General features: G+C 36.4%; 5 protein-coding genes across 6 annotated transcripts in view; 4 read left to right on the top strand and 1 right to left on the bottom strand.

Moving 5' to 3' along the window:
• Positions 1 to 28245: 28245 nt before the first annotated feature.
• Positions 28246 to 50381, top strand: col28a2b (collagen, type XXVIII, alpha 2b). The gene is made up of 36 exons (XM_042757525.1): positions 28246 to 28476; positions 28754 to 28921; positions 30008 to 30561; positions 34855 to 34875; positions 35043 to 35102; positions 35812 to 35865; positions 35949 to 35993; positions 36092 to 36118; positions 37652 to 37696; positions 37780 to 37824; positions 37912 to 37965; positions 39484 to 39552; positions 39635 to 39703; positions 39803 to 39871; positions 40752 to 40818; positions 41239 to 41309; positions 41388 to 41455; positions 41570 to 41639; positions 42528 to 42599; positions 42708 to 42776; positions 42983 to 43054; positions 43167 to 43235; positions 43407 to 43475; positions 43587 to 43655; positions 43785 to 43853; positions 43943 to 44011; positions 45409 to 45477; positions 45567 to 45635; positions 45715 to 45795; positions 46178 to 46213; positions 46322 to 46358; positions 46877 to 47434; positions 48115 to 48371; positions 48515 to 48716; positions 49566 to 49757; positions 49862 to 50381. Coding segments are annotated over exons 1-36 (3624 nt in total). The 5' UTR covers positions 28246 to 28475; the 3' UTR covers positions 49870 to 50381.
• Positions 50382 to 51666: 1285 nt separating this feature from the next.
• On the top strand, positions 51667 to 56547 carry LOC109054250 (kelch-like protein 41b). The gene is made up of 6 exons (XM_042757524.1): positions 51667 to 52892; positions 53887 to 54044; positions 54148 to 54255; positions 55005 to 55190; positions 55773 to 55919; positions 56054 to 56547. Exons 1-6 carry the CDS (start codon positions 51777 to 51779, stop codon positions 56163 to 56165), a joined length of 1827 nt encoding a protein of 608 aa, XP_042613458.1. The 5' UTR covers positions 51667 to 51776; the 3' UTR covers positions 56166 to 56547.
• A 548-nt stretch (positions 56548 to 57095) lies between these two features.
• Positions 57096 to 59946, bottom strand: LOC109054248 (E3 ubiquitin-protein ligase RBBP6-like). The gene is made up of 10 exons (XM_042759166.1): positions 59663 to 59946; positions 59341 to 59440; positions 59200 to 59236; positions 58583 to 58624; positions 58274 to 58362; positions 58104 to 58200; positions 57863 to 58002; positions 57607 to 57785; positions 57438 to 57541; positions 57096 to 57353 (listed from the first exon to the last, which is right to left on the bottom strand). The coding sequence occupies exons 1-10, from the start codon at positions 59820 to 59822 to the stop codon at positions 57096 to 57098; spliced, it is 1206 nt and encodes a 401-aa protein (XP_042615100.1). The 5' UTR covers positions 59823 to 59946.
• Positions 59947 to 60325: 379 nt separating this feature from the next.
• LOC109048282 (peptidyl-prolyl cis-trans isomerase G-like) lies at positions 60326 to 67360 on the top strand. 2 transcript variants are annotated; one of them, XM_042757522.1, is made up of 13 exons: positions 60326 to 60463; positions 61180 to 61244; positions 61339 to 61413; positions 61607 to 61714; positions 61794 to 61838; positions 62291 to 62378; positions 62880 to 62909; positions 63023 to 63162; positions 63983 to 64154; positions 64646 to 64837; positions 64974 to 65055; positions 65617 to 65768; positions 65977 to 67360. In XM_042757522.1, exons 2-13 carry the CDS (start codon positions 61184 to 61186, stop codon positions 66923 to 66925), a joined length of 2094 nt encoding a protein of 697 aa, XP_042613456.1. In that variant the 5' UTR covers positions 60326 to 60463; positions 61180 to 61183; the 3' UTR covers positions 66926 to 67360. The 2 variants fall into 2 exon arrangements, with proteins under 2 accessions (XP_042613456.1, XP_042613457.1); XM_042757523.1 differs by lacking the exons at positions 60326 to 60463; positions 61180 to 61244; positions 61339 to 61413 and having other exon boundaries at positions 61617 to 61714; positions 62834 to 62909.
• Positions 67361 to 70561: 3201 nt separating this feature from the next.
• The window catches only part of phospho2 (phosphatase, orphan 2), a 2248-nt gene continuing 720 nt past the window's right edge, over positions 70562 to 72089 (top strand). The window contains exons 1-2 of the mRNA XM_019065984.2: positions 70562 to 70678; positions 70801 to 72089. The exon at positions 70801 to 72089 is cut by the window's right edge and continues 720 nt beyond it. Of these exons, the coding sequence (XP_018921529.1) occupies positions 70802 to 71527 (726 nt within the window). The 5' untranslated portion in view covers positions 70562 to 70678; position 70801 and the 3' untranslated portion in view covers positions 71528 to 72089. The remainder of the gene's footprint in view (positions 70679 to 70800) is intronic.

Genomic DNA, 72089 nt, shown 5'->3' with positions numbered 1-72089 from the left:
ATGGCTTCTTTTCTGGAAACCAGACCAAAGGCTGAGAAATAAATTAAAAAAATATAATATACATAACAAAGTAAATTACAAATACAATTTAAAAAATGCAAATAAATAAACAATACTTATTAGAAATAATATTGATAATACTAAGCATAAAAAATGAACAAAAAAATTAATAAAAAAAGTAACAAAAAAAAACAATAAAAAAAGTTTACATTTTTAACAAACAAAAACACAAAATAACTATAAATTCACGAATTAACTCACAAATTAACTCACAATGAGCAATTAATTTGTTACAGTTTTTATTACTAGGGATGTAATGATGCACTCAACTCACGCTCTGATTCAATTCACGATTTTGATTTCACGATTCAATTTGATTCACTTTATTTTTTTTATCAAAATGATTTTTAAGACAAATTATGAATTAAATGTGTCCTTTTATTATTGCTTGGACAAAATTCTGTACATTTCTTTGTGAAATTATATAACTATAATAATATACTAATATAGCACTTGCATATTATTGCTCTTTTGTTGGTTTTGATTGCTTCTATTGTCCTCATTTTTTAAGTCGCTTTGGATAAAAGCGTCTGCTAAATGACAAAATTTAAATATAATGTAAATAACAAAACTAAATTTTAAAACAAGCCCCAAATCAAATAAATAAGTAACACAAATAAAATAAATCTTTTCATATAAACAAAATAAGGCTTTGTCTGTCATCTTTCCATTTAAAATTAGAGGTGGGCAACCACTGCATTTTAATCCTGATCCAAACATAGATGCTGCATACATGCAACATGAGCAGTTTTTAATCTAAATTAGATTGTATAATTTAGAAATTCTAAAGCAAAAACAGAATGTTTTGACTTCAGTTTTGTGAAACTATACATAACAATATCAGCATGAAACAGAAACAGCAGACGAGCTGAACGAGACGCAGATTCACTCTCTGCCAGCAGGTGGCGCTTAAAGCGTTTCCTTGGTTACCGCTGTAAACAAAGCAGCTATGAACTTTAATATGCATTAAACAGAGGCAAGATGAAAAGAAAAATACCATCTAAACTTTTCTAAACACAGTTAATTCTCCTCAGACATGCATTCATATAAACTCCTACCCCTAACTGAATCGATTTGTTTAGCATCTCAACCGATTTGAATCATCACATATTTCAACCAGCTCGTGGTTAATCATTACATCCCTATTCATTTCAGTTAATGTTAATTAAATAATGTTAATAAAAGATACAGCTGTACATTTTCAGTTAATGTTAGCTTAGGTCCATCAAATCAAATAAGATACAACTTTTTATTTTAATGTAAATTGGTAAATGTTTAAATTAACATTATTAAATGCTTTAAAACTGTTTTCTATTGTTAATGTTAACAAATGTAGTTTAGTTATATTAACAAATGAAATCTTATTAATGGATATTGTATAATTGCTTATGTCTTATAGATCCTATCAGTGTCAGATAGTCCTTTACATTTGCACATAAAAATGGAAAAGTTTTAAATATTTTGTATAAGCCTTTTGTAAAGTGAAATGACTGCTTTACAATTTGTGAGATAATTTCACAGTCATACTTAGAAACCAGAACAGAATATATAGTTCTGCTAGTGGAGATCTAATTAAAAGACTCAGTTTTCACAGAAATATGATGGAGCACAACTGTTTTCAACACTGATATTATGGATCATGTGACACTAAAGACTGGAGTAATAATGCTGAAAATTCAGCTTTGATCACAGGAATAAATTATATTTTAACATATATTCAAATATAAAACAGTTATTTTTCATTTTTAATAATATTTCACTATATTACTGTTTTTACTGTGCTCTCTGAGACTTCTAGCACTTCTGCATGATAAAATACATTCACTGTATACAACACTGTGTTTGAAATAGAATAAATATGCTGATACTTTCCAGAGTGCTGTGGTAGAACTGAGCCATATATTCAGAGCGACCACAGCGTGTTTTAACTTAAAATTGGAAAAGTACATACTTTTGAGTTATTCAGAGCGACCACAGCGTGTTTTAACTTAAAATTGGAAAAGTACATACTTTTGAGTATGTAGTAGGCAGTATGTGAGACATACAATACAATGTGAGACCATAAACTTCATTACTTTTACAATAACAATTATAAGTCAACTTGACAGTGTTTGCAACCCATTTTACCAGTGATGGAGCATACTGACATACAATATTCAATGGGAAAACGGGACAAGTAACCAACCAAACAAACAAATAAATAAATAGGTAGTTGTTTATAAAACAAATGAGGGAGCTGAATAAATACCCAGTCTGTAGGAGGCGCTGCAGCGGCCAGGCGGAGGGATTTACCCTGAGTATAGAGCGCTTAATTCCCCCGAGTGTGATCGCTGGGGTGATGCTGTCTCCTGGGGACCGAGATACTCAGCACGGGACTCCGCCCCCTTCTTTTCAGAGTCTGCGAGGAGCTTTGGGATGGCGTTAAAAAAGAAGATTAGGTTTCCTCCCAAGAGCAAAGCTCCTTAAGGAGTATCGGTGTGCCTCTCAGTCTCTGGTCACTAACAGTGAGAGGAGGAGGGGAACCAGACTGCATTCATAACACGCACCCATGCAAAGGTGACCAGGGTCATCCCGTACATTCCCGTCGGAAAGATAGCCGTGATGTGATTATCGAGTCAGCCCTTCACATAGCTTTCATATGGGGTGGAGAGATATTTTTACATGGGCCACGTTTGTGCATGGATATATAATGTGCTTTTTCTGTTGCATATAGCTTTTGCTTATTTAATCCTAATTACTGTGTGATTGAAGACGCCATGAGCGTCCAAATCAGAATGAGTCGCACTGAGGCGAGAGAACAGCGTGAAGCCAAAATGTGTGTCTATGACTTTGTGACATAACAGCAAGCTCAGAAATTAATCAGGTGTCTTAAAAATAAAGTTTCTTTATAGGCATCAATGGCTCCTTGAAGAACCTTTAACATCCATGGATCCTTTTCATTCCACAAAAAGTTCTTTACAGTGGAAAAAGGTTCTTTGCATTTTTAAAATGTTCTTCACACAGGAAAAATAAAAGGGTTCATTTAAGAACAGTTCACTGAAAGTTTCTCTGGGGATCACTGTGAAACCCCCCTTATTTTTAAGAGCATGGTGCAAAAATGTGCTGAATGAACCAAAAAAAAGAAAAAAATCCCTGTAGTCAACTAGCATTTGATTTATTTCACATTACACTATTACAATGATGGGTTTAGCACCCTTACTGGTTCTATAGTTATCAAATATTGGATGTGAGATATCAGAGGTGAGCGTTGTTCAATGTGTAGCTAACATGAGGTGTTTATGATAACAAATTGTAATTAAAATTCTGTCTGAAAACCCTGAAAGTGCAGAAAATGCTCCATAGTCTACAATATAGATCTGTTTAATCAATAGCAGCTAATGAGTAACTGTCTGAATTTACAGATGTATTGTTAAGGAAGTATGACAGATGCTACACTGAAAAAAAAAATAATGTTGGATTTACTTTAAAACTATTTTGAATATTTCTTATAAATTTCGCAAATAATTAGAAAGAAATGGGAAGTGACACTGAAATAAGCATATTCTGAAGTTGAATTTTTTTTTGTAGTATTTTCTTGTAAAACATGCTGCAACTTCTGATCTTACTTTTGAGGCAAATAAATATATATATATATATATATTCTCTATAGAATTCCCAGATTACCTGCTTGATTTGCTAAAACGTGCAGTATACAGCCAGGGCTGTATCCCACAATGCAGTGTGTTTGACTTGACCTTCCAGCCAAATGAACTAGAAGTAATATCAGCTAGAGTTTCATAAGACATATTTACACAAAATTGGATTTAAAATGCTAAATAACTACATTTACGTGTCCAATAATTACTGCACTCACTTCATGCAATTTCATGAGGTCATGTTACAACACAAAAAGTTACAACATAAAAAGCTCACTTTTGTAATTTAACTGTGGTAACACTATTTCAAATATTTATCATGCAGCAAAGCAGCAAAAAAAAATGTCACATTTTAATTCTCCAGGTCAGAGAGACAGTGAAAAAAGTCATAAAAAGCAGCACTCAGAAATATCTCCTGCAGGTTCAGATTACTTGATTAAAATTAGCTAAAGCAACTCAATATTGGTTAAAGCAACTTGTTTTTTCATTATTTTATTGCTACTTAAATTTGTAAAAAAAAAAAAAAAAAAAAAATTAAGTTAACTTAATCCTTTTGTGTTTGGACGACGTGAATCATTTTTGTTGACCATTTTGCATGGAACTGTATCAGGAGAGTAAATTTTTTTTAAATAGAATATTTTTCATTTTAACTTATGTTGGAGATTTAAAAGAGTTTTTGTTATTTTATAGTTTGTGTATTTACCATTTTGTGCAAAAGCATGTAGACTGTGGTGAGTGTTGCTTCATTGAATGTGCAAAAGCTGTGTTAATGTTAATGCAGTGAAGAGTGTCTTGTACTTTTTTCTTCTACATTTACTTAAACAAGTTATTAATTGAAAAACGTTAAGATGAATTGGATCAAATATATTGAAATATTTTCAGGTGAAATTCACAGAATAAGTCAAATGAAACTGAAATCATTTCATTGAATTAATACTACTTCACAGTACAATTCTCACAATTAAAGTTCAGTTAAATATATTTAACCTCGTGGAAAAGTGTATCATAATTTTATTACATTATACATTTATTACATTTTACTACATTAGACCTATTAATTATTTTTGAGTGTAAATTATGTAAGTTTTTGCCACATAAAGTTAATAGAAATATATATATATATATATACAATGCCATACAAATGTAAAACACAACAATGGATATAACTTGTGTACAATGAAATTTAATAATGCTACTATACTGGTGCAATGCCATACAAATGTAAAACACAACAATGGATATAATTAAGCAAGAAACATATAAACCAAAAACATTTCGATCTCAATAAATAAAAGTTAACTCAACGATGAAGAAATAAGAAAATCGTATATTGATATCAGTATTGTGGTGTAGATTGTTGTCCAGACAATGTAACACAGTATCGTGTAACTCATTAGCTGCTGTTGTGTGTTGATTACGTCAATCCAGCATTTCATTTACACTCGAGAGAGAGCAATAAAGCAAAATAAATTCCTTACACATTCCTTTACCTGTTTGAAAATAGTGATGACAGTGCTGAATGAAAATATGGAGCTAAAAAAATCTAATGACTTATTGAGCTTTGTAGTGGGGGCTGAATAAGCTTCATCTGGTCCATTCAAATTCACAACGGTTCCCAGGAGGCTGGATAACTGCTCACGCTTCAGGACTGTCAAGGCCTGCCAATGGCCATAATGGCTCCTAATTCCACATTAATGCAGTCTAAATGAAGTGTCAGAGGAAGATTGATCTGTGGAAGTCGCTGTCTGAGCACTGGCCGCTGGGCCCAGAGCATCAGCTGACTGTCCAGCTTCAGTGAGGGAATGAGGACAGACCTGCTAAATGTGTGTGTTACACAGCTGACTGCAGCAGACACAGGGATGTTGTGAATATTAAAGTGATGGGGGTTGTGGGAAAACTAGACTGGGCCTGTTAGTTTGTTAACAAGAACATGGGTTGCTTTGATTTGACAGCGGTTCTCACTCAGTGGGCAACAGCCCAAAATTGTTACCCTGGACAACAGGGAAAAACAATGCAAATAGTAAAATAAAAACAGATCAACAATTTAAAAAATAAAATGCAACCTTTAAAAATGTCTCAATTCGGAATAGCATACTATCTTTATATACATTTCCTCTTAATATTTTTTAAAAGCAATTAAATGAGATCCTTGAAACACAGACCAGACAATTCTAGGGGACATCATGACAATCATTTGGAAAGTAAAGAGATAGTAATGAAATAAATATATTTTTTCAATACTAAAAATACAATAGTCAATGATTTCTAATATGGAAAAAAGTTGAATCATTGGTTCTCACCTGGTGGGAAACAACCCAAAAATGTGTTGTAAACATGTTGCTCTTGCAGATAAAACAGGGTAAAATAATAATATGCAAATGCAAATAATAAAATGCAACTCACTAACAATTTTAAAAATAAAATTTGGAATAGCATACTTGCATACAATCTTTATATATATATATATATATATATAATATATACTATCTTTATATATATATATATATATATATATATATATATATATATATATATATATATATATATATATATATATATATATGCGCACATACATACACTTATATATATGCGCGCGCACACACACACAAACACACATACACACACACACAAACACACACTCACACTTAAAATGTATATATATACTTAAAGTATTATTGACTCTTTGTGCTTACCAAATCTTTAATAAATATAATTTTTAATTTTGTATTTCCTCATGACATTTTAACAACTGAAGCAGAAGTATGAAAAGAAATAATAATTAAAACATTACAATAATTAATGTCAATTAATGTCTAGTTCATTTCTCCTCTCAGAAAGTTAATGTTCTTTAAAATATAATCTGACCTACATTAATCTCTGACCTCTGTTATATAATAACACAGTGCACATCTGTCTCTCTCTCTTATTTTAGACGACCCTCATTGGACTGAAGCTGTGTTGGGTCCATCACACATCCGGCCTGCGGTGGATGCTGGGAAAAGCATGTGCGATCTGCTCAGGTGCCCCTGACTAATGCTGAGGCTGCAGCAGCTGCAGTTTGATTAAGCGTAAAGCAGGGTTTTAGGGGCATGCAGGCAGGTTAATGAAACTCTGCAGGACAGCAGCTTCTCCTGGTTTATACTCTGCCTGAGAACCGCAGGTGACAGAACAAGGTTTAGTATCTGTAGTTAAATCCTTCACCTCAGCCTACCTGCTGACTGCTGGGCCACCAAACCCCCTGCGTCAGACTGCAACTCTGTACAGTTTATATTAATATCAGTGCTAAATTACTAAAGGTTTTACATTCTCTCAAGAAAACGTGAGTGTATTATGAAAAAGTTTCTACCGTTGATGCCAGAGTGTTCTGGATCTTCACAACAAAAAAAAATAGAAAAATGTTATCAGAGGTTACTGTCAAAGTAATGTCTGTATGACAAAAAATGCCTGATTCTGCATTACAATCAAGAATAGAAAAATGTTATCAGAGGTTACTGTCAAAGTAATGTCTGTATGACAGACTGTACAGTTATGCAATTAGTTAACATCTTGTATATACAATTAAGCAGAAACAACTGAATCATAGTATTATGGCATATAGAATATATATATATATATATATATTATATATATATATTATATTATATATATATATTAATAATATTTTACATATTAATAAAGTTTGTCATCCTCGCGGGGGATTTTAATGTTCTATTAAAAATTATATTTTAAAGTACATTAGAAAAGCAATAATTAATTAAACAACTATAGCATTCAATTTTAAAAATGTAAAGATGAATGTTGGGAATGGATTGTAATGCATCAGCTCCAAAATGCATCCTGTTTACTTTAACTTTTTAATATAAAAATATTTGAATCAGAATTAAAAATATTATATTTATTAACAGTTTTTATTTGCAAAGTAAAATTAAATACATAAGTGCCTTGAAACTCATGCAGACAAATATGCTATGTATATATATATATATATATATATATATATATATATACCAAATATATACATATAGTCCGCATATTTTTTATATATATAAAAAAATAACATTAATTTAGTGCCTCACATTAAAGTGCCTCTTAGTAACATTTTTATTGACAATTACAAAGTAAAATCTCTGTTACATATGAAAAAAAAAAAAAACATTAATTGAAAGTCTTGAAACACAGACATAGAACAGGCATGTCATTTCTTTTTATTTATTTGTTTTTTTTTATTTGGTTATAGCTATATATATATATATATATATATATATATATATATATATATATATATATATATAAATTATATAGATAAAAATACTATGGTACAGAGTTCCATCAGCTCATTAAACAGTTGTTAAACAGAATAGAGGTCCATACAGTATGTTGCAATAATGCAGGTTAGTCTAAATGCACCTGCCTTTCATTTCCACCCTATAAAGTGGCTCCTGCCTCCCCAGAGGCTGACAGATGCAGAAGTAGGACATACTGTTGGGAGAGGAGCACAGTTTTGGTGGCTCCCTGCCTCCTCGGGTTCGGGCTGGGAGGGGTTCGTCTAATCTTCAGCGATCCACTTGGGTCTCGGATTTATAAATTCCCAGCAATCTTGGATTCTCAAATCCGTCTTGATTTTGTGGGTCTGAGGGTGCGGGGTGTCGTAGGGGTAGTGCTGGGGGGTTGCGAGTTGTTTGTGATGTCCTTTAGAAAAAGAGCTTATGGGTTCAGTAGAAGAAACGTGGGGAGCTAATGTGAAGATTTAGGACTTTCTGTGAGGCTTGGCCTCCTCTAAGCTCTGTTTGCTTGAGCCGTTTGTGGGGTCCTGCTCGTACTAAACCCAGATTAATATTCCTTTATATCCAGCAGCCCAGAAACACACTTCAACACTCACAGAGGAATCAGTCCCCCCTCCAAACACACACACACACACACACACACACACACACACACACACACATAGAGACGCGCACACCTCCTTTTGGCCATAATCGCCTCGTTTCTAATCCATAGCTGCTCATCTTTCCTGTTATCTGTCCCCAGTAAGTACCTTTCTCGTGGGTTATTTCCATGAAGAGAGCAGAAGGAACGCCGCCGCTGTGTTTGCTGTGTTTCACTCAATGTTATTGACCCCATACACCATTTTTATTGATGAAGATTTCAGTCACATTTAACCTCATGATTGGTATCCAACTACAAGTTGCACAACCTAGATTTTAAGATTTAAAAGTTAAAAGTTATATATCTAATAGTATCTAATGGTCTACTATTTAACATTTTACATGAATGGTAGTTAAAATGTTAGTAAAACATATTTGAATGTAATGTACAAATGAAAAATGTCGCCAACTTCATGAAATGGATCATGGGAAGCTTTTTAAAAGTTCACATGTATGATGAGCACTTGTTGGCTGCCTTAATGCATTTATTAAAAATAATATTAATTATATATATATATATATATATATATATATATATATATATATATATATATATATATATATATATATATATATATATACAGTATATTAGATCATACATGGAAAATATCATTAAATCATACAAAGAATAAATACAAAAATATATTAAATATTCATTTGATGCATCTCAATTAGATGCACATACTGTTTCTAATATTTTTTTTTTTTAACCAAGTCTTCAGAATGATCTTCAGAAATCATTCTAATCTGCTGATTTGCTGCTCAAGAAACATTTCTGATTATTATCAATGTTGAAACAAGTTGTACTGCACAATATTTTTGTGAAAACCATGATACTTTTTTCACAGGATTATCTCATGAATAGAAAGTAAAAAAGAACAGTATTTCAAACAAAACGCTTTTGTAACATTTTAAATATCTCCACTGTCACTTTTGATCAATTTAATGCATCCTCGCTGAATAAAACGATTGATTTCTTTCAAAAAAAATCCCCAAACTCTTGAACAGTTGGGTGTATAATTGTACAAGAATTAGAAAAATATGGAGAGTATAGCATGTCACATTTCATGTCAGCTTTCCAGTTCCTGTATCGCCTTTTTTTTTTTCAATCTCTTAACGTGAAGCATGATACAGCTAATGATGCAGCAGCTGCCCGCAACTCTCAGCCAGAGAAAAACCCAGCGGCGTCTCCTGAAGCAGTTTACAGCTGATCTCCTGTCTGCTCAGCCTAAAAGCCTCTTTCCTTTCCCGCTTTGTCTTCCCTTTTGCTTTCTCACCTACTTTTCTCTTCTCCAAAGTTAAGTCACAGTGATAAAAAAGAAAACAATGTGAGAAGAAAGAGGATGAGTTTTAGCACGCTAAAGAGCCGCTCTAAACCAATTACCTAAGTGTCTTTTATCTGCTATATGCTTTGTGTCTTGATCAGCTTTGAATCTCTTGAAATCCCTCCCTGAGATAACAAACAAACGTATGAGAGGAGCGTGAGAAGGAAAAGCTTTTTGGCATGGGGAAATAAACTGGCTCTGGTTTGAGATTTCATCTGTAGGGAAAATGCATATAATTATATGAAATCATGTTCGCTCTTTCTTTTGTAGGTGAAAAGCTTGTGAGAATATCATAGAGAAGACTGGGGCCAGATGTCACAGTTTTAACTCCACTAAATATTTCTCTTTTTTAAAAGTTCATTTTTGTGTACACTCTCAGAAAAAAGGTTTAAAGCTGTTTGTATCCTTTCAAAAGGTGCACATTTGTACCTTATTTACTCCTAAAGGGTGTTTGTTGTAACTTGGCCTGGTGTGCTCATGCAATAAAATTAAAGGTACATATTAATACCTAAAGAGCACATATTAGTACCTTAATGGTACATATTTGTACCTTTTGAAAAGAGAGTGTAGCTAAAAGTCTAGGTTACTATTGCTCAGGGGAAAAAAAATACATTGCCATTAAATACACATCTCTAGACTTTTCTGTTCTCCAATTCTTAATTAATTTAAAATTGAAGGAAAACACACTTCTTCTACAACACTACCTTGTGATGCAATGTAGTGTTCAAAACCACGTATTAACCACTTACTTTAGAATAATGTAAAGTAATTTAGCGGTTTATCAGAGATGACTTAGAATAGAGGAGCATAAACAGTTCATCATATGCAATGTCACAATTATTAAAAAGCTAGATTAGATAACAAGTTAGAGCAGGGAAGAAATGCACAGAAAAACAGAAATGCTTTTTTTTTCAGTAAGTGCTTGTTTAAAAGTTGTGTCTTCAGATGCTTCTTGAAAGTTGTGTTGGTTTCATTTCACCAGAGAGGGTGAATGTTTTGGACATTGGCTTTGTGCCTCATGTAAAGGAACAAAGGTGCTGTTGGTAGTAATATTTTATGATACTAATAAAAAAAAAAATTAAATGAAATAATTATTTTGTGCTAAAAAGGTTCTTTTTTTTTAATGGAACCTTAATTTGAGTGAAGACTGCTTTAAAGTTCTATATAGAATCATAATGATTTGTAATCTGTTGATTTCATAGCAACAGTACTGGCCACATGGGTGACAGGAGTTAATCTCTGGTCACTAGTTATCTTAGTTTATTGTGCAAAAGCAGAAAAGATGCAAGATTCTCAATCATTGCGAGCTGGAGAACCCAGTATTTGAAAGTGTCATGAATGCACCATCTCTGTGAATAATCTCACAATGGTAGTCATTCTTATCAGAGTCAATGCAAACACTTTTGGAATAGTTTAGTTTTTTTGTAGCCTGAGGCAAAAACGACAGAACAATTGAGGTGATGGGTCAAGAGCAGCTTAATCCCAACATTCTTCATTCTGGAATATAATATGGCTGGAAACCAACGGGCATGTAAGGGAAGAATGTTTTTGGGGAAGGTAAGAACATTAAAGAAATATTATGAAAGCTTCATAAGAATTCAAACAAAAAATACAATTCTGGCATAATTTACTTTAGATTAGAATTAGAAAAAAAAAAATGTTTTTGTGCCCCACAGAAAAAAATACAAGCATGTGGATTTGTAATGACATGAAGGTGAGTAAATATTATGAACTTTATTATATGACCTTTAATATGTATACTGCACGTTTGATAGTTGTGATGAACTATGGCATGTCTTCCAGTAGCTCTCTTTCTCTGTCTCTCCCAGTGGATATTGGAGAAAATAGATGTCATTAATAACAGCTTCACTCTTCCCCTCTGTGTGTGGTACATCAGCTCCACCGTGCTCTCCTGGAGCAAGTCGTCGTTTCTAAGATGTCACACAATTACCTCTTAAGTGCTCAAACAAATGGAAAGACCTGGCAAGTGACATCAAATCAACTCTGTCACAGGTGATTGAGTCTAGTCATCAAGTCAGGGTGAACGCCGCCCCATGTCAGGAGAGAGAAAACACAAGAGCAGGACGGCGAGGGTTTGCCATCAGAGATTGTAATGGACTCCTATTAATACAGAAACACTTTTTTTCCTGAACATTTTCAGGTGGTAAAGATCGAAATATATTTCATCTGTCCTCTAGTGTATTTCAACCCTATTCATGCTTAGAGTACGGACTGTGCAAAGTCCGACAGTGATGTTTTTGTGCACATGATTATTATCAGCATCTGTACATACATTCATCAATTAATCGAACTAGTCAAACACACGTTGTCTTAAGATTGTTATATTATGTTACTAATTGAAAATTTTAACAATAAATCTGTATATGCATTGATTAATTTATTGGATGAATGAAGCATTATTTTAAGACAATAATTGGAAGAACCTACAAATCTGAAAGCATCAGGTTGCATTTTAAAATTATGTATATATATATACAGAAAGTGGTGAAATGTTAAACTGAAAGAAGTTATATATATATATATAAACTTTTCATTTATATCGGTGCCTGTCCACACAAGTAATTCTGGGTGAATTGAGATACAGACAGTGGTGAAATGTTAAACTGAAAGAAGTTAGACATCAATATAAAGATGAACCAAAGCAAGTCTCAAAACCTAAATTATCACTTTTGCTGCACAAATTGAATTCTGATTTACAAATAACAGGAAAATTCCAATAATTGTGAAGCATAGATATCTTTTTCAGAGCTGAGCTTTAACCATCCTTCTGAAAATTATGTGCATGTAAATATAGCTATAATGTATAGTCCAAGACGATGATGATAATAAAACAATACAAAGTTTAATTAATAACGTAGAAGGTAATCCGCATGCGAAAAAAATGTGCATAGCACAAACAACACCCGACAACAGAAGAGTGAAACAGAGCAATATAAATACAAGGCAAATGAGGGAACTAAATAACACCTGTAATGATTGATGAACGTCCATGACAACAAATGAGAAGCAGGAAACTGAAACCAAGGAACACAGGAATTACAGAACACTAAGGTTCATGAAAACTAACTAACTAAAGTGGAACAGGACATTAGCATTGTTCGCATTTACATGCGTGTTTTAATATTAATGTAAATTTGGTTTGGTGGTTTGTTTTTTGTTCATATAAACACATTTTCGTTTTGTAAATCATTTGAACACAACTTTTTAGAAAACATTGCTAACAAAATCATCAAAGAAGTGATTTTTAATTTTTTATCCAAATGTTGACAGCACACCACCAGTCAACCTTCCAAGTAGACTTTGTGAGCAGCGCGAGTATGTAAACGGGCTGTAAGCACTGGAACGCACATCTGATGGAGGCAGGAGGCCGTAGGACATTATCAGTGAGATAATATTGTCAGTGGCTGATGTAAATTGCAGGGCGACATAGTCAACAGACATGGCTGAGTGGCTGCAGTGTGTCGGGCCGTGACACTGACAAATGGAATATTTTTCGAGGGCTTAATCGTAGGAAATGGGGTTCTGTCTGATGGTGACATGCCCACCCCCGCTCCAATGGCCGCAAAAAAGAAAACTGATTGTCTGGGCTGCTCACTCAATCTCACCTCCTTCAACCTTGCACCCTCCTCCCTTCCCAAACACACACAGATACACAATTGGTTTTTCCCTCGCTGTCAACAGAAAGAGGCCTGAAATGGAAAGACACATTCATCTGTTTCATTAAATAGGGAAATCAAGATATTGCACGCTCTTTTTCAGATTCATTCCATCCCAGAATAAAATTGTATTACTCAGGAATGGCTTTTTCCAAACTTAATAGGGTGAAAAACAACTTTTTTCTCTCTTAAAATCAATATAATATTTTATAATAATTAATTCAATAATAAAATAAAATGTGACATGATTAGTGGAGCGTTTTTGTAAGAAAGGGATGTAAACCTCCATTTTCTGTCAGTTTAATCTCATTGCTGTCAATGCAAAACAAAAGAAATCACATTTGTGATTGTGGTGACAAAAATGACCATGGTAATGCGTTTAAATCAAACACACTTTATGGTCATGTGTACCACAAGATGGCGCCTCAATATGAATATTTTGTGTTCTTATGCCGATTATGGAGGGGGAAAAATGTAGTGGACCCAAAATGCTTGTGTTTGCTTTATAAACAGTCTATGAAAAGCAAAATATAAGGTATCTTTATGTATTACATTATGCATTTATGGACTTCAGAAGTCGGATGACCAATTTTGACTGCTGCTCCGGGTTATGAGCATAGACTGTATAAAAACATGGACGTAGTGTCAGTGATGTCACCCGTAGGTTTCCAAAGAGCGTTTTTGAAGCTCAAAGTGGACGGAGGCGGCCGTCGCCATCTTGGCAGCGCGTCATTCCCGGATAATTGAAAATGGGCAAAAGGCGGGAGCTGTTTGCTGAAACTACGCCCACTTAGTTCGACGGCAGTGTCAACAGCGGCAATCTACCTGTCACTCAAGTGACCACGCTCCCTTAATTATGCAGAAATTTAACGCTTTATATAATTTAAATGGATGAGTTAGAAAAAAATTCACCCCCCTCACAGTTGTCATGAAGGGCAAAATTAGCTATATATACCAAAATCATTTCTTTAAACCAGGCTGTAAACATGTTTTTTTCTGCTGTAAAGTTGGGCATTTTAACATGAGGAGTCTATGGGATTGACTCCCTTTTGCAGCCAGCCTCAAGCCGCCAGTTGACGAATTACAGTTTAAGTCACTTCCTTGTTGGCTTCACTAGAGAGAGCGGGAGTTTGCCGCTTGGTTATGAGCCAGCTAACATAATCAGAAGGACAGATTGACAAGAAAAGCTTGTTGAAAGTTCGACCATGCATTGGTGGCCTATTCATATGATTTTGAGCTACAGACAAAAAAAATAAAAAATTCTTATCTTTATTTGTACATTTTCTGAGAGGATTACATTTTCTCCGCTTGCTACTCGCGATGACTGTCATCTGAAGTGCGTGCATATAACAGCGCTTCTGACGGCGTGCGATCCCAATAAATACACACATAGAATTACAGTATTTGAAGGTCTTTTAATAGAGAATTTAAACCCCCCCACACACACCTTTTTTTTTTTTTAAATGCTCATTGAGACTCATTTTGTCAGCACAAGTCACATTATTCTCATAAGAAGAACATGTGGAGGAGGTAAATGACAACAACGCATGCACAATGTTTCAGATGGTATGGCAAGTGTAAACACATGAATTGGACATGGGTCACAATTGAAAGAACGTGTAAACGGACAGCCAAAAAAATCGGATATAGGCAACAAGACCTGCAGTGTAAACGAGACCATAGACTCAAATTGTGGGGTTCACAGGTCCAGCTTGCAGAAAAGTTTGAGAAGTATATGGACCTTTCGAAAGCTTCCACTGCAAGCTTCCAATCCAGATACTCTTTCTCTTGGGTCATCTGATTCTGTGGATGGCGCTACATTGGGCTCATCTCGTGAAAGTAAGGACGTGGATGGCGACGGAGATTAAAGTAAGCACTGTATCTTCCCAACCTAGCTCCAGTCCCGCATATGGGGAAATGTTAGAGGTAATGGTGCGTGCTACTAAGAGGCTCGATTTAGTCTGGTCACGCGAAAGGCAAAAGCCCGCATTTGGCAGATTGGACAAGTGCTTTCTGGCTGGTCATGACCTCCCCTCCCCCAGGAGTATCCCCTTTCTTCCCAACTTCCACATGGAGTTAGTGAGATTGTGGGACAAGTCATATTCAGCTCGGCTGCATCTTTTTCAGCTTGCAGATTACGCTAATGTTGAGGGTGTTGTCAGGTTGTCTTTTTTAAAGACTCCTGCTCTGCCATCTAGACTGCTTCAGACCACCTTGCATCTAAATGTTCATTCCCCACCATCCCAAGTCTTCCTCTAAAACCTCTGAGGGGGCTGGTCTGTCTCGATCTATGGATCATAGACAGAATCAGAAGAATAGGGTGGCATTCGGTGTATGTCTGTAGCTTCCCTTGGTGCTCTCTCACCAGGTGAACAGGCATGCGCCACAGCATGGCTGAGTGGGCATTCTGTTCCCCATAGTGTCTGCTAGAGGAGGCAGCACGGGTTCCCTAGAAGGGGAACGTCTTGGGTTATGCATGTAACCATGGTTCCCCGAGAGGGAAAGAGATGCTGCGTCCCCTAACCTTGCCTAGGGCTTGCCCTAGAAAGTTAGTGACATGTTCAGCAGGTGCCCTTTTATACTTCCGGGTGCCTGCCTTTGAAGTCTCCTGTGGCTCAGGGGTAGAGCATTGCGTTAGCAGCGCAAAAGGTTGTGGGTTCAGTTTCCAGGGAACACACATACTGGTAAAAAATAAATAAAATTATAGCCTGAATGCACTGTAAGTTGCTTTGGATAAAAGTGTCTGCTAAATGCATAAATGTAATGTAAATGTAAGTCACAGGCTACGTGGGCCATTGAGATTGGAGTTGTTTCATACATGTTTCAGACAACGGTCCTGCTGGCTGCAGTCCCCATAGTGTCTGCTAGAGGATTGAGCCTCTAGTTACCTCTTGGGGAACCATGGTTACATGCGTAACCTGAGACGTTTACTCAATTCAGTATTTCAGCAACAATGTTTCAGTATTTACGTAATTGTTTGACCAAGGTATGCAGTTTCAGTGCTGTGGGTTCAATTTATTTTAATGTAACATATTTTTTCATTATTTAAGAGCACATCTCAGAGCTTTGTCTGCAGAGCAACTGTCACAAAACCAGATTTCGAACATCTTCAGAATGTGATCAGTGCACTTTAAATAATGTTTAGTAAAAAATATTAGAAGACTAGATATTGGATTGATCAAAATTGAAAATTATGATTAATCAGAAGTCAATATTTTTACCCAGTCCTACTATATTTCTGCATGAACCCAGTAAAATATTTTGCTTAGAATAATGAGAATATTCTTTCACATTGAGTGAAATGCTGTACTCTTGATGCATTTCACCAACTTTGTTAATATATCTAAGTAATGGCTAACAAGCACTTTTGTGCTTTATTCTTCAGAGTACTGTAACCACGAGCTGAAATTGAATGCTATTCACCGCCATGATGTCTGTGATTAAAAAAGTTTGGATTTTATGGTCTTATAGTTTCCTGTAATGATTTTGATAATGATAGCTTGTGGCCTTGAGGGGAGAATGTCAGTGTCTGGGGCCAAAATAAACCTCTCAGATTGAGAAACAGGAGCTATGCTTTATTAGGCGGCTAACAGCTGCCGTCTGATGCTGGACGTGCAGGTGGAGAGACGTCCCCTTAGCAGCGCTTCATCACTGTTGTTACCCGCTGAGAAAGAGCTAGACCGTCCCATGTCAGGCATGAATCATTTCCAAGTGCGTCTGACTTGCTCTCTATAGATCAATGATAATTACCAGTGTGACATGAGTACAATTATTACTGTACAGCATCAGAGGCTGCAAGGGAATGCTGGGAGCTCGACAGAGCTTGAGTTATGGCTCTCGTAGGGCCCACATGAGTCTTGTTCACTAAGCAAGCCATTTTACACTCTTATATGACAGCTTACAGCAGGATATAAGCCTTAACGCTTGTTGCCCATGGAAAGCGTGGCCTGTTTCACCTCTGCCTCTGTTCTCTATAGGGGTCACATCTAAAGGAATAACATTTTATGTTTGTTTTTTGGATAAAATATTACTAGGAACACAGTTAATGACTGTCCCCAGTCCCTTTGCAAAAGCTTAGATATATAAATATAGGCCCATATATATATATATCTCTCTCTCTCCACCTTTTATTCACAAGGATGCATTAAATTGAACAAAAGTGGCAGTTAAGACATTTATGATGTTACAAAACATTTCTGTTTCAAATCAGTGCTGTTCTTTTGAACTTTCTATCCATGAAAGGATCCTGAAACATCACAGTTTCACAGAAATATTAAGCGGCATACTGCTTTCAACATTGATAATAATCTGAAATGTGTCTTGAGCAGCAAATCTGCATATTAGAACAATTTCTGCAGGATCGTGTGAGACTAAAGACTGGAGTAATGATTTGTGTCACAGGAATTAATTACATTTATTACAAAATATATTCAAATAAAAAGGTTATTTTAGATTGTAATAATATTTTACAGTATTGCTGTTTTTACTGTATTTTTGATCGGCCCATTTCTCTGTGAAGTGTTTGGTAATTCTGAAGAAGTCGGTGTTAGTTAGGGCAGTGTGATAGCAGCACAAAAAAGAAATAGAGTTGAAAATGGTAGTGAAAACTAATTTAAAACCATTTCAGGTGCCAAAACGTTGTAAGTGGACCTTGAGAAAAAGCTAAATAATAAAAAATTATTTGACCCATTAATGCAGCTGCTTGATAAGTACTGCACCTCTCATTCACACACACACACACACACACACACTCACTCACATCCTCTTATCCCAGTATTTTCACGCTATGTTTGGCAGCTCCCATCTTCCCTTTGATTCCCTAAGACCTTTCCTGCCGGTGTGTGTGTGTGTGTGTGTGCGCGTGTGTGTTTTCAAGGATGCAGTCGTACCTGTAATCATAATCTATGACAGGGAACTTCAGAGAATCAATTAGTCCAACCCTCATCCTGCAAGCGAAGACGATTCCCCCCGACTTGAGCCGCAAACACCTTCTATCACGAGTCATTTTGCCTCCCTAACACCCCACTTCTCTTCCCTGAGCCTGGATAGGTTTGACTCTAAGCCTCTAAAAAGTTGACAACCCAAAAGCGCTTTTCCCTCTCTTGCTCTCTCTGTGGCCCTTCTCCCCTTTCAGCCTGTCGCAAAAGAAAGCTGGATTTGTTTTCCTGCGCCACCGATAGCGGAGCCCGTTATGGCTTTTCATCCCCAATTAAATAAACAGTCTTTTAGAGTCGTCTACAGCAAAGACTCGGGTAAATAGGCGATCCTGCAGGGGAAGCCGGTGGCTCTACACTTCCCTTTGTCCCGGGGAAAATGAGCCTCTGAAGAGAATTCATTGTGGCCCTGTTGTTTTTAAACGCGGCCGCGTTGCACAAAAGGAAACGTAAACCTGGCTCGCTCCTCTCGGCTAAAGTGGCTCCTCTGCTGGAACAAACACCTCATTCAGGGGTCAAATTTAATCCTCTCTGCCTCAAGCTTTTGTATTCAGATTAGAGACTAAGGAGGATTTGCAGCGGCTCGAAGCCTCTTGTTAAAAGGCTGTGTTCCCCACTTAACTTGCAATTTACCTGTCACTTAAGCCCTGAGTGGAGATGGAGCTCACCTCTTCAGGAGAGGTTCAAGCCTTTCTCCTTCCCTCTCAATAAGTGCTTTCTCAAATGCTTACTGTACAGAGAGAGGCAGAGACAGAATGGAAGAATCAAAACCAACTGGCTGTTTGGATAAGTAAGAAAGCATGTACCCCTGAATGATGCCAAGACATAAAACACAGACTTGTGAGGCAAGCGAATAACCTTTTTACATTCCAACAAAGGCCTGAATGTGGTAAATCCGTGTGACAACACCGCAGTAACAAAGCACTTTCGATAATGCACCTTTGTAATGATTAGCACCAGTTTAAATGTCATGTTGCATGTGTTCATGCTCAATTTGTAAGTTATAAAAAAATCTGTTTGCTGAATATTGATGGAGCAACACAATTAGTTTCAAAAAAGGTTGTTTTGTTTAAAACTCATGCAAATAGGCTGCTGCAGGGATTGTGTTTCACACATGAGGTAAACGGCCCCTGAGGGAGATACAAGGACAATAATTTTGCAAAGCATTTTGATACAGCAAGATATTTTTAAAATAAATACAGGTCCTTCTCAAAAAATTAGCATATTGTGAAAAAGTTCATTATTTTCCATAATGTAATGATAAAAATTAAACTTTCATATATTTTAGATTCATTGCACACCAACTGAAATATTTCAGGTCTTTTATTGTTTTAATACTGATGATTTTGGCATACAGCTCATGAAAACCCAAAATTCCTATCTCAAAAAATTAGCATATCATGAAAAGGTTCTCTAAACGAGCTATTAACCTAATCATCTGAATCAACTAATTAACTCTAAACACCTGCAAAAGATTCCTGAGGCTTTTAAAAACTCCCAGCCTGGTTCATTACTCAAAACCGCAATCATGGGTAAGACTGCCATGCAGAAGGCCATCATTGACACCCTCAAGCGAGAGGGTAAGACACAGAAAGAAATTTCTGAACGAATAGGCTGTTCCCAGAGTGCTGTATCAAGGCACCTCAGTGGGAAGTCTGTGGGAAGGAAAAAGTGTGGCAAAAAATGCTGCACAACGAGAAGAGGTGACCGGACCCTGAGGAAGATTGTGGAGAAGGACCGATTCCAGACCTTGGGGGACCTGCAGAAGCAGTGGACTGAGTCTGGAGTAGAAACATCCAGAGCCACCGTGCACAGGCGTGTGCTTTTGAACCAGAAACAGCGGCAGAAGCGCCTGACCTGGGCTACAGAGAAGCAGCACTGGACTGTTGCTCAGTGGTCCAAAGTACTTTTTTTCGGATGAAAGCAAATTTTGCATGTCATTCGGAAATCAAGGTGCCAGAATCTGGAGGAAGACTGGGGAGAAGGAAATGCCAAAATGCCTGAAGTCCAGTGTCAAGTACCCACAGTCAGTGATGGTCTGGGGTGCCATGACAGCTGCTGGTGTTGGTCCACTGTGTTTTATCAAGGGCAGGGTCAATGCAGCTAGCTATCAGGAGATTTTGGAGCTCTTCATGCTTCCATCTGCTGAAAAGCTTTATGGAGATGAAGATTTCGTTTTTCAGCACGACCTGGCACCTGCTCACAGTGCCAAAACCACTGGTAAATGGTTTACTGACCATGGTATTACTGTGCTCAATTGGCCTGCCAACTCTCCTGACCTGAACCCCATAGAGAATCTGTGGGATATTGTGAAGAGAAAGTTGAGAGACGCAAGACCCAAACACTCTGGATGAGCTAAAGGCCGCTATCGAAGCATCCTGGGCCTCCATAACACCTCAGCAGTGCCACAGGCTGATTGCCTCCATGCCACGCCACATTGAAGCAGTCATTTCTGCAAAAGGATTCCCGACCAACTATTGAGTGCATAACTGAACATAATTATTTGAAGGTTGACTTTTTTGTATTAAAAACACTTTTCTTTTATTTGTCGGATGAAATATGCTAATTTTTTGAGATAGGAATTTTGGGTTTTCATGAGCTGTATGCCAAAATCATCAGTATTAAAACAATAAAAGACCTGAAATATTTCAGTTGGTGTGCCATGAATCTAAAATATATGAAAGTTTAATTTTTATCATTACATTATGGAAAATAATGAACTTTTTCACAATATGCTAATTTTTTGAGAAGGACCTGTACACTGAAGTAGGATTCTTTAATGTGTTTGAAATGAGCGTCTTCTGTTCACCAGTGCAGCATTTTTTGATTAAAAATACAGTAAAAATACTAATAATAAGAAATATTATTGCAATTTAAAATAGCTGTTTTCTACTGTAATATATTTTAAAATGTAATTTATTCCTGTGATGCAAAGCTAGATTTTCAGCATCATTGCTATAGTCTTCAGTGTCACATGATCCTTTACAAATCATTCAAATATGCTTTTAAAAGGAATCTTTTGTAACATTATTGTCACTTTTGATCAATTTAATACATCATAACAGAATAAATGTATGGATTTTTTGATCAGTAGTATGCATCATGGATCTGTATTTTCATAAAAATTTTATTTCATAAAATTAAACTACATCATCATTGGAATACCATCATATGATTGTAGTATTTTCCCTGTTTGCCAATCACTCATTATTTAAAAATAAACACATTTTCAGATTTGCTGCCATTATTATGGCACATATTGAGTCAAACCCTATCATTGTGATCATAGACAGCTGGTCGGCCACCTCTCTCACTGTGTGTCCCTTCACAGGCTAATCACGAGGAAAGGGTATTTCACTTCTACAGTATTTACAAACCACATTATTCTTTTTTTCATTAGCGCAAACTAGTCAAGCAGCTCAACTGGAAATATCAAACCTAAAAGGTATGAAACATGGCATGATTATGAATGCTGCGAGACTGTAATGGTCTGTGCCATACTGCAGCCATCATCCTCAACATTAGACAGGCCACAGTTAATCAGAACCCACTTTGATTTTTAATGAGAAGAAGAAGAAAGAAGTGGGACGCGTTAAATGCCGTCTGTCATGGGGAAGCTTTTCCATCTGAACAAAATCAGTGTTTATAAATATGGATCATTATCGAGGAGTTCAAACTGTGCTTTCTGCCCTGGATGGTAAAGCCGAGAGGATTGTGTGTGTGTGTGTGTGTGTGTGTGTGTGTGTGTGTGTGTGTGTGTGTGTGTGTGTGTGTGTGTGTGTGTGTGTGTGTGTGTGTGTGTGTGTGTGTGTGTGTGTGGACTCTCTCTCCACTCGTCTGGAGTCCCTTGGCTCCTCAGCGTTCTTCTCCATGAAATGATTTTGTAAATTCAGAAGACCCTGAGGCCACAGCGGCCCGGGTCTCTTTCAGAACTGGATAATTGACTCTTTTTCCCTGATAATTCATAGCTTGCATATGCCAGCTAATACATCAGCATGAGAGCCTGTGGCCGCTCTTGCATCACCCCTGAGACCCTCGAGGAGATCGAGACAACAGACAGTGAGAAATGACCCTTTCAGGCTTTATGAATGAATTATGTCCAAAATATCTTGATCAGCGCATGTTGTCATCTTGTGTCTATGATATTACTAATTTGCTAGTTAAAACGAGGAGGAGGGCGGATTGAGGGGGAAATTAATCCACCAATCAGCTGGTAGAATATGATGCCTTTGGTTTTTGTTGGTCTTTTAATGCATTCATCAAAAACTGGCAGTTCCTCCCCCAGTTTTTAATATTGCCCTATTCAGGAACGAGATTAACATTATTGTGAGAAGAAAACAAAGTCATTTGTTGTTTTAATAGGCATGTCAGATCCTCTAGTTCTCTTCAAGGATTCATTTGTGTGCTTATTGAAAAACCATGTGATAGAAAGTGGATTTTCGGCTTTTTTTATGATGATGATGAATTGGAGTCTGAAAAACTAGCTGAACATAACATTTGTCTACAATGTGACTTTTTGTATGCTATTTCAGTTTGCATATTCAGATCCGTTTTCTGCAATCTAATAAAATTGTTAATACGGTAAAATTTGTTTTATTTGTGATAAAATTGTAATATTCCTGACAAACTCCACATAAAGAATTTATCACACATTACTACAAAATTTACATTTAGTCATTTAGCAGACGCTCTTATTCAAAGGAATTAAATGGCTGGCAGGTTTTTCACTCATTTGACTGAAACAATCTTACAGATGGTAATGTGTTTTGTTTCAAACTTCACATATGGTGCACCTTCTTATTCCATTATTTTTATTTTATTTTTTTTACATAGTGCCTGCGCCCAGGAAAGATGGAAAGACGTGTCTAAATGCAAATAGGTCAGAGGATGCTGGGAATCAGACATTTGGGAGTTTGGAGGCAAATGCATGAGTTTATGGCCTTTCCACTCTGCAGCATCAGTGCTTTAAAAAAAACAAAGAAAAAAAACCTGACTAATACATCGTTGAGGTATTTATTACTATTGTGAAACTTTGTTTTGAACAACCAATTTGTTTTTTTGTTTTTTTTTAAAAGAATTTTGGTTTGGTTTAACAGGCAGGGTTCTGATATACTTGTGCAATCAATAGTGTAGTACACCCTCTAAAGGCTCCATACAGAAAATTAAATGTAAAAACACATGATTCTGCTGCTCTCTGCTGGCACATGATCATACAGGACAATTGCACTATTGCTTAGGCCTATATTTTTCAGCTTCAGTGTGATATTCAGTATACCTCGATATTAATGTTTTTACTCTGAAATGTTTTTTTTTTCTTCAGGGGGACCAAACTTTAATCATTTTATCATGGAGGTTCAAAATATTTATTATATGAAGCAAAGTAAAATCTTATAGCTGAGGCATGTTTTCCATGCTAAATAAACAAGAGAAATATTGAATCATTTTAATTTATATAAAGCATTTCCAGTCAAACTGTATTTTTTAAATTATGTGAAAATGGAAATTGTGTTTATTTAAGCTACATAAAATGCTGTCTGTGAAGTAAGATTCAGGAGGGGAAATATTAAAAAAGTATTCTTGTGTGATATATGCATGTCCATTGTTAGTACACTAATAAACTAGTGAGTGTAAAGACAACCAGATCTCTAATACAGTCACATAAACTGTCATAGAGTGCTCTCACTAATAAGTGTCTTCTTTTAAACATCTTTATGTTTCCCTCAGCTCCTTTCTTCAGATTTTACATATCATCTGTGTCAGTCCAGTCTGACACAAAAAGTTACTCCCATTTTTGTCATCATTTTGAAATTATGCAGACTTGATTTTGGAACTCACTTAGGCCTGGTCTGTGTCTGCTCTGCTCTTCATATAATCAAATGGCATGCTCCTCTTGTTTTATAATGAATCTGAACATAAATGATAAAGATCCTCAGGCAGAATACACACATGGCATTGACTCATATATGGTACTGTAACTTCATAGTTCCTGTGTAATGCTATATAACTTTACAGATCTTGAAGAATTTCTGCATCGTTAAAACAAATCCCTCTGTAGTGCTATATACTGATATATGAGATGAACCTGACTGACTTTTATTCAGGCGTTTCTGACTTCAGTGTGTGTAAGAGGCCATAAAGATGTCCAGAGATCCAGGTGAGAATGATGATAGATGTCAGGCTGCTCTCGAAGAGGTTCAGCTTTCTTGGAATCAACTGTATAAAAACACAGATGAAGTGTAGGTGAACGATGTCATGAGGTATTTCATGCTAGGTGAAATGTATGGGGTAATTAGCTTTTGATCATGTAGTGTTACTAGTTACTAGTAATGCAACTTTAACTAGCAGGAATAACAGTGTCATTGTCACCAGCTGGAGTGCCCTTGATAACCATCAGAGGGCACTCCATCCTATACCTTTGTCATTCAGTCTGAGACTTTATTTCCCATCATCCTCTGCCTGGTTTCATCAATGATTGCCCACAGGTGTTTCTCATTAACTCTTTGTAAGTCTATAAGTCTTCATAAGTCATGTGTTTTCAGTCATTCTTTAAGCCTTGCTGGTTGTCATACTCCTTTCTGAGAGCCCACCTTGTTTCCTGAGTTCATGGTTTATTTCACCTCTTGCCTGATTCCTTGGATTATCCTGTTTGCATGTGTTACCTGCCTTGTTATTGTTTGGATTGACTGCCCTGTGTTGTGACCTCTGGATTTACGATTCTGGATTACTCTAATAAAGGACTGCACTTGGATCCTCAACCTGTGTGTCTGAGCAGTGCATGACAGTTTCTCATATTTACAATTTACTAGACATTTTCACTGGTCAATTGCGCCCCGCCCCCCTTTTTTTAAATTGAACTATGAAAAAACAGACTTTGAATTAATAAAATCTAAATAAATACTAGGCCAATTTAATATTGCATTGCAGATCTCTGAAGTTGCACTTTTTACTAGTGGAAGAAATCCTCAAAGTAAACCCCACTGTGCCTTAAAATTCCGAAACATTTAGATGTGTAAACAATAATATAAATAGGCAAAAAGTTGCACAAAAGGTCCACACTATGAAAAAGACAGCAAAAAAGAAAATGTGAGGGGAAAAATGTTTTACTAAGGAACTGCAAAAGTTTTGGTCACAACACAACCTTCTTCAGTGCCATGTTGTGACTGCAACAATAGCTGTTTTTTTTATCTTTCACTTTTTAACAACCTGGAGCTGAACACTCTCAAAACAGTGGAGATGATAGTGGACTTCAGGAGAAACCCCCCTGCACTCCCCCCACTCACCATCATGAACAGCACTGTGACTGCAGTGGAGTCATTCAGATTCCTGGGAACTACCATCTCTCAGGACCTGAAGTGGGACAATCACATTGACTCCATTGTTAAAAAGGCCCAGCAAAGGTTGTACTTCCTTCGCCAGCTGAAGAAGTTCAACCTGCCACAGGAGCTGCTGAAACAGTTCTACTCAGCCGTCATTGAGTCTGTCCTGTGTACTTCAGTAACTCTCTGGTTTGGTTCAGCTACAAAATCAGACATCAGAAGACTACAGAGAACAGTTCGGACTGCTGAAAAATTATTGGTGCTCCCCTGCCCACCCTTCAAGAACTGTATACATCCAGAGTGAGGAAAAGGGCTCAGAAAATCACTCTGGATCCCTCTCATCCAAGTTTACCCCCTTTTTGAACTTTTTCCATCTGGCCGGCGCTTCAGAGCCGCAAATACCAGGACAGTCAGGCACAAGAACAGTTTCTTCCCCCGGGCAATCTACCTCATGAACAGTTAAATGTTCACCACTTATGCAAAAAATGTGCAATATTCTTATATTTATTTGTTACCCCTCCATACAAGTACATCTCTGCATCTTACTCTATTCTATTCCAATGTCATCCATAGCACAACTGTTCATACAATTTATTTATTTGCAATTTGTTTTTTGTTGTTGTTGTCTCTGTGTACTGGAAGCTTATGTCACTAAAACAAATTCCTTGTATGCGTAAGCATCATTGGCAATAAAGCTCTTTCTGATTCTGATTCTGATTTTTCTTTTGTTTTTCTTTTTTTTTACGTCTGTTGGGGCATTAAAAGCATTTACAGAGGTTATATGGTGCTTCTGTATTGAAGCAGTACAATAAAATATGGTGCACTGTTCATGTTTGCTGATATATGGGCAAGGAAAATAAAGGAAAGTGTGCTACACATAGTGGTGTGGTGTTTCCGCACAGCATGCTGACATCCAGTACATGGCATGTAGCTGTATATCACAACAGGTCAGGATGTTAATGATCCACACTGGAGATTTTCACCTCTTAGAAATCTGATTACCACTTCCACAAAACTTGCTCTGATATTCTGCATCCATTATCATGATTTCATGGGAATCATGGAAAGAGAATGAAACGCACACATACAAGAGATGCGTTATTCCTGGCGAGTGAAACAGTGATTGTTATGCTTCTCATAACCTTCAGCGGTACCTTATTCCACAATATTTACTGAAACAGTCTGCCCTACTTCTACATGGCAGCGAAAAACAGACACTTTCATGTTGTATGGGTGAGGGCAAGTGAAAAGGCACACACAGTTGTGTGGTTAATGGCAATTCACAAGATTCTTGACAATTAGCTAGAAAGAATGGTTATCAGATTGAAGAATTTTAGAGAAAGACCGTAAGCAGTATGAAGCCATTATATAGCTGCAATATGATGAAAATGTACACACCATCAGGCCAGCCAAGATGTAGATGAGTTTGTTTGTTCATCAGAACAGATTTGGAGAAATGTATCATTCCTTCACTTGCTCACCAATGGATCCTTTGAAGTGAATGGGTGCCGTCAGAATGAGAGTCCAAACAGCTGATAAAAACATCACAATAATCCACAAGTAATCCACACCAGTCCATCAGTTAACATCTTGAGTAGTAAAAGCTTCCTTTGTAAGAAAAAAATCCATCAGAAAGACATTTTATCCTTAAACCTTCACTCCTGACCAAAACTCAAGTCCATATTCCATAATAATGCTTGCTCCAGTGAAATAAGTCCATCCCCTGTTGTTTCTCACATCAAAATCCATCCACATATTTGTTTAGAACTGTTCTGGACTGTTTTGGCTTGTAAATGGTGCATGATCTGTGCATATTTCTCTCCTGATTCAGACTAAATGACTTTTTCACTGGAAAAAGAGATATTATTGATAAAGGACTCATATTTTAGCTGGACGTAGTGGTTTAAAGTTTAAAAAATGCCTTGGAATCTCATTCTTATTCTGTTTGGACTCTTATTCTGACGGCACCCATTCACTGCAGAGGATCTCTTGGTGGGCAAGTATTGTAATGCTAAATTTCTCCAAATCTGCAGTAAATTTTCAGCAAGTTAAACTTTTGGATGAACTATTCTTTTGGAGTACTTTCAATGCGTTATTGAGAACTTTCACCATAACAAAAATAAAATAATGCTTAACAGATGCACAGATTAACAGGTGCATTAAAATGTTAAATCTGTTATAAATTGCAATATATTGTTTGAGAATGAAAATATTATAACTGCACTTGCTTTGAAAATGATTACATTCTTTGTCACATTTATGCACAGCCATCCCTCTTATAAATTATGCAGCAAATGTAAAAATGGGTGGGTTCAAAAGAGGAGCTCTGGATATTAGTGTTCCTCTGGATGGCAGCAGATGATTCACATGAATGGAGCTGATGCACAGTATTACATTTCTTATCTTTTACAGCAAACCCAAGCAGTCTTCACACGTATCCAGTGATTCTCAGTCATCCTGTATGTGATCTTTTTATTGCAGGTGGATCTCCGGCAAAGTAGAGGTTGTGAACTCCTTAATGAGCTGCTCATCTTCATCATTCAGCTGCTGTTTTTTGGTTGGAATTACACTGGTATTATACTGAAATTAGAGCTGCTTCACACAGTAAGTGCACATTTTGCTTGCATTTGCAATTTATAATTCAGTAATATATTAGAATAGCTCAGATAAACGAGTGAAAATATAATAGTGAGAAAATAACTTTTTTGCTATTACACTTTTGAAATATGAAATTATGTCAATGTTAAGTTTTGAGTATGTAGGATGGAAATTAAATAAGCAGACACTGATTGCACATTTTGAATGAGGCAATGCATGTGATGCATTTGAGAATATGTTCTTAATACTGTGTTGGCATCTGTTTGTCTCTTTCCTACTGTAGTGATGATACGGCTGTGTGTAAGCTGGCTGGTTTTGCTGTTGGGAGTGCAGGTTGTTTTGGCTCAGCTGGACGATCTTGATGATGAAGATGATGATGATGTAGAAGACAAGCGAAATGGAAGAAACAAAAATAAACCAATCACCTCTAATGTCATCCCGAAAAACAATGGTAAATATTTCTTGCTGTTCAACACAACAAACAGCAAGAACATTGTGAGCAGGTGGCTTGGAAAAAACTGTATTTGCTTTCAATTCAAAAGACCGTTTGGTTTCAACTAAACACCAGTTTATGCAAGTTTTTGGTGCAGTAATCACAACAATAATTCAAAACATACATCATTCATGCAAATGCAAGGCAAAGTCAATTAATAAGATGAAAAAAAAAAAAAAAAAAGCAAATAAAAACTACTCAAAAAACAACAAAGGAGCAAGAAAAGTTCATATGTGAAGTTTGCTGCCTTACGGTCTGCTCTCTTCGTCAAATTCCCCCTAATACAATCTAAACCCTCATCACAAACCTGATTCAAATTACACCTTTGACACATTTCACTTCTTACTCATATACTTTAAACTTTACTTTATTTATATATATGTTACCAAAACAATTATCAAAAGACTTACTTTTGTTTTTGGCACTTCACGTTATTTATATATTACCTAAGCATTTATCAAAAGATTTCCTGTTTTCATTTTACTTTTAGTCATTTTATGTTTTTATCATTATTCTCATGTGCCTATATACTGTATTATTTATAAATAATTATTTTAATAAAAAAAAGCTTTTTTTCATGGTTTCAGTTTTTGTTAATAATAACATTGGTATGTTGTTTTTTTTTATTATTTTATTTTATTTGTATTAGAAAAAAAATGCTTTTTTTAGAAATCAATATAAATTAGATTTTTTTAAAAAAAAAATGATTTTAAGTTTTTGTTATAATAAAGTCATTTTTTTTAGAAAATGCTTTGTCTCCATAAAACACCAGGAGTCAAGTTTGATAATTGATTGATTGATTGATTGATTGATTGATTGATTGATTGATTGATTGATTGATTGATTGACAAAAAAGATAAAAACACCATGAAACTCCATAAAACACCAGGAGTCAAGTTTGATATCAATATTTGGTAACAATACACACAAGAAACAAAGTTGTTTGAAAATGTTATTGATGTCAAAATCTGACGTGTTGTGTCTAAATGACAAAATGTATCTTTATAGGTTAATGTTTAGTATGTTTTGTCATTTTTCTTTCAGATGAGGGCTGTAATTTGGAACTGGCATTTTTGTTGGACAGTTCAGAAAGTGCCAAAGGCAACCATGCCCAAGAGAAGCGTTTCGTAACTGATCTCGTTAACCGGATCCAGAACATCCGACTCCAGACTGGACAAGGCTTGAACTTTAGAACGGCTCTCCTTCAGTACAGCAGTCATGTGATCACCGAACAGTCCTTCAAAGATTGGAGGGGCGTGCCCACCTTCCAGGACCACATCGCCCCCATGCCATACATAGGGCACGGTACCTACACCACCTACGCCATCACCAACCTCACACGCATCTATCTGGAGGAGTCTGGCCCTGGCACCGTGAAGGTGGCCATTCTGCTGTACGACGGCGAGTCGCATCCCAAGAATCCAGATATCTTCTCTGCTTTAGCTGATGCCAAGAACCAAGGGATTAAATTCTTCACAGTAGGTTTAACATCCGCTGCCAATGTGGAACAGCTGCGGATCCTGGCCAGTCCACCGGCTGCCCGCTACGTACACAACCTACAGGACAAGGGCATCATGGACAAGATCGTCAAAGAGATTGTGAGTAGTGCTTTCCCTTAGGAAATAAAAATGTTGTGTTGACTGTTTTTTGATAGACATAAATGAGAACAAACAGAGAGCAAATGGAAATTTTGTCCTGCTAGACCCCAGTAATCTAAGGTGTCTTGTTAAAGGGATAGTTCCCCCAAAAATGAAAATTCTGTCATTTACTCACCATCATGTCATTCCAAACCTGTAAGACTTTAGTTCGTCTTTGGAACACAAATGAAGGTATTTTAATGAATGTGAGATTTCTACGCAGCTACGAATTTGTCGCTTCAAAAAGTTCATAAAGAGAACTTAGATCTTGAGTCTCGTCAGAAAATTTGGACGAAACCACTTAGTTCATATGGATTAGTTTTTCGATCTCTTTATGAACAATTTGCAGTGATAGTTGCGTAGACTGTCAATGGAGGGACAAAAATCTCTCATTTTACTAAAATGTCTTCATTTATGTTCTGAAGATGAATAAAAGTTTTTCAGATTTGGAATGACATGAGAGCGAGTAAATTATGGTGAACTATCCCTTTAAGAGTTCCTCACAACCATTGTGAGCCTAAAGGTTGGAAATGCGCCACCCAATTTTTAAAACAGATTTAAAAGACTAGGCATCATACACTGGCTGACTTTGTAATTGGTTACAGAGATCTCTACACTAAATCATAATCATACACTAAACAACTGAAAATAAAAAAATAAAAATCAGTGCCTTTCATAACCTATTTTCTGTGAAATCTGTCAATTCCAACTGCCCAAAATAAGTATCAACTTTTCCAGACTGAAGATCGGTGCAGAAGTCGTAGTGTATTCCAGCCTTAAATTGATTGCAGAGTTAATTGGTGCCAATGGCTTCTACAATCTACTTAGGTATATGGTGCTGTTGGAAGTCAATTTCTGTTTAAATTCTTTAAAGACCCAATGAACTGTGAGCCACATTAATTTTATAGCTCTTTACGTATACTGAATATGAGCTGTTGTCTCATTTGTGCCTATTTTTATTTCTCCTGAAGAATGTTTGAAGAAACATCTGAAAAAATGTCATGCAAGAGCAACATCTGAGCAACAAAACTACCCTCAGGATTGTCCAAACAAAGCAGTTTAAGGTGGCAGTGTTAAGACAAGAGCTGTGCAAACCAACTTTGAAGAGTAGAAATTATGAAGGTTGGATGCTTGTGAAGGCCCAAATGAAGGATTTATATCTCTTGAGGGATCTCAGATTATGAGGGGCATGTGTGTGTCGGGGTTTGTGCTACTGAGAACATTCTTCTTGCAGCTATGGAAAATGAGCTGTCTTATCTCTATATCTGTCCTGGGGACATGGAAAAAGTTGATTATGAATTCCTTCGACAGGGCATTAATGGCATAATGAGTAAATGCTCACTCAAACACGCCTTATCTCAAATAAAACCCCTAAAGGTGATTTAAGAAGTTGTCTACTAGACGATAGTGCTGATGGTATTTTGGTCCCTGGCACTTGTAGGCAAGTAACGTAAGTTCAAGTCTGGCTCATGTAATTTCCTGAACCCATTCCCACCCATTGTTACCTTATAAAAGTGATACAAAGCATGCCTGTAAAAAAAAAAAAAAAAAAAAAAAAATTCCACCCAAATACCCTGCTGAAAGGATCAGTGTAAATTTCTTTGCTGGTCCATGCTGACCATTCAGCAAACTGGTTATTGGGCTTTTTTTTAAAGCACCTGATCAGGTGTGTGCTGTGATGCATTTCAGAAGCAGGTCATGCCTGTCTGCCAGATTCCATCCATCTGTTTCATCACACTTTTATTAAAAATCCATTGACAGTTTCTTGTGGCCTTGGCTGACAGTTTTAGCATTGTTTCCTGTTAGTAGACAGGAATGCTGGAGTGTGTCTGGAGTTCTATAAACTTACAGAATGTCTTTAATGTGGTGAGCTGAGTCTCACAGTGCACAGCATCTGCACATAGTCGGGAAACTTTTATGACTGAATATGTTAGCCAGCGCTGCCGTCTCCTGCTAGAGGTTCCCTTGTGCTTCTCTGATAATAGAAAACAGCAGATCACAGGAGAGACGACCAAGCCTGTTACATCGCACCTGCCAAAAATCCAGCCAGGACCAGCGTTTGACAGTTATCTAAATGTTCTGGACAGAACTTGAAAGAACTTGGAGTTGGAGGTTATTTACAATGATTTTTAAGAACATTCTATTCAAGAATTTGAATGATTTTTAAGTTTTCAATGATAAGAAAAAATAATAGACATTCTGTAGAAGATAAAAGCATCCTTTAGAAGTATTTTTGGAATACGAAATATTCTTTACTTTGTTCTTGAGTTAGAATTAAATGAAAATGCCATATCATTCTTAAGAACGTTTCATGAATCCGGCCCCTGGTGGGTCTTGACCGTTCTAGTTAGGGCTGGTAGACTACCTTGACTAAGTTAGTGTGGTGATGGTTGAGCTGGTTAACTGTTGCACCTCTGTAAGCGGGAATGGCGTGTTTCTTTGGTCTTTTCAACCGAAGACATATACTTAAGGTAGAAATGTGAGGAAGCATCTACTGTATTGTGGGTGGATGCACATTCTCAGACTTCCAGTGAATTGTTCCTGTTCCCTGCTGGAATATCCAGATAACACTACATTTAAGGTGATAAATGCTTTGACTACCAGTTGATGGAGCCAAGGTAGACCTGGTAGATCTTGATCACACTGGTTAGAGCTTGTAGATGACTTTGCTTAAACTGGTGTAGACCTCGCTGAGCTGCTTGATCAGTTTGATCACTTTTTTCGAGCCGATATTACTGATTTTAAGCTCAGTGGTTGTGCATAAGAGTGTTATCTGTAATAGAGAGATTTGTGGTGGGTAGATCCAAATTCTGAGAGTAAAAATACTCCAACTTTCTCTGATTTAAAAAAACAATTGTTTGCATACTAGTACATATATTTTGATTATTCCATTTAGCTTCTCAGCTGTGCTGTACTCATCTGATGTAGTCAAATATGCTTATAGAGATGTTTTTGGGAGCAATACATTATAGCAATTTTTCTCAGTTATTGAATGTAAATAGATCTTGTGGTATTGCTTGACCAGTTTGACCACCTTTAGTTGGTATGACTTTTTCCTACTGGAATTAGAGCAGAATATCAGTTTGCGGGTTGCTATATTTGCAAATGGAACGTCTGTTTCTCATTGACTTTGTGCCGGGTCAGAGCTTTAGGGTACTATGAGCAGCATGATCCTGCATGCAGCGTGAACATCTCACCCAGCCTTCTGCACGCTAGCTGCTCTGGAACGACTGTTGATGCAGGTGCTTGTCAATGAGACAAGAAAAGCACAATCAGGAGCTTTAATCACAGGCCAGGAGCATTCAAATCACATGCAGCATTGTCGTGTTCTCTGCTCGACGTCTCATCCGTTGTGTTTGCATCTGTTAATCAGCTGCTCGATCAAGCTAAGCCGGATGTTGCTCATTGCATACGTTTTGAGTTAAATAAGATGTGCATCTTTTCAGTGTGCCATTAACTGTGTGCTCTCAAGATGAAATGACTTAATGTGCTGCAATTAAATTTCCTTTGTTCTTATGAGTGCCTGTGATTCCCAGATTACGGCATCTGTCTATCATCACTGTCCTAAAACATTATCTTTCATCCTAGGAATCTTGTTATGTGTCCCTCTTTCTCTTTTTCTGTTTTTCTCATTCAGATGCACACACACTAAACCTGACTTGAGAAACATCTAATAAAAAAATCAGCCTTGCATGTGGTACACATGTATATGGAACTTCAGACTTACTTCCAGTGGCCCTTTGTGTATCATGAAGAAAAGAAATATTGGACATTTCAGTTTTTCTAAATGTTGTGTTAGGTGTAAGAGTTATTGTTTAATGCAAATTAAAGGAGAAATATGTCCCCCTTTGGGGTTGTTTGATTCTGAATTTTCATTTGTGGACATCTTTATGATTCTGGGACACTTCAGAATATCAGAAATTAAAATCTCAGAAAAAAATGGGATCCGTTAGTTCAGCTTTATTCTGTAGCTCTGAGGTTTAACTGGGCTTATAATTTTTGAGAACCTGCCTTGACAACTTACAGTGTCTAGAATTACATATTTAAAAATGAAAGAGTTAATTAGCTCATCACAGGATATATCAGAGACTGCCTGTAGACAGATCAGATTAATCTACTTTTCAGTTACGTTAGATGTTTGATACCAGAACATACCACAATTGTTATTGTGTTCATGAAATTCTAGTAAATCTCTTATAATTCTTGTACTTTTTTCTTGTAAATTCAACCTTTTTTGCTTTTGTTTCCTTCTAGACTGAGGTGGCTAATGAAGTGGTAAGTGTTTGTCTGACAGAATCTATTTAGGACACTTATGAGTGACATTATTTGTTTTGACTAACTGTGTGTGTGTGTGTGTGTGTGTGTATGTGTGTGTGTGTGTGTGTGTGTGTGTGTGTGTGTGTGTGTGTGTGTGTGTGTGTGTGTGTGTGTGTGTCCAACAGTGTCCACTTTCCCCAAAATGCACTTGTGAGAAAGGAGAGCGAGGACCCAGTGGACCCGCTGTAAGTGTCAAACATTCTTAAAACCCTTTCTAGGCCATTACAGTGTTTCAAAAAAACATTATTTTATATAAATTCAGAGATTTTGTCCATCCACACATTTTTAATAAAGAGAAGAAATGGTCACCAGATCAATCAAAGTGGCCTGACTGGCTGAACATGCAAGAATTATAACTGTGTTATGGATAATCATAAAATAAATGGTTCCGCCAAAAATGAAAACTCATAATTATTCAAACTTATGTCATACGTACTAAACCTGTGTGCTTTTTTTTTTTTTTATATTACTCGTTTTTGTAGTATCCCCACACAGCTGTTATCCATACAGGGACAGTTTATATTCATAATTGTCAATAACTAAATAAATAAAATATATTCCCTATGACAAGCTTCCTGCATTTTGATGAAACCACACTGAATTTGATTTGGTGGACAAAAGTTATTTGAATATTACAGTAAAATAAATAATTCAGATTTTGGTAACATTTTGAAAGAAAACTGCTCCACTGTTATTTTAAATAAATAATACTATTTCAGCCTATTAATTTTTTATTATTTATTATTTTAAATAATTTTCAGTCTTTGGAAGGGAGCACATAAACATAATACCACTTCAGCCTATTTTCTTTGTCTATACACTGTTGACAGAATGATCTGCTGTGCACGGCAGAATCTGAATCATTAGTTAACGCTCTTTCTCTAAAAACCATAGGGTAAAAAGGGTCGTCCTGGAGAAGATGGAAGTCCAGGACCTAAAGGACACAAGGTCAAAGTTATTTTAAATTACTGCTCATGTTTGTTATTTATTGTATTTATGTTACCCTCTAAAATTTGACACACTTCTTGCAGGGAGAGAGCGGATTCAGCGGTCCTCCTGGACGAGATGGGACAGAGGTGAGCAAGTGCAGAACAAGGCCTAAAGTCACTCTATTCTGACATTTTCTACTTGTGTAATGGCTCTTTCTCACCACGTGTTCTGTGTTGATCATTAGGGGAAACCTGGAGACAAAGGAGAAAAGGTAAGATGATGCCTCATAGAGTGATTTAACAGAAGTTGACCCGAAATTGGCTGTTAATAGAAAAAAAGTAGAGCATGATGCAGTCTCGTGGGTTAGATTTCCAAGAAATGCATGAACTGATTAAAAAAAAAAGTATTCCTTGAAATGCAATAAAAGTCACTTTGAATAAAAGCATCTGCCAAATGCATAAATGCAAATATATGCACATGTTATGAATGTCTTATTTGTAGCCCTTAATGGTGCACTAAATCATTTTTTTGCTTATGTTGTGCTGGTTGATGTGACAGTGGTCTTTAAAAGTTAATATATACATTTATATATAAAAATGATATAATATAATTTTTAATAATTTGGAATTTTGCCTTGTATTATATATATATATATATATAATATATATATCTATATATATATATATATATATATATATATATAATATATATATACAGTACAGACCAAAAAGTTTGGAAACATTACTATTTTTAATGTTTTTGAAAGAAGTTTCTTCTGCTCATCAAGCCTGCATTTATTTGATCAAAAATACAGAAAAAAAACAGTAATATTGTGAAATATTATTACAACTTAAAATAATAGTTTTCTATTTGAATATACTTTAAAAAAATAATTCCTGTGATGCAAAGCTGAATTTTCAGCATCATTACTCCAGCCTTCAGTGTCACATGTAACATCCAGTCTATCACATGATCATTTAGAAATCATTCTAATATTCTGATTTATTATGAGTGTTGGAAACAGTTTCTGCTGTCTAATATATTTGATGAATAAAAGGGTTAAAAAAGAAACTGCATTTATTCAAAATAAAAAAAAAATTCTAAATAATATATATTCTAATAATATATTTTCTTTACTATCACTTTTTTATCAATTTAACACATCCTTGCTGAATAAAAGTATTGATTTTATTTTAAAAAAGAAAGAAAAAAAAAAAAACTGACCCCAAATTACTGACCAGTAGTGTATATTGGTTATTACAAAATATTTATATTTTAAAAACATAGCTTCTTTTTTTCATTTTTTTTTTTACTTTTATTCATCAAAGTATCCTAAAAAAGTATCACATGTTCTGAAAAAATATTAAGCAGCAGAACTGTTTCCAACTTTGATAATGAATCATCATATTAGAATGATTTCTAAAGGATCATGTGATAATGATCCTAAAAATTCAGCTTTGCATCACAGAAATAAATGATAATTTAAAGTATAATACATTTAAAAACAATTATTTTAAATTGTAATAATATATCACAATATTATTTTTTTTTCTGTATTTTTGATCAAATAAATGCAGGCTTGATAAGCAGAAGAAACTTCTTTCAAAAACATTAAAAATAGTAATGTTTCCAAACTTTTGACCTTTACTGAATGTATATATATAACTGTCAAAGTACTGTATATTTTACATAAAGTATAAAATATATACTATATTAAGTCCAAAAAATAACTAGGCATGCATTTAACTTGTATTGTGTGTATATGTACAAAGTGGCACTGACCATTAAAAAGCAATATTTTTAGGGTGAGCGAGGCGAGTGTGGGACACCAGGAGTCAAAGGAGACAGAGTGAGTGACACTTCACATCTACAGTGTAGTTTGTGCACAGTAACATGCTGTATCTTTAACTGTCTAAATCTGATTCTTTAAAGGGTCCAGAGGGTCCCGTTGGTATCAGAGGAAGCCGAGGGCTGCAGGTTTGTCTTTAAACTTCATTTGTGAAAATGCAAAACAAACTTTTTTCTCTTGTTCAATAGTAGTTTTACCTTTGTGTTTATCTGCAGGGTTTGCCTGGACCTAATGGAGACATTGGACCTGAGGGACCATCGGGCAAAAAAGTGGGTTCAATTCAGCAATGTCCTTTTTTCTTTTCAAATAGCATGTGGAAAATTACACTCTTCAAAATAAAGATTCCAAAAGAGGGTTTTCAGAGAGAAGCCATGGAATAATTATTTTGGGTTCCGACAAATAACCTTTCAGTGAACAGTTCTAAAAAGAACCTAATTTTCTTAGTGTTAGGAACATTTTAATAATCTTTAATAATCATGAAGAACCTTTTGTGAAACGAGAACCTTTATTTTTACATGTGTAGGAAATATTTGGGACACCTTAAAACCATAAAAATTATTCCATGTTCATGTATCATAGAAATATTTCCACTACTTAAAACCCCTGTATGGGCTTGCAAGGTGCTGCCATGCTAAAAAATGACTTTAAAAGCACTCTGCGAAAGAATTCATCAATTGGTTATTTAATTTTGGCACTCGAAATGCCCATCTTGTTCTGTTTCAGTGCTGATATGCATCTGTGTGCTACTAAGGACAACTTAGAACTTAATTATTTTTCTGGAATGTTCTTTTTTCACATACCGATGGCTGTCATCTGCGCAACAGATTAATGTCTGGACTTGCATGCATGTGTCGCACCACAAATCAGTATTTCTTTGACAGGTGAAGGTGTTCTGCCTAATGTGTCTGAACACAGCAATTGCAGTCTTTACTTTAGTATGTCTGACATGAGCCATGTTTCTTTAAAGACCCCCAGTTTCATCTGCCCAATGAAAGAATGCATAAAGTCTTGTGCCTAATGGCCTGACATAATAGTCATGAAATGATTTTTATAACATAATGGTTATTGTGATATTTCCGTTTAACAGATCCTGCTGATATTTAGAGCATTAAGTCTTTTGTTTAAAGCAGCACGTGTTTATTTTGGTGCACATATTAACACAGACTTGATGAAAAGCACACTGACTTTATATTCAGTGAATCTGACTGAATCCAGATGATGTAAGCAGTTTACTGAGTTTTGAGATCAGTTCTGTGTAGATTAATCACCATTTAGATGTAAATGTGGTCCACTCTTCACCCTCCAAAAACATAATGAGAAAGGTCTAGTCTCTATTACTAGTAATGGCACAATAATCTTTTTATTGCCTTTCTCTGATTATCATATCAACAAAATCCAAAAACAGTCAACTTGTAATTCCTTGTGTATTGATTTATTAGTACATAAACCAATTTCAGTACATACTGTATATGAGTGTTTTAAACAGTTGCGGTTACCCTGTTTTGCAGTTAAATGTTTACCCTATAGTCGGTTTAATTAAGTAAATGAGTCTAAGATACATTCATTTTAAGATTGTATCGGTTTGTTTTGTATAGACATTTGGTATTAATGTTATTAAGTCTTAAAGTTGTTTTTAAATACCTTTACCAGCAGAAAATGAGTTCTGGACCATTAATGCGTGTCTAATGTGGTCTTTTCAATAAGGCAGAGAAAGGTAGAGAGCATTGAGTTTATGCACTTCAATATTGGAGCTGTTATTATTGTTCTGAATGGTTCTGCATCTTTAGGGCGAGAGAGGCTTTCCCGGACCACCAGGAATACAGGGCGAGACTGGCTTTGGGCTTCCTGGACCAAAGGTTGGCTTTTATATAAAACCTGTGAGATCAGGAACGCAGTGAACTCATATCTGAGATAATAACGTGTTTTCTCAATCTGTAGGGTGATGTGGGGCTCCAAGGCAGAATGGGTCCTCCCGGGCCTCCTGGGCCTGGCGAGCCGGGCCTACTGGTAAAGATATGCAAGTGATCATGCTCAATAGAGGTTTTAATCGACATTGAACACAATGAAGTCTTGGTATTAACATCTTCAATCATGTTTACTCTGAAGGGGCCACAGGGGCCGCAGGGTTTGCCAGGAGAGAAGGGCCCACCAGGAGAGGGTTTACCGGGACCAAAGGTAAACATGTCATTGCACACAGTTTCAGAATGCAGTGTGCCTGAGTCATATCAAAGTTATGAAGAGGTTTAATATGTTTTTATGCATGTTGTGTCTTGTGTGTGTAGTTTATATCAGAGAACCTTTGACATGTCTGAACTTTGTGACCTCTGACCTTAGTTAATATTCTGAGTGATCCAGCATTCTTTCATCATTTTGTTTTTCATTAAATAATGGAACATAATCAGTCTTGCTGTAGTTTGACTCTGCATCTGAAAAATGCAGGGTGTGTCAGATATATTTATGCATTTGGCAGATGCTTTTATCCAAAGCAGCTTAAAGTGCTTTTAGTAAATGTGTTGCCTGGGAATCAAACCCATGACTTTGCCGTTGCTAGCGCTGTGCTTTATCAGTTTAGCTTCAGAGGCTTGTTGACACATAACAAAATAATAAATCAAATCTTTTCTTAGCAAACCAAACCAACAAAAAAAACAAAAACAAAACATCAAAAAAACAAATAATGTACTATATAAAAAAAATAGATGTTTAAGGCTTTTCTTTGAACCAGTTTTAACTCAAATAATTACAAAGAAACAGAAAGTAACAGTGAATAAAACATGAAATTTTGAAGTAGAACGTATTTTCTTGTAAAACATACTCCAATAATCTTTGTTTCATTTGGTTAAACGCTATTTATTTTTTATTTATTTATTTTTTTACAGTGCAAAATGCATATGCAAAATGTCTTAATGGTTCTAAAATAGGCTTAATTTTCTTTTCTCCAAATATTGTTTTATCTTTTCTTTTCTTTTTTTACATTTTGGGGTTAATATAAAAAAATTGAAAATGGGATGGCAATGCATGGTATAAATTTGATGGTTTCAACTTTTGTCTTTTACAGGGAGAGAGGGGTCTGGAGGGGCTGAAAGGACCCAGAGGACCAGTAGGTCTTGGCATTAAAGGAGACAAGGTAAAACATTCAGATCAATTGAATGAAATTTTATTTTTAAGTGAACTATTCCTTTAATCACTTTCTTTTTTGAGCTCATATCTGATAAGTAGATAAGTAGATTGCACCCTAAAGCTGCTCTATACTAGATTGAAAAACTTCTCAAAATTAATTAGAAGTGTTCTTAGCTCTGACAATTCTATGGTGTAACTATTTGCATCATTTGCATTATAAACCCCTTCTCTGTGGATTTTTGAAGGATCGTGTCACAGCATGCAGTGCAATCAGTACTCAGCCTGTGGCCAAGACATATATGAATATCAATATTGTATATACTCCACATTATTTGAATAACTAGATTGTACATGAGCTGACAGATTGGCTTATGCTTGACTCTGAGGTGTGTAAATGCAATAATATATTTTTGTTTTATTGTCTTAAGGTGATATTGGTCCTCCTGGTCTTCAAGGACCAGTGGGGCCTCCTGGAGCAGGGATCCAAGGAGAGAAGGTGCTGACAAGTTTGTGATCTGAGAATGACATAAAAATGAACTGTACATCAATGCATTGTTGGATATGCTTGTTTTAGGGTATAGAAGGACCACGTGGACCCCCGGGAAGCAGAGGCCCACTAGGTGAGGGCTACCCTGGACCAAAGGCAAGAGTTTCCCATCATGCTATAAACAGTGTCAAAAAATTCAAATAGTAAAATGGTCGAATAAACATTATCTGATAACTTATGAAATCATCAACATAAAAAATGTGCTCTTGAGGTGATCAAGGTTTACCAGGTGAGATCGGTGCACCAGGAGAGAGAGGAGCAGGAGAACCGGGAGCTAAAGTAAGTCATCTTCACTTTACTCTTAGTGTAAAGTCAACATGAAATCAGAATTCACTTTACTGTCTTTCTTAATTCACAGTCTTGCTCTTGTGCACGATTCATCAGTGCACATACTTTCAGAGAAAAAAATTGTCTTTGATCAAAATGTCATTTTTATGATCCAATCAAGTCCCATCGTACATTTTTTTTTCTTACATATTTATTGAAATATGATATTATATAAGATATATTAAGTATATAAGTTAAACGGGTAGCAAACAGCATTTCATGTTGACATTATCTTTTAAGTTGAACTAAAACATTTTTGTAAATTAAAATGAAGCTGAAATCAAACTAAATATTAGACAAAAAACTTGCTGAATTTTATGTTGAAGCACTAAAATTACAACTAGAAATAACAACTAAAACTGAACTAAAACTAAAATTGAAATAAAAACAAATTAAACCTAAATGACTATTTAAAAAACTTAATTAATTAAATGATTAATATAAATATACATATACATATATATATATATATATATATATATATATATGTGTGTGTGTGTGTGTGTGTGTGTGGTGGTGTGTGTGTATATATATATATATATATATATATATTTATAAAAACTGTAATAGTATATAAATAATGATAAAGTAACTGGTACATGTGTAAAGTCATTACATTCTTTCTTCCAACTCTAACCAGCTTGAGCAAGATGGTCTGCTAGGTTGATAATTAGACACATCAGCTGTTAACCCAGCTGAACTTCTATCTTGACCAGATTGGACCACTTTGTACTAGACAATGGTTATAAATGTCAAGCTTTGACCAGCTAGAAACCATGTAAAACTAGCACCACTTTTATCCAGAATTTGAATGATTAATATTTGAATTATTCTGCGAAGGGTGAACCTGGTGCTCCGGGGTTATCAGGATTACCAGGTTTACCAGGCGATGATGGAGCTCCAGGACAGAAGGTACCAGGCACACTTTAATCTCTTTAATCATTTTAGTTAGCATCAGATGCTCAGAAACATATTAACACATATTATATTACACATATTCATCGTCTGTGTGTATTTCAGGGAGAAGCAGGAGCCCCTGGGTTGAGGGGCCATGAAGGAGCAGCAGGAGTGGGCATCCAGGGTGAAAAAGTATCTCTTTTATCACGTTTTCTCGCATGTTTAACTTTCTAAAATCATCTTAAAGACCCATTAAATGAAAAACAAAGTTTTGAGGATGAAATTTCCATACATGTCAATCTTCTAACTTCATGTTTCAATGGGGTCTTTAACTGTGAACACCAACTTGATGCTTATTGATGTAGCGTTTTGTTTTGTTTTGTTTTGATGTTGTTTAGGGTGATCAGGGTCAGCGGGGAATCCGTGGGTTAGCAGGGCCACCAGGAATAGCTGGACCCTCAGGGTCAAAGGTGAGTGCCTAGTTCTCATTGATGAATCTGAAATATTTTGTCTTTTGCTACATATACATTATATAACATATTATATAAAATTTCCTTCTGTTCTTTATTAATGTCTTTGTAGGGAGAGCCTGGCACCCCTGGGCGCCTGGGATTACCTGGACTCCCAGGACGTGCTATAACAGGACCAAAAGTAAAAGCTTTTCTATTGCAATATGGAAATAATCCAAGTAATGGTATTTGTTATATGAAGAAAAGCTAGTTTTCACAAGTCACTTTTTGACTTTTGAACCCCACAATATATGCAAAAATCCTTTCAAATGCACAGTGTATCTGTAAAAAAAGCATTGTAATGTCTCATTAGGGTGATGTCGGCCTGCCAGGTCCTTCTGGTCCAGTAGGAGAGACGGGATATGGACTTCCTGGGCCAAAGGTTTATTTAATTCTTAATTATTGTTAAGACCGTAAAATAAACCCTTGTTATTAACCCATGTTGTCAGTCTTGATCAAACATCAATGGATTTGCTCATGCTTTGTTTCTCAGGGTGATCGTGGTGACCCAGGTCCTCCTGGTCTAAGTGGACCAAAAGGGGACGGCTATCCTGGTCCCTCAGTGCGTTAAAAACCTTCACATGCTCTTATTAAAATCCATTTATGATTATGAGCTCATTCTGTAGTGAAGTTCTCAGAATTCACCATGAAGGCATATTTTGTTGTGGCTGTGTGTGTCATTTATTTACAGGGGCCTCCTGGTCTTCCAGGTCTTCCGGGAGAACCTGGTACAGACGGCATAGGGATACCTGGACCAAAGGTGTGTCACCCTAAAGCAGATCACCTGTATATGAATATTATGATCGAATGGGGTGTAAACACAGGTATTTCGTCATGACTGTGTCTCAGGGTGATATTGGCTTCAGAGGTTTACCGGGCCCACCTGGACCTCCAGGCGAAGGACTACAAGGACCTCCTGTACGTCATCAAACACTGACAGATATTGTATCTTGATTTAGCCTTCTCATTCATCTCATTCAGCTCTTCTTAGCTTTGATTTAGTACATTCCTGCATTAGATCCCCTCCCATTGTGCCACAAGATTTCAAAATGAGATGGGTAAGATGGAGTATAATAAACGTAAAAAAAAAAGATATGGTGGGATGCAGTTAAATAAGCAACAGTAAAAAGTTAATAATTAAAATTTAAGAGTGGATATCAGCAAGAACTCCTCACCATAATACAAAAGGAAATATTTGATATGCAATATTTGACATGAACATTTGATATCAATATTTTATATGAACATATATCAAAAGTCTTCACAGTTGCCCCAAAAAGTATTTAAAATATTAAATATAAAATACTCTGTTAAAATAATATTTATCATTACCATTCTAAAGTTTTTTTTTTTTTTTTTTTTTTTTTAAATCAAGCAAAGCCACAATAAATTAATCAAACGGGACAGTGAAGACATTTATAATGTTACAGAAGGTTGCTATTTCAAATAAACTTTCTATTCATCAGAGTACTCAGAGATGAAAAAAAAAAGCATGACGGTTTCCACAAAATATTAAGCTGTTTTCAGCATGGATAATAATAGTAGATTTTTCCTAAGCAGCAGATCAGAATATTAGAATGATTTCTGAAAGATCATGTGACACTGAAGATGAGTAATAATGCGGAAAATTCAGCTTTGCATCATAGAAATAAATTACATTTTACAAAATATAAAAAAGTTACTTTAAATTGTAATAATATTTCACATTATTACTGTTTTTACTGTATTTTTGATCAAATAAATTTTGCCTTTGTGAGCAGAAGATATCTTTCAAAAACCAAAATATCTTACCAACCCCAAACATTTGAATGGTAGAGTATACAGTATATATTACAAATTTTTATAGTACAAAAAATTAAGGTGGCATCTGCAAACAAATGTGGCTAATTGTTCCCACAATTATAAAAATGATTTGAAACCTTAAGGTTCAAATGTGTTTTTTGCCATTTTTTTTTTTTTATATAAATACCATCTAATATGTTATCTCTTGATATTATCTGTAAAGTATTTCTTCTTATATCTGTGATCCCGTTCTGTCTCCCTGAATGAATTCCCATGTAATACGTGCCATTCCTCAATTACCACAAACATCTTAACACCACATTTATCATTGTACTGTATCCGTGATGATCATATATTCACCACAGACACCTGCTCCAAATCTTCTACATATGTCCAGCAAATCTAGATAATGTAATCCAGTAACCTAAACGTCATTCCAGATGTTTCAGTGCTGCTTTTTTCTCAGCACCAATGAATCTGAACATGTTTTCCCCTTGATATGTGTCAATACTGAATGTCTCTGAACAAACCAGGGCAACATGGGAAGACCAGGACCTCCTGGACCTACTGGGCAACCAGGACAAGGCCTACAGGGTCCAAAGGTGGGACACTGGCATAAACAAATCATAAAGATTTGAACACATATATATGTGTTTTCAAACCCAACAGCATATCTTATACACTATTGCAGGGCGATCAGGGGTCACAGGGTGTGACCGGGCCAAGAGGACCTCCTGGAGAAGGAATGCCCGGGTCAAAGGTCTCAGGTTTTGTTATATAATCTGCGTTGTGACTGAATGTTCGTACAGTTTAATATGAAGCCCATTTGTGTTTTTCAGGGGGATCGTGGAGCTCAGGGTGAGCGGGGGATGAAGGGGGTTAAAGGAGATATGGGAGATTATGGCGTTCCTGGACAAACAGTTAGTAAATTAACCTCAGCATTGACAGACTTGCTGCCTGCATGACACATTTCAAATCAGTCATAATGTATATGAGTTTCTATTTCATATAGGATGCCGCCTAAATAGTAGACAGCAAGGTAATTTGTTAAAATGTGTTTCATTGGTGCAATGAAATAATTTGGTTCAATAGCATGCAATGAAATACACATCCCAATAAAAAGCACAAAAAAATTAGTAAAAATGAAACATTTAAGAAGAACAGAAATCAGTAAGAGCTTCTCACCATTATTTAAAGCAAACTAGGTTTAAAGGAAATTATGTTTGTAAAATATCTCATTGATGTAATTTTCATTTTTTGTATTTTGAGATGTATTATAACTCACTAACTCACTTTTTTCAGGGTAGACCAGGAATCAAAGGAGAATCTGGACTTACGGTGTGTCTTTTACATCTTTCACATCATACATACTTCATTCAAATCATAATATGCATTTCATATGCATTTCAAGCGAATCACATATTAAGTTTTTCTTTGTTTTTTAAGAGGGACGAGATAATCAGAATGATCAGTGAGATCTGTGGTATGTACATCTCACATTTGAACAATTTGCTTTATATACTGTTCAAAAGTTTGGGGTCTGTAAGATTTTTAAAAATGTTTTCTAATTGAAGTCTCTTCTGCTCACCAAGACTGCATTTGATCAAAAATACAGGAAAAACAGTAATATCGTGAAAAATTTTCAGTTTAAAATAAGAGTTTTCTATTGTAAAACATTTTAAAATAGAATTTATTTGTGATGCAAAGCTGAATTTTCAGCATCATTACTCCAGTCTTCAGTGTCACGTGATCAAGGAACATTTTTATATTTTTGTGGAAACTGTGATACATTTTTAAAAATATTTTTGATAAATAGAAAGTTCAAAAGAACAGCATTGATTTGGAATTGAAATATTTAACATTATAAATTGATATTGTCACTTTTAATCAATTTAATGCATCGTAAATAAAAGCATTAATTATTTTAAAAACATTTTACTCACCCCCAACTTTTGAATGGTAGTGGGTAAAGTTCATGAAATGTTCGGTATTTTCTTTCAGGCTGTGGAGTCAAGTGTAAGGAGCGTCCCATGGAGCTGGTGTTTGTGATTGACAGCTCTGAAAGCGTCGGGCCTGAAAACTTTGAGATCATCAAGGACTTTGTGGCCGCATTAGTGGACAGACTCACCGTGGGGCGTAATGCCACCCGAGTCGGTCTCGTTTTGTACAGCTTAGAGGTCCAGCTTGTGTTCAACCTCGCTCGCTACATGACAAAACAAGATGTCAAACAAGCGATACGCAGGGTTCACTACATCGGCGAGGGAACATACACCGGCTCTGCCATCCGCAAAGCAACTCAGGGAGCATTTTACAGCGCAAGGACGGGGGTCAGGAAGGTTGCCATTGTCATCACAGACGGACAGACAGATAAACGGGAGCCTGTGAAGCTGGAAATCGCTGTCAGGGAGGCGCATGCAGCTAACATTGAGATGTACGCTCTGGGGATTGTTAACATTAGTGATCCGACACAAGAAGAGTTTCTCCAGGAGCTCAATCTCATTGCGTCAGACCCTGACAGTGAGCACATGTTCTACATAGACCACTTCAACACCTTGCCAGGTAACAGATACAGCAAACCTGAGGCTGAATGCCAATTCACATACTTCTACTATATGAAAGTACTTATGTTTACATACATATTGAGGTATGAGAATAAGCTTCATGTGTGCAAGATGGTTTTTCTCACAAAATGGTGTATTTATGGCAGGGGAAGGTTTTTTGTTTGTTTGTTTGTTTGTTTTTAAATATCCTTTTTTTTTATCTTGACTCGGTATTTGATTGCACTGCTAAACAGTACATTTTACACAAACTTAATTTATACATTTTACACAAACATGAATACATTAAATATGCTAATATATTTGAATCATAACTGCACTTCAACATCTAAGGTATTTGAATAATTCAAGTTTTAGCTAAATTTGCTTTTGATTTATTACAATAAAATTATGATTCATTATTACAATTGAAAAAATGTATAGGTTTTATATATACACACACACATAGTGTGTGTATGGTATGCTAAAAGGATAAAATCTATATTTAATAAAATACAATAAATATTAATATAAATAAATAATAGTTAATACATAATAATATCTTATATTTATTTTATAACTATATTTATTTATTTCAATAAATCCAAATGATTGGCTTAATCTGGAATTGATCAGGTGTTTACATTTGGGTAGAATTAAATATCTAATATTGCTTTTCTCTATTTTAAATTGAATCCACAGCTCTGGAGTCCAAACTGGTCAATAAGCTCTGTGAGGATGAAAACGGAGCACTTATCTTCAGTCGCATTAATGGTTTTGAAAACGGATATGGTATTAATGGCAACCGCATTAATGGTAATGGCAGAGACAATTATGGCCCCAACATAAATGAAGGCCACAGAGAGAACACGAGAACACACTCTGGGATGAACACTGTCACTCATGAGAGCGGGAGAGGAGACACGTTTGCTCCAACAGCTGGTCCAGACATTACTAAAGTTAGTGCACTAATGGTCTCAACAGTGACCACCTGCTTTCTTGGTGGCCTTGGTTTAGTAATTAAGATAATGAATGGAATTTTTACTTGTGCTCAACTTTGATTTTGTTTTGAGTGTTTTTAGAGTTTCTAATGTTCTCTCAGGAGGATGAGCGTGTACCTGAGACACCAGACACAAACACTTCAGAGCAGAGCAGCGGTAGAGGAGATACTCCAACAGTCACTGGGACATCCACACAGAGCAGACCTTCATCAGGGACAACAACGTCATCATCAACATCAACAACTGTGAACACGTCAACCTCAGTGCGGTATAAACCAGCACCACGACTACCATTGCCTAAAGGTAAAAACATAACACATTCACTAATACACAACAAAATACACTACTGTTCAAAAGTTAGGCATCAGTAAGATTTCTCTTAATTAGTTCATTAATTAATTAAAGAAGTGAATGCTTGTATTCAGCACAGATGCATTAAAAAAGCAAAACTGACAGTCATGACTTTTTGGCAGGCAGCACAACTGTTTTCAACAGCATATAAGAAGGATTTCTGAAGGATCATGTGACACTGAAGACTGGAGTAATGATGCTGAAAATTCAGCTTTGATCACAGGAATAAATTACATTTTAAAATATGCATATTACAATAGAAATGTTATGTTAAATTGTAATCATTGTTCACAGTATTACTGTGTTTACTGTATCTTAGATCAAATAAATGCAGCCTTAGTGAGCATAAGAGACTTCTTAAAAAATAATAATAATAATAAAAAATCTTACCAACTACAAACTTTTGAATGGTAGTGTACATTTTTCAAATCCCTGATTTCATAGATACTCATTTATTTTTGGGGAAACATTACTAGAAAATGACTACAAAGGATTACAAATAAAGCATTTTGTTCATTTTATGACATTTACTTGCATCTTTTTTTGACTTATTTAAAAGTGCAAAGTCTGCAGCACATGCATGCACAGCATGTGAGATATGACATGCATTACAGATCATCTTGTCACCAAATTGCCTTTATCATCTGCAGTCTTTTGATTTATTGAAATGTCTGATTAAAAACAACAACAAAAAAATCTATTGCTGAAAATACACGTGAATAACAAAAGCAAGTAACTTAGTGAAATGTTGTTCATCAGACAATTAAATATGTGAATATTTTTTTTTTAATCTGTGTTCAGAGGTTGTATCTCTGGACCCCCGTTGTGAGTTGCTCCTGGATCAGGGCCCTTGTCGGGACTATAACATCCGCTGGTACTACGACCGACAGGCCAATGCCTGCGCGCAGTTCTGGTATGGAGGCTGTGGTGGGAACCGTAACCGCTTTGACACGGAAGAAGATTGCAAAACCACATGTGTTGTCGTGAGAGCAGGTAAAATGTACATTTGAATTTAACTTATCCCTGCTAAAAATGACTGAAAGTGAAAATGAACACCAGATTCTGCCATATAGTCACACTCTTTTCTTTGCATTTAGGAGGCTGATATCCATTATGGATACATTTCCCTTTGTCTGTAATTCCTCACACTCCAATACAACGGACCTGCACTGAAATACACAAAGTATATTAAAAATTGGTGGGACAGGGCATTTCATTGAGAGTAGCTAATTGATAAAGCACAGTACTTTTCGTATCACAACTGTGAAAAAGCAGTACTGTAATACTGTCATAGTTACACAACATTCATTGAACTGGCTTTAATGTAATAAATGACATGTAGTCTTGATTTTGAGAACCAATGTTGTCGGAATGTAATAAAGCTTGTCATTTTGTATCTTGTACTTTTGGTAATAAAATATATTGTATGTAGATAAATGGCCTGGCTGTTACACTGTCAACAAATCCAGATTTTCTGTTCACTAAATCATGTTGTATTTTATGTTCAGCTCAAGAAAGATCTGTGCTGGTTATTATAGTGTTATAATGAGGTAAGGTGGAAGATGTTCTGTAGTAATTTTGAGTTTGCACACTGCCATCTCTTGGAAAGAAATGAAGGTACAATATTATGATATTGTGATGTCTAATGATGTCCATAATACCTGAGAAAGCAATCCCTTAGCATTCCCATTCATCTCAGTGGCAGTCCTGGATGCGCATGACCTGAATCCTGCCATTTTTATTAATGTATATTTACCCCTACTATAGTAGTAGGGCTCCAATACAATCAACCCCAAACTTCTGAGAAAATAAAAACCTAAATTCTGAATGAACCTCAGCTAACCTCTATCAATTAAACTGGTATATTTTTCACTAATGCTTGTCATTAATATCTCCTCATGCTTCCTCTTTAACAGTCTCAGACATATGCCCCTAATGCTTTGACTTAAATTACACATGTCTCCTTCCCCCAAAACCTTTCTGTCTGTTTTAATTTTAGTAATAGTGTCTCAAGTGTGACTGGCGCTCTGCTCTGAGCCCTGAGATCATTCTAGAACCATTTGGTAGAGTTGGAAAAACATGAAATCCCATGTATTTGTGATTGTCAATGGACTCTTTCAAATGGCACCAGTGAAGTTCAAATAATTAGTCTGAATTATATTTGTAATGACCCCAATTACTATTTAACCAGTAAGTATTTTTTTAGAATGCATTTGTACATTTGAGGTTGTGTTTAAGCAATGTTTTCCACACAGAAAATTTTACAACAGCTTGTCACTGGGGTAGTAGCCTTAAAAGGAGAACTTTGCACCTTATCGACCTCTAAAAAGCACATATCAGAGTGGTAAAATAAACCCTTAAGGTACTACTATGAACCTTTTATTATACCAAGAAGTCCCTTTGAGGGTGATTTGTACTCTTTGGGTGACTCTGTTGTACCCCTAAAGGTACAGTTTTTGCACTATTTTTCTAAGAGTGCACAAATATAACCAGCTACACTAAGAGTTTAGTCTCCTCCCAAGATCTGGCACATGAATAATAAAGTTTGACTCAAGACACCGTGTGGTTGAGGCAGCTGAAAATGGCTCATCACCTGTTGTAGTCACAGCTGTCTCAAAACACTGCTAGCGAACCTTTGGTTTATGTGGGCAATTGAACTCACTTGCATAAAAACTGCAAGGCAACCTATAGAAGAATACATTGGGATTGGTAAAACTTGCAGACTCACAGGTCTCCTCAGATCTTTTTGTGACAGCTGACGTCTAGGCTGGCCATTACATTGGGATCTCCTTCTTCACAACTAGCATTGAGGGATGACAGAGGCAGTGGGGGTGGACAAGAGCGGGAGGGTTATATTTAGAACGGCAGGATTAAATAACAGCCCCTTCACTCTGGGAATCTTTTCAGCACTCTCTCCTTTTCCAGCCCGGCCGGTGTGGCGAGCAGACCTGCAGCCACCTTCTCCCCTTTTTCTTCTGTAGTCCATTAATTCCCATCTTGAAACGCAACAGCATGGATCCTAAAGCCATAAAGGAGGAGCTTCGGCTGTTCCAGAGCACTTTGCTTCAGGATGGACTGAAAGAACTTCTGAATGAGAACAAGTTTGTGGACTGCACTTTGAAAATCGGTGACCGCTGCTTTCCCTGCCACCGCCTGATCATGGCCGCCTGTAGTCCTTACTTCAGAGAACTCTTCTTCTCCGAGGATGGCAAGGAGAAGGAAAGCAGCAAAGAAGTAGTTCTGGATGACGTTGATCCCAATATCATGGATATGATCATCCAGTATCTGTATTCCGCTGAGATCGATTTGACGGACGACAACGTTCAGGAGATCTTTGCAGTGGCGAACCGTTTCCAGATTCCCTCAGTGTTTACAGTATGTGTCAACTATCTCCAGAAGAAATTGTCGCTGTCTAATTGTCTCGCCGTCTTCAGGCTCGGCCTGGTCCTTGGCGTTCCCAGACTCGCCATAGCGGCACGCGATTTCATCGCTGACCGCTTTGAAACCGTAGCGGCTGAGGAGGAGTTCCTTCAGCTGGCACCTCATGAGCTCTTGGCCCTGATTGGTGGAGATACGCTTAACGTGGAGAAGGAGGAAGTCGTGTTTGAGTCGGTGATGAAGTGGGTGCGCAGTGACAAGGCCAAGCGCGCCAAGAATCTGGGCGAAGCATTCGAGTGCATCCGCTTCCGCCTTCTTCCGGAGAAGTACTTCCGGGAGAAAGTCGAGACCGATGACATCATCAAGGCAGATCCAGAACTCTTGAAGAAGCTGCAAGTCATCAAAGAAGCCTTCGGTGGAAAACTCCCAGAGAAAAAACCCAAAGAGAAGAAGGAAGGAGAGGTGAACGGAGTGGCCGGAGCAGAGGAGGAAGAGGAGCTGCTGCCGGGTTACTTGAACGATAATCTTAGAATAGGGATGTATGGACGAGACCTGATCCTCATGATCAATGACACGGCTGCTGTGGCATACGACGTGGCCGAGAATGAGTGTTTTCTGGCTGCCATAGCAGAGCAGGTGCCGAAGAACCATGTGAGTCTCTGCACCAAGAAGAACCAGCTCTTTATCATTGGTGGCCTGTTTGTCGATGAAGAGAGCAAGGAGTCTCCTCTGCAGTGCTACTTCTACCAGGTACAAAATAACTTTAAAAACTAGATGCTGGTGTGATGGTAACCACACTAGGTTTCTTAAACTACCTTTACCAAAATGGTCTTCACCAAGATAATCACGCTGGTCCACTTGCTAGACCAGGATCAGCATGGAAATCCATATTTTTGGTCTTTTCATGGGACTTTAAAATAAAATAACTTTAATCTGCAAACTTTAATCAATTCCCTAGATACTTCACAGGTTAAAGTTATCTTCAATCATCTATTTAGAGTATCTGAATTGAGCTTCTTTTATGGTAATGGCAACACTTTACAATACATTTCAATTTGATAACATGAACTAACAATGATCAGTACTTTTAAAGCATTTAGGTTAATTTTATATTCAGCATATACTGATGCATTATAATTATTTAAAGTAGTATAAATTAACATGAATGATTATGAAGAAATATGAATTAACTGTGCATATCAAGTTCATTTTATTTGTATAGTGCTTTCCACATGGTTTAAAAGCAGTTTTACAGAATACTGAGATGTTAATAACATTTTAATGTCTTCATACCTTATGCATTTAGCAGATTAAAGCTGGGTGATAATATAGTTCAACCTTCCAGACAATATAAGAGATCTAGCTGATTTGCTATGTACTTTAGTATATATTTCCCTGCGCAAGTATACTGCATGTATGCAGATATATCCAACTTTACTTAAAAAGCAGGGCGATAATGTAGAAACATTTTGTGACAATAAAACTTAAACTATGTATATGTAAACAATATAAGCCTATATTTATAAATGAACATGAACCTAGATAAACAAATTCTGTAAAAATAGTTGTTTGTTGTTAGTTTAGGATATCTACTCAAATGTTAATGAGATTCAAGATTTTTATTCGTCATATACACAATTATATAGAGCATATATAACCAGCAATGAAATGTACCATAGATGTACCATACTGTAAAGTATTAGGGAACTTATTTGTCATTTTAAAACTATTCTATCTTATCCAGCTGGACACTATTGCTGCTGATTGGAGGGCAATGCCACCGATGCCCAGCCCTCGATGCCTGTTCAGTATGGGTGAATGTGAAAACCTGCTGTTTGCCATCGCTGGCAAAGACCTGCAGACCAACGAGTCCCTCGACTCCGTCATATGTTATGACACTGAGTATGAATTCAAAAGCTTTGCCTGTCCAGCTGCTGATTCTGCTCTTCACACTTGACTGCTGGCTTGGATCCGTGGCTTCAATAGTATTTTTATGTAATTGCAGAAAGATGAAATGGCACGAGACCAAGAAACTTCCTCTGCGTATTCACGGCCATTCAGTTGTCTCACATAACAACCAGGTGTACTGCATTGGAGGAAAAACAGATGACAAGTAAGTGTGTGTGTGTGTGTGTGTGTGTGTGTGTGTGTGTGTGTGTGTGTGTGTGTGTGTGTGTGTGTGTGTGTGTGTGTGTAACTGAGATCAGTGGTGCTCAGGAACATATGGTGTAGTTTGCAGCTGTCTGTGATCAATTAAAGTTCCTCAAAAATCCTCTGTACCATGTGACATTTAAAGGGCTCTTACCATAAGGAACCAATGGTGTATTCATCTTTTCATATAAAACAGCTTGATGAAACTTCCTCTTCAGTCCTAAAATGCATTTATTGACATAGAGCTGCTTAGTTAATACTATTACTAAACACCAAAATAACTAGTAAAAAGTAAAGGAAACCTGCCCAACTGTGCACTGTTCCTGTCTGTGTGTAGCACCTACAGCTCTGCATGTTTGAAACGAGTGGCTTAAGTTTATCTTGATATAAATAACTAATAATAGAAAATTATACAATTATACATTCTATATGTACCTAAATATGAAGAACAGCCCCTTTAAAAGTCAGAAAGTCAGATTGAGCTGAAGCACAAGTTACTACTGTTTAAAGAAAGATTACAAAGCACTATTTTTATTTAATTAATGTGAACCAATGGATTTTTCACAATAACTCCAAGAATGTGCTTTAAGAATGTACTGTACATAAGGTCAGTTTTCATTTCATATTCAAAGTCGACATCATTTGGTGCACTGTAAATTATTTGATTTAAAAAATCTGAAAGTAAATAAATCTCTCTTTTCTCTCTCACAGCAAAGCTATCAATAAAATGTTCGTGTACAACCACAAGCAGTCAGAATGGCGAGAACTGGCTGCTATGAAGACACCAAGAGCGATGTTTGGGGCCGTAGTTCATAAAGGAAAAATCATTGTAACTGGGGGAGTGAATGAGGAAGGACTCACAGCTTTATCTGAAGTCTACGATTTTGGCACAAACAAGTATGATTTCTCACCAGTGTTATTTATATATTATTAAAGTATTTATAAACTATTTTGAACCGGTTTTATCTATATAGTTGAATTAAGTTATTTAGTTACATTTTTAGTGTTTTTAATTTGCTTTTGTCATTATTATTTTAAATATTTCTATTTAGTTTCCATTTATTTATTTTTTTTCAATTTCAGTAATTTTAGTACTTTAGTTTTTATTTATTTTTATTTCACTTTTACTTTCAGTAATTTTAGTACTTTAACTTATTTTATTTCACATATTCCATAGCAACATTTTTATTTTTGTTTTCTTAAGTTTTTCATTTAATATTTTATTTAATATTTTATTTTATTTCAGCTTTATTTCAATTAATGAAAATTTGTAATAGTTTCCGATTTAGCTAACAATAACAACTAATAAACAAAATAGATACTATGCAATTTACAGGTTTGCTTGTGATATGAAATGATAATATTGTATCTGTACCATTATAGATGTTGTCTTCCTGTGCTTAACCTTTTTTTTGTCATCTCTTCGCATGTAAAAATGAAATATGTGTATTGTATTTTATTAATATGATTTGCTCTTAGGTGGGACACATTCACAGAGTTCCCTCAGGAGCGCAGCTCGGTGAATCTCGTGAGCAGTGGAGGAAACCTCTTTGCAATTGGTGGCTTTGCTATTGTAGAGCTGGAGGACAAAAACATCGGGCCCTCTGAGATCACTGACATTTGGCAGTAAGTCATCCTGATTCTGAGTCGAGCTGGACCTGAAAGGACAAAAAGAGTTCAATTAATTAGTCAGGTTCCAAGAAAGAGTTCAGTAATAGAACTGTATGTCAGTTTATGTATTGACCTGTTTTCTTTCACAGGTATGAAGAAGACAAAAAGACATGGAGCGGCATGCTGAGAGAGATGCGCTACGCTTCCGGCTCTTCCTGCGTTGGCATGCGTCTGAATGCTGCCAGGATGCCCAAGCTCTAAATCAAACCAATTTTTTAAAGTGTGACCCCCCTGTGGTCATGTGACCTTTGACCTCAGCACACAGCTGTCTGTGGTCATATATATATATATATATATAGTCTAAACTGATAAGCCAATGGAACTAATCATTTTTCATTAAAGTGTGAAAAAAGCTTTCGGGTTCCCTAAAGTATTTTTTTCTTTTACATTTTAGACAAACACAGTTAATGTGAAATGTGTGTGTGTGTGTGTGTGTGTGTGTGTGTGTGAGTGTGTGTGTGTGTGTGTGTGTGTGTGAACAGACACCCTGACAGATTGACAGAACCATGTAAGCAAGAACATGCATTTCTGTATTGTTATACTGTAATAAAAATAAACTCTCAAAAATACTTAAAAAGACTAGGTTACTGTATGTATGTGAATTTTTTTTTTTTTTTTTTTTTTTGTAAAATAAACCATTTTAAACCATATTAACTTGTTGCATTTTTAGCATACAGTTTTCTCTGTTGATTGCAAAAACAAAAAATAAAATACAATTATTTTGGCCATGACTGGCTAATTACATTAATTTAATTGCAACATATTAGTATTATTTATTGATATGTATGTATATATATATATATATATATATATATATATATATATATATATATATATATATATATATATATATATATATAATACTAATATGTTGCAGTTAAATCAATGTCAGTCCTAGCCTAAACACTGTATATATACTTTTTTCCCAAGTTTACCTATCACAGTATCTCCATACACCCAGTGGTAACATTTCTTTAATAAATACATCACTATGATATTGTTTCTATAACCTTTATTAAATTAATAAAATCTATACAATATACATTCATATTTATTTCTAAATGTTCCTAAGAAAATATCAATATCAAATATAGCAAATGTAAAATATATTTAATAAAATATTTTTTATTTTTATTTTTTTTTTTGCTGCTTGTGTTTCTTAGCTTGGAGCCAGTGCTTCACAAGATTTCTCCAATGCAGGACTGAAAGTCTTTCTTTCAGTAACGAGGTCTCTTCTGGTCTGTATTTCTGTTTAGAGGAGATCTTGAGTGGGAATGATTCTCTCTCACATCCCGACGCCTCTTTGATGAGGATTCTGGGATGGGTGACCGGGATCGACCTGTGGTTTGGACGTAAAGATGTGGTTCCATTCCTAAAATGATTCACCTCCTGTGTGAGAAAGAATCATGAAATAGTTCTGAAATGAAGACGCAGAAGATGAACTACAAGAAGAAACAGGGCTTAAGGTCTTACTTGACGCAAAACAGTGTTTGCGGTCAAAGCATCAGGAGAAACATCTGACTGTCTGCAGGTTGGACAAAGGTGTCCGTCAGACTCCAGCAAACATGTTCTGATACCTGACACCAAAAGATTGTCAGAAACAGCCTGTTTGTTTCTGACTGATGTTTGAACAGATACTCACATTCATCACAGGAGCTGGTGCTGCAGCAGGGAATCATCACAGCATCAGTCAGCAGATCCTTACAGATCCGACACAGCAGCGCGGCGGGGACTGGATCGGATGAGGATGAGGATGGGGATGAAGGCTCATTCTGGGGTGAGAAGGGCGGCTTCTCTTTCTTCACAATCGCATAGGCCTCACTGAACAGATCAAACACGACATGATTCAAACACAAGACTTTAACAAACACTAGAACCTGCAAGTACAGTAAACTCACGCATCCATAACGGGAATGACGTATTTCCCACTGCTGTCCATCATGACTCCCTTTCTGTCAGGATCATCCACCTCCACCAGGAAACTACGAGGAATCCCTGCGCATTTCTGTATGCGTTTACGAGGAGCAAAACTGTTGTCCTGTGAATTCATGAGTGACATTCAAACTCTGAGCAAACACACAGACTAATGGGGAAAGAGCTCGGGTTCCCAGCAGCTGTGATCTCTGAAAGCCCAGTTACCCAAGTGCTCGGGCAGTTTTTAATGTGATGTCCAGGAATCCCACAGCGGAAACAGATGTAGTTTGGTGGAAGCAGTCCGAGCAGCTTCATCGCATCACTGATGAATGTCAGAACCGTGAGCATCTCTCGTATTTCACAGATTCAGACACTGTCGATGTCTGAACACTCACCTGCTGGAATAATAGCACAGACTGGACTGGTACATCACAGCTTTGAGTTTGTCCTCCTCTGATGCATTTGCCTCGGCCAGATTCTCAGTCTGTTTCACAGGCATTTGCACGTTTTAATGTTCAGCACTGAGACACTCAAACCACCCTGAAGAAGCTGCTTGTGTGTTTGTCATTGTGGGATTTCTGCTCACTTTTAAGTGTTTTAAACAACTTCACTGTACACTGTTTTGTCTTCATTATGACACTTCAAATGCAAACACTGAAGTTCATTACAGTGCAGCAGAGTGTATTTCTCTTTGATTTCAGTACCTTCAGAAGCTGATCCAGTGAAACTGGTGAAGAATCACCAACCTGCTGCAGAAACAAACATGAACACAAGAGGAGTTTTACCTCTGTGACGAGACACAAGGCTATTTAGGACAATAGTGAGGTCAGTCAGTCTAGAGATTTGAGTTTGAAGACTGGAAACATGATTGAGACACACAGAGACATGAACGAGATGCTTGTCTACAGAAACCCAATCAGAATGAACACGCAGGGCCTTGATCGTCAGGGAATTAATCATAGTTTTATTGTATAACGATGCAGTAATTATACAGCAAATGCGGTTATTCATACAGAAAATGTAAGGTAAAATTATACAATAGCGCATATAGAATGAAGATATTATTTAAAACTGTTCTGTGGAATTGGGCTTACCTTCGATTCGCAACAAGCAAACAGCTTTTTCTGACAGTTTGATCAAAAACTGTGTAACATTATAAAACATAACAAACGTGTTTATCTGTGATACACTGGAGGAGCCAGTCGCCGATGCTCCACATGTTAGAGTACAAAAATAACCGAGGGAACCAAATATTTGATGAAGAACCTTTCCAAAGAGAGTTATTATACCTCAAGACCAATGCAAACCCTTTTCTACATACTGTTTGTGAAGATCCACGTGATGCTTCAGGCTGACGACTGCAAAACCAAACAGCAGAGAGATCAAATGACTAAAACACCAGTGACACTTGATTGTTCATATTACATCTAAATGAAAGTTGCGTTCACGTCACGTGACGTACATGACAAATCTTTTGTTTGTGGACTTCAGCCCAACAGCAGGGATTCGTCTGATGATGACTGACGTGTTGTTGGGAACGAGTGCTTCATCATCAGTGTATTCTGACAGCAAAAACACCAATAAGACCATGTTTCACTCACACTAACAGTACCATAGTATTCTTTGAGTGCCATTTAATACATCAAAATATTACTATGACCCCATCACTGTCATTACAGCAGTAGATTCATAAATGTTGCTTTTTATTGAACATAAAAGCATTAGTTTATAAAGTCTGATCATGCATCAAATGTTTATTTAGTGTGATCTGGAGCTGATCTCACCTTCATTGGTCTGCGCGCTGCTGATCTGCAGGTCACAGAGCTTCAGTCTCTCGCGCCTCATGATTTGCCGTTTTAACTCTGTCACAGTGATCTGAAGGCCTTCAAACAGGACCGTGTCGTGAGTGAGTTTACTTCGAAACTTATAATGAACACAAGGCATGTCGACACGGTTCTTGTGTTCAGATTTCACTGCACACGATAAACTTGATCTAAACGATCACAGTCGCTAAAGGAAAAGCCGGTCAGTTTATTAACTCGCGAGATGCTGATGAGAGTGAAGAAAAAAAAACAGACCGTTGCCATGGATACTGATGGAGCGCGTCGTCATGACGCACCTGAACGCTGAAAAAAAAAATTCCATCAATACTTTAAATCTGCGGAATTTCTACGTTTTTCATATGTTTATTTTCGTTAAATACTATACGTTTATGTGTTTATTGGATTTTTGCAAGCTATGGTAATTTTGGTTTAGATCAGGACTTTACTTGTTTTGCGGTGAGACGGGGAACAAACTGCAGTGACCTTGAAATTTAGGAAATCGTAGGTTGATCTCCACTGTATATGATGAACTGATCTGCATAATGAAACTCAAACGAAGCTGAACTCCAAATCCCATTTGATCTCTGACCGCTTTAAGTTTCCGTAGTCTCTGATTCAGGCGGTTTATGTTTTATCCAGAATGCACCGCGGGCGCCATCTTCACAGACCTGCGCGCGCAGCGAGGACTCGAGAACGACAGTCGATCGATGTTGTTAATGTTTTCTTCGTTTTGGTAGCATTGGTTTAACTTGACTCAAACATGTAAGTTATACTCCCTGTCAGAGACATAAAAATTACTTTTCAGTATGATTTGTACAAAGGGAAAAACGAAACGGAAATCTCAACGTAATTCACTCATGTAGCACGTTAGCATGCTAGTCATTCAATCTTTAAAAGGCAAAACGCTGCGATTTTATCGCATTTCTTAAAGCTAATTCGATAAATATGCAGTTTAAACAAATACGGATACTCAAGGTGTGCTGCTGTTGATGATTTAACGTGTGTTTTTAGCACAAGCTGAGTGTTTTTAGCACACGGAGAACACAAGCAGCAGCACGGAAATAAACATCTGATTCTCGTTTATTCTAACGCTGTTTAAAACCTCAAAGATAACATAAGAACAAGTCGAATATACTTATGAGACGTGTTCATGGCTGTAATCTGCTGAAAGTGAAAGTGCTGACTCTGATATTGACGCTCAATTAGAATAACGTTAGGCAAGAAAATAACTCAAACAATAATTGACATGGAGGAGAACTTAATACATGAGTAATATGAAGTACTGATATTCTCTATGGAGTATCTATCCGAGTCTGTCATAATGCACAAGCAAATCTAAAGGCTTTGCCAGTCATGGAGTCTGTTAGTTTGTGTAATAGTGTAGTTACACACTAGTTAAGCAGGTTTGTGATGGTGTGTTGAGTCTGTGAGCACAGATGTGTTGCTGTAATAGTGCTGCTTGTGTTCTGTGCTTGCAGTGCGATGGGGGTGAAGGCGCAGCGTCCTCGCTGCTTCTTTGACATTGGCATCAGTAATGTGCCAGGTGAGACTCTATATGCACAGCTGCTCTTCAGGACCTGAAAGTGTGGGATGTGTTTCCCTGTATGATCATTCTCTCCTGGGTTTCCTTTCTGCAGCGGGACGAGTGGTCGTGGAGCTTTTCTCGGAGGCGTGTCCCAAGACATGTGAAAACTTCCGCTGCCTGTGCACAGGTATTTATAGATCGACATCTCTATCTATTTATATTTTTTATTAGTTTATTTAAAATTACTTAAGGGTTAATTAAATTAGTTCTTTTTAGTCAGAGGAGCCTTAATTTCAACAATACAGCTAATTAGATTCAAAACGCTTAATGCAGTGTTTGTGTTTATGCATTGTGGGGTTTTTCGTCCATCCTGTCTCCAGGGGAGAAAGGAATTGGCAAGACTACCCAGAAACCCTTGCACTACAAAGGAAGTCTGTTTCACAGGATAGTGAAGGACTTTATGATACAAGGAGGAGACTTCAGTGAAGGTAATTCCGACTTTTGCTGTTTTTTATTATGTATATATCCTATAAGCGTTGACATTTGACAGAATGTTTGCCTTAACAGGAAATGGCAGAGGTGGTGAATCTATATATGGAGGTTTCTTTGAAGGTGAGTGTCCTTTTTTTCCATTTAATAAGCATGTGCATATTAATAAAATATTGCAGTGATGTCCAATTTGTAAGTCGTTTTGTTGAGATGACTCTTCATTGACCAAGTTCATAAATCACTGACTTTAAAGGTCAACATGAAACAGTCAGTGTTATTTTTTAGACACATTTATTGTTTTTATTTATATTTTTGAATTAGCTTATATTGATTCAATTTTAAGTTTTGTGCTTTTATCAATTTTATAAGTTTTTCGTTTTTCAATTTCTATGTAGCTTTTGTATTAGTAATTTTAGAACTTGAATATTTCTAAGTATTTTTTTTTTCTTTTTAGGTTTTTAATTTTTTATTCCATTTAATTTTGAGTGTCTTTAAGCACTTTTTAATCGTTTTAGTTACCAATAAGAACACTGATTTCAATATTCTGTCATTTTTTATTTTTATTTTGTGTCTAGATGAGAGCTTCTCAATGAAACATACCAAAGATTTCCTGCTGTCGATGGCAAACAGAGGGAAGGACACCAATGGCTCACAGTTCTTTATGTGAGTCCTGCATACGTGCTTCTTTACAGGGTTACAGCTTTATCATTTTATACAACTTTGTTGTTGTGAAACCCTGTATCTGACCTGTAAGTCATGCTTTTTACAGTCATTTAACCGTTTAATATGTTACCGTAGACATTTCCATACCCTGTTCATATGGTATTAATTTTATTTGTGCAGATCTTAAAAAGTCTTAAATTTGAGCCTAATAATCCTGCAGATACCCTGCTTTAGGGGGCGTCACTACTGACCCGTTGGATAGTGGATTGTACCATTCTCTTTGAAAGTGGACAATGATCTGCAACTATCATTTTCTTTTTTTGCAGCCTTGATGCAGAATAAATGTTAATGTCCTCAGTGCATTGGTTTGGTCTTGAACCAGTTATGAACTGCAAGTGATTTTGACTCTTGATTGATTTATGGTGTGCATTAATCACTGTTTTTGTGTTCGTTAGATGTATATTTACATTCTACCTCACTGTTTTGTGTCCCTGACCATAGAACTACAAAACCAACTCCTCACTTGGACGGGTAAGTGTGCAGCACAATGTAATGCACCAACTAGTAATTTTTGATAAACAAACTCCTAGGTAACATAAACATCTTCTGCAGTGTTTAACAGGTTTTGTTGCTTTTTTCCCCAGAATTCATGTGGTGTTTGGTCAGGTGATCTCCGGGCAGGAGGTGATCCGGATGATCGAGAGTCAGAAGACGGATGCCAGCAGCCGACCCTACGCCGAGGTCAAAGTGCTCAACTGTGGGGAACTTGTTCCAAAATCTAAAGGTGATATTGCAGATTTTCTTTTCTCATGTTCAAGGCTGGAAATGTTTAGATGTTTTACAATATTAGCTTTACCTTTATTTTTATTGCGTACTTGTGTAGAAATATGCTTCCTTATGACACCATGAAATCAGTTTTATTTTTTTCCAAATTATTATAATTTCCCCCCCCCAGTTTAAATACATTTTCTGGATTCTGTTTGTTTTTTCTGTTATAATTCTTCTGGATTTGTTTTAATGGTTAAGTAAAATTTTAGCAATCAAGAAGCATGTCTAATTAAATAAAATCATTAAGCTAAGACACTTTAACAACAACAACAAACAATATGTATACTTATTTATATTTATATTTATATATATATATATATATATATATATATATATATATATATATATATATACACACACACACAATCATAATTTATTCAAATTTATTATCAAAAACAGTGATACTCAAATGAAAGCATAAAACATTGTGGCATCAAGTTTTATTCATTTTGTAGTGACTTCTACACACACAACTAAAGCATTCAGAGCCACTGTCACTTAATTACGAATGAACAAATTAACTTCTTTAATAAGTGGGTACAATCAAGGCACATCAATTGTGATAAAATTTACTTGTGTTATTTGCGACTATCCTAAAAATAGACTTGACGCTAATAATTACTGCAGAATGATCCTATAAATTTTTATTAATAAAAATTATGATTGGCAGTGCAAAAAAAGCATCTGAAAGAGATCACACTTTAATTTAATCTTGTAATTTAATCATTTTTTTTATGAAAGTGTTTTAAAGTATTGCTTCAACTTCTGTCATCCAGCAAAGAAAGAAAAGAAGAAGCATCAGTCATCCAGCGAGAGTGACGATGACTCCTCCTCAGACAGCTCCACGGACTCCGAGGAATCAGAGAAGGAAAAGAAACGACGCAAGAAACATAAGAAGGAACACAAGAAAAAGAAAGAACAGAAACACAAGAAGAAAGACAAGAAAGGGTACAGTCACCTTTTACACATTTATGATGTGAATCTTTCACCTTGCAACAACACTTTTATAAAATGCTTGAAAATTTGAAGTATTTACTTTCCACGTGTGTTGAGCACATCATTACTAAAAGCTCAACGCAGTACTAAAATTATTGATTTTGCCAGCCAATAATGTTCATTATTGCTGAAAGTAAACTTTAATGTATTCTGGGATGTATCTTCATTTATCTTTGTCTAGTTTTACTCATGGTTTTTAAGGATAAGGGCATCTGCCTAATTTGACTAGATTAGTGACTTCGCACCAGAATTCTGTAGAGTTTGTTTTTGATGCACAACCTGTGACGAGCAAAACAGGATTTGAAAAAAATGTACATACACTACATATCCACGATAATTCTATAGTTAATTTCATTTTATTATTTGCACTTAGTGCTGTTTTTGCTTTCTGTCCACAACTTCTTAAGAAGCGTGTGAGATTTTTAACATGTCTTTTTCTGTAGGTCTGATGAGGAAGAGGCTGATCCCCAATCCATGTCGACCATTCGCCCAGAGGAAGTCCCGCCCATTCCAGAAAACCGCTTCCTAATGAGGCGAAGCCCCCAGAAGGCCAAAGAAGAGGAGCAGGGGAAAGAAAAGCAGAGGGAGGACTCTGGGAAAGACAGACAAAGAGAAAGAGAGAGGGAAAGGGACAGGTAGGATGTGATTGTTTAATGCTTCATTCAGTAATGTTGTGGAGGATCATTTGTTGTACAGACACGGATGAAATGTTTATGTTGTGTTATTTTATTATTTTCATTTCCAGTTCGTAACTTGTAAATTCTATTCCAGACCCATGGCGAACTCACGGCCAAACCGCACGAGACTGGTGATGACCAGGTCAGGGCGCAGAATTAAAGGAAGAGGACCGAGGGTGAGAGAATAAATGATTTGCTTTAATGTTAATACAACCAAAATGTTTGGGGTCGGTGAGATTTCTGAAAGATGTTTATTCTGCTTAGCAAGCCTGCATTTATTTGATTTAAAAAAAAAAAAAAGTTAAAACAGTAATATTTTTAAATTTTAACCATTTTTTTTATTTTTTTAAATGCATATTAACATTTCATTTATTTCTGTGATCAAAGCTGAATTTTCAGCATCATTACTCCAGTCTTCAGTGTCACATGATCTTCAGAAATCATTCTAATGTGCTGATTGCTGCTCGAGAAACATTTCTGATTATTATCAATGTTGAAAAAAAGTTGTGCTGCTTCATATTTTTGTGTGAAAACTGCAACTTATGCAGTTTGTTTTTTTCATTTTTTTTCTTTTTTCAGAATTCTTTGATTTAATAGAAAGTTCAAAAGAATAGCATTTTTTTTAATGTCTTTACTGTTACTTTTGGTCAATTTCACACATCATTGCTGAATTATAAATTGTTTTTAGTGAAAGAAATGAAAACTCATTTTTATTATTTATTTTTTACTTTCTGTAGCGCTACCGGACACCATCTAGATCTCGCTCGCGGTCATGGGATCGGTTTCGCCGCAGTGAGACGCCTCCACACTGGAGGCAGGAAATGCAAAGGACACAGAAAGCTAAAGCCAACCCAGCCGCCACCCAGGAACGATGGATCAAAGGGGACAAGTATGTCCAATTTTACAGCGCATGCAAATATTGCATCTAGGATTCGTGAAATGAGAAGATAAACTTGATTTGTTCACTCAAAAGTGAAATTGTTTACTTGCCCTTGTGCTGTTCCAAAACATTACTTGCACTCAAGTGTAATCTATATTATGTAATTTATGTATTCTTACTTGAAAATAAATCTTTCATGTTTTTTCTTTTTTTTCAGAGGAGATATGTCAGTGTTAAAGACAGAAGCCACTGAGCCAGCCAGCGAGAACAAAACCGCAGGACAAGAAGAAGCAAAAAAGAACTCTGAACGAGAAAAGAGAGATGCAAAGCGGGACAAATCACGCAGTCCCTCCAGAGGAAGAGATCGGAAGAGGGACAAACATCGCTCCAAAAGCAGAGATAGGGACGCACGGAAAAAGACAGATGAGGATGCAGAAAAGAAGAAAGCTCGCAGCCGGAGCAAGAGCAAAGAAAAGAAGAGAGAGAAGGAAAAGCACAGCAAAACGGATGACAAGCGTTCAAGCAGCAAAGACAGGAAAGAGAAAGATGCCAAAGAGCGAGAGAAGGAGGGCAAACAAAAAGACAGAAGCAAAGAAAGGACCAAACAACATTCAGAAGGGAATGATAAGGAAAAGTTGAAGGAGGTGGAAAAGAAGAAGAATGGAGAGCAGCGACGTGACCGATCTAGAAGCAGAGAAAAGGGTCGCGATGCATCGTGGAGGTCCAGGTCCAGAGGACGCGACAAGCGTGGCCAATCACGCGACAGAGGCCGTGACAGACGCCACAGCAGCAGTCAAGACCGAAGGTCATCTCGCCGGTCGAGAAGCAGAGAGCGAGACAGACGAGACCGCGGGAGAGACGCAGAAGACAGAAACAAGAGGAAGAGTGCAGAGGAGTCAAAGAGCAAAGAGAGCAGAGGAAGAGACAGGAGCTCCAAAGAACGATCCTCCCAGAGACCGAGAAGCAGAGAGCGAGATGATCGACAGAGCGGCAGGAAGAGGAAAGAAAAGAGTGACAGCGGAAGCAGCGATTCTGAGAGCGATGCTGATAAACAGAAGAAAAGAAGAAGCGAGAGTCCGAAATCTAAAGAGAGAGCGAAGGACAAATCTAAAAGTCCGAGCAAAGATGTGAAGAAAAAGGACTCCTCTTCCAGTGACAGCGACTGAGAGACTGCATGTACATTTATTTGTTTTCTCTTTCCCCATCAATGACTTGCTGTACAATGATGGATACAGAGACATGTTTTAGTCATCGTGTGAACCAGACATGCCCTTCTGAACGCCTGGAATATATATATATATTTTTTTTAATGGCTGATATCAGTTGCATCCTAATTTGTTTAAGTTGAATCAGTTATATTTGTCCGGCTTTTATCAGACATTTGATTTCATTTTCTTGCCCATATCCGACATAAACGTTTAGTGAAAATGGTCGCTTAATTGCTTTTCTGTCTGATCTGAGCTGTTTTTTAAAAGGGGTTAGCTGGGGACATGTTTGAGTACCTTGAAGTTTTGTAAGGGCTTTATGTTTGTAAAGAGATGGCAGTGTTAGGTTCTGTTGAATTTGACAAATAAAAATTGATACTGAACCTGTGAACGTCACTTTCAGTGGTCCTGCTGATTGAAACCTCTTCCTAATATCTTTTTTGGTTGCATTTAGGAATTAAGGATGTAGCATACGTGGGTAGAGATTTTTGTCATTTATTTGTTTTGGCTGATTTTTGATTACACATTTTAACTATTTTTAGATTTAGGTATTTTAACATTTAAACGGGGTTCCCACAGGTCCTTGTAAGTTTGTGAATCTGAGAAAAAAAAAAAAAAATTCAAGGCTCTGGAAAGTTTTTGAAAATAAACATACATTGATACAGGTCCTTGAAAGTACTTTGAATTTATTTTGTGCAAGAAGTTTTCTGGAAAAATTTCCACTAATGTTATTTCGCCAACACTTTGTGGCCTATGCGTACTAGCTTGCTTGATTTACATACGTTAAGTGTTTCCCACGTGAGGTACTTGGTGTTGTACATTGCCATGACGTTAGAGTGACCATATTTCCTCTCTTTCCCGGACATGTCCTCTTTTTGAATCGCCCAAAATGACAGGGATTCGGCTTTTACTTTCTACAGTCACCAATGATTGTGTGAGTTTGTATTAGACCACTGCAAGGGACTGTTTTCTTAATCCCGATCTCACTGAATTTCTGACCATTATTGTCCTTTCCCGTGATTTTTGTTTGCAGTCCCGCCCGCTCCAGCAAACATTCTAATATTGCATAATTTTTGCACATCAGGGAGCATCTATCAATACACAGAGTATTTCAATCTCTTTTGAATGGGCGCTCACTGTTCACTTTCACTTCTGTTTACACAATCATGCAGGCTCAGTGCAAAGTAAGATCAGATATTTGTCAATAAACTCAGGATCTGTTGAGCAGCAAATCCTCCAGCATGGTCTCTCAGCCGTCTCTCTCTCCTCAACCCGTGATCAGTCAAATCTGACTCCTGCAGCTCGTGTTGAATGCAGGGTTGCAAAGTCTGCGTTTTTTTTCCTATGCCTACTTTTAAGCGGTTAATGGGTTGATTTTCCCCGTGGGTTAAAGGTTTGAAATGTTGCTTAAATTATATTTGACTGAAATGCTTGTATTGAAACATTTTGCATTCTTCCTATGATAAAACTGTTCTAGATGTTAAGTTTTGTGAAGGAGGGCCACTGGTAGGAAGCTTTTTAGCTGTGTTAATGATCAATATGCATAACAGTAACTGTAAAATATTTATTTTAGGTAAGGAAATTACATTTTCAGTTTTTATATTTGGGATATGGTCATTGCACTATTTTGGGCACTACTTTAACCACCAACCAACCACACCCCAGCCCCCTGCCCATTCCACACCCACTGTCCACTTTTTGGAAAACTAAAATATGGTCACCCTACAAGACGTTTATGCGTGCACAAAACTACTATGATGGTACCTCAACGTTTCACAGACACACCTTGAAATTAATGTTGAATTGCTTTTCTTGTTAAGATAATGTCAACCCATGAGATAAGAAAAACTTAAAAGCATATATATGTTAAAACTTCTGGTTACATGAGCCTAAGCTCTTTGCAATAAAGTCAATGCAAAAGTTAATATCATTTTAGAATACAATATAGGATGTACAGAATATTCTTCAGTTTTATGCAAAACAGAAATACAACAGATAGAATATCAGATCTCTGTCATGGGCAAAAATAAATGCAAGAAAATTGCATAGTTGTGTTTGACACATGAAAACTGTAACAATGTATCTTACAAGATAACACGATGTAACCTCGCTCTCACTTGAAATGTGTCCCCACATCAAGTCCTTGAACTGGAGGGTATTGGACCTGGAAAGTCCTTGAAAGATCCTTGAATTTGAAGTTAATCAAGGTGTGGGAACCTTGATTACAGTTAACCTTTAAAAGCATTAATAATTTAATAACACATTAAATGTAATCTTTATTGAATATAAAGTGAATTCTTTTAGACCTTTCATTTCAGTTCTACCATTGTGTGTTAATAGCATTCCTATATATTTCATGCACTGGTCAATTGTGAGATTGAGGTATTTTGCTTCCATAACTTTTATTTAAGATTTTTGGAAAGAAAACATCCGAAATACAAATTGAATGATTTGCATCTGTAGATTTAAATTACAAATGATATCTTTAAAAGATCTTCTCTATTTTTTTTTTCTTTTCCTCAACACTGAACCACAGTTCTCCACCTCAGCAGCACTTGCAACAACTTCAGAGTTTTATTTCTATCTATACTCTAAAGGTTTTTACAGAAGGGTTTGTTCATACATCATTTGCCTAATTTGTAATAACATTTTATACCTAAAAATTTTTTTTTTTTTTAAATTATATGCTGTGATAGAAATGGGTCTCCAAAATCCTCAATGTGAAAACCTTCAATATGTCAACGAAATGAAAGGAGACATTGGAACCTGGCTTTATCCAATTTTCAGATTCTCTGTTTTCTTCTGGAAATGTACGAATATTTGCATAAATATTTCCATATTTAAACGTAATTAGGACTGCTACAAACTGTATTTTTGATAATCAGTCTTACGATAATTACAACAATTATTTGACTAATCGTCAGTTACTTAAGCAATTAATCGGTAGGCTTTGTTCCATTATTCTGCTTTTACAATTAGTTAAAATACAGAGTTACACATATTCTAACTAATTAATAAAACAAGGTAATAATGTCAGCTTACTATTGTACAATTTAACAAATAAAAAATAAATCTAAAAAAAAAAACAAATAGAAAAACATTAGCTTGCTCTATTCTTTTTCTATTCTATGTTTTCTTTTTATCTAATATAAATTTTAAAAACAGACTTGTTATAGCACATTGCTCTCATATTTGGCACAGAGAATGAGATGACAAAGACTTTCTCAATCACCATTTAATGAACTCTATGAAGAAGTAACTGACTGAATGAATGAATGATGCATCATTCTGCATAACATCTCCTTTTGTAAGTCATGTATGGTTCAAAATAAAGTGCAAAGACATTTTATTTTCGATAAACTATTTTCTTATAGTGTTATAGTAATCAAAACATTTTTTTTTTACTTTTAACTTTTTTTTTAATAAAAACTTCTTATATAACTAAAAAAACCAATAACTAGACAATCCCGTTCTCATTCGGAATAAACTGATTCACTTTTTTGAATGAATGATTTTTTGGAAACAGAAAGCAAGGAACCAAGTGCTTACGATTCGAGTGGCCAATCGGAGCGTCGCAAGACGTTTGAGTGACGTGTGCGGCGGCCTATCAGAGACGAGCCATCGCTTGAGGGGCGGTGATGTATCATGCTTTGTGTTGTAAGCAAGTGTCGGTCTTGAACGAAATCGAATAATTCAGTCAAACTGCAGCTTCAGGTCAGTATATATTTGATTTGCTTACGTGCATCTCATTACTTGACTTTCTGATAAAGGTATGTTGAAAATTGAACATCTGTTTGAAGGTCATTATGTCAATACTGTGTTTTTTTTTTGCGCAGAATGAAGACCTTAGTAGTGTTCGACTTCGATCACACTATAGTGGATGACAACAGCGACACATGGGTGATCCGCTGCACTCCCGAGCAGACGTTACCGGACTGGCTGAAGAAGTCATACCAGAGAGGCCGCTGGACCGAGTACATGGCTCGAGTCTTGACCTACATCGGTGACCAGTCCGTCCAGCCGGAGCACATGCGCGCGGTCATGGAGAGCATCCCGTTCACCGACGGAATGATCGAGCTCCTGACCTTCATATCTGAGAACAAGAAAGACATCGACTGCATCATAATCTCCGATTCTAACACTGTCTTCATAGACTGGGTTTTGCATGCATCAGGGTTGAAGTCCGCTATGGATGACGTCTTCACCAACCCTGCCAGCATCGATGCGCGCGGCTATGTGAGTTTGCGCTGCTGTCACGCGCACGACTGTCAGCAATGTCCTGTAAACCTGTGCAAGAGGAGGGTGCTGCATGATTTCAGAGAGAAGCAGGCTAAGGCTGGTGTGCATTATGAGAGGATTTGCTATATAGGAGATGGAGGAAATGACTTTTGCCCTATTAAAGAATTGAAAGAAGGGGATATTGCAATGCCTAGGAAAGGATTCACCCTTGAGAAACTGTTGTGCAAAGCCATTTCAGAGGGTTCAGAGTCACTCCCAGCGAAAATCATGCCTTGGGCTAGCGGCAATGAAATCCTCAGGGAACTAAGAGCTCTAATTGAGTAATACAGTATTATAACCAGTATTGTGAGTAACTACAAACTCACTGAACTATATGAATAGCACATGTTTATTCTGCAGTAAATGCATTATGTGCATCCTATCATAACTCATTTCCCCCTTAATCTACTTGATAAACTAATTCGGGCATGCTGTAATATCTGTCATGATTAAGTTTACATTTCGGTTGCGGTGCACATTTGTAAATGTCATTTTTAGCAGATTTACATCTAATTGTTTTAAATCTCTTGGAGATTTAAATCATAAAATAAGCTCACTGTTTGGATTTATATAACAAATAATTTAACAGTTTGAGGTGCTTAATATGTAATTCATTGAGGTTTGCTGCAGAACGTCTAAATGAACAAATGTAAATGTGTTAGCTAGCTGAATATTTATTCTAAAATATGCACGACGAAAAATACTATGCTAATATATACCATTGTTGTCATGCTGTAAGAATTAATGCAGCCTGAATGAGACACTGCAGTTTGGTACTACTATGAAATGAAAATAGTTTAATATTTAAATGCAGAAGATATAAAATGGACCTTATTATTATTATTAT

The sequence above is a fragment of the Cyprinus carpio genome, chromosome A6, assembly GCF_018340385.1.
Source record: "Cyprinus carpio isolate SPL01 chromosome A6, ASM1834038v1, whole genome shotgun sequence".
NCBI lineage: Eukaryota > Metazoa > Chordata > Actinopteri > Cypriniformes > Cyprinidae > Cyprinus > Cyprinus carpio.
The sequence above is the reverse complement of the archived record's forward strand: the minus strand, read 5'-3'. Positions and strand labels throughout refer to the sequence as shown.

Bases quoted from the DNA above. Each gene is read 5' to 3' on its own strand.
- col28a2b (XM_042757525.1), top strand. The intron at 48,372-48,514 runs GTTAGTGCACTA...ATGTTCTCTCAG, and splicing joins CTGGTCCAGACATTACTAAA to GAGGATGAGCGTGTACCTGA. The intron at 48,717-49,565 runs GTAAAAACATAA...ATCTGTGTTCAG, and splicing joins ACGACTACCATTGCCTAAAG to AGGTTGTATCTCTGGACCCC.
- LOC109054250 (XM_042757524.1), top strand. From the start codon at position 51,777: ATGGATCCTAAAGCCATAAAGGAGGAGCTTCGGCTGTTCCAGAGCACT. The intron at 52,893-53,886 runs GTACAAAATAAC...TATCTTATCCAG, and splicing joins TGCAGTGCTACTTCTACCAG to CTGGACACTATTGCTGCTGA. The intron at 55,191-55,772 runs GTATGATTTCTC...ATTTGCTCTTAG, and splicing joins TACGATTTTGGCACAAACAA to GTGGGACACATTCACAGAGT.
- LOC109054248 (XM_042759166.1), bottom strand. From the start codon at position 59,822: ATGCCTTGTGTTCATTATAAGTTTCGAAGTAAACTCACTCACGACACG. The intron at 58,003-58,103 runs GTAACTGGGCTT...ATGAATTCACAG, and splicing joins AAAACTGCCCGAGCACTTGG to GACAACAGTTTTGCTCCTCG. The intron at 57,354-57,437 runs GTAAGACCTTAA...TTTCTCACACAG, and splicing joins CAAACACTGTTTTGCGTCAA to GAGGTGAATCATTTTAGGAA.
- LOC109048282 (XM_042757522.1), top strand. From the start codon at position 61,184: ATGGGGGTGAAGGCGCAGCGTCCTCGCTGCTTCTTTGACATTGGCATC. The intron at 61,245-61,338 runs GTGAGACTCTAT...TCCTTTCTGCAG, and splicing joins TGGCATCAGTAATGTGCCAG to CGGGACGAGTGGTCGTGGAG. The intron at 63,163-63,982 runs GTGATATTGCAG...TCTGTCATCCAG, and splicing joins ACTTGTTCCAAAATCTAAAG to CAAAGAAAGAAAAGAAGAAG.